At 51.7% G+C, this 65,756-nt stretch overlaps 2 protein-coding genes, 1 long non-coding RNA gene and 1 pseudogene across 18 annotated transcripts; 2 read left to right on the top strand and 2 right to left on the bottom strand.

Moving 5' to 3' along the window:
- Nucleotides 1-5,077: 5,077 nt before the first annotated feature.
- On the bottom strand, nucleotides 5,078-20,359 carry LOC114670480 (uncharacterized). The gene is made up of 2 exons (XR_013399958.1): nucleotides 19,593-20,359; nucleotides 5,078-5,747 (listed from the first exon to the last, which is right to left on the bottom strand). It is a non-coding gene; the product is annotated as an uncharacterized LOC114670480 (long non-coding RNA).
- LOC114670718 (small nucleolar RNA U3) lies at nucleotides 17,480-17,581 on the top strand (annotated as a pseudogene).
- Nucleotides 20,360-20,409: 50 nt separating the features above from the next.
- EMILIN3 (elastin microfibril interfacer 3) lies at nucleotides 20,410-27,023 on the top strand. Its single transcript, NM_001193776.3, is given in 4 exon segments — nucleotides 20,410-20,794; nucleotides 22,102-22,224; nucleotides 23,417-23,640; nucleotides 23,916-27,023. Coding segments are annotated over 4 exon segments (2,301 nt in total). The 5' UTR covers nucleotides 20,410-20,627; the 3' UTR covers nucleotides 25,703-27,023.
- LPIN3 (lipin 3) lies at nucleotides 26,393-46,435 on the bottom strand. 16 transcript variants are annotated; one of them, XR_003720128.2, is made up of 20 exons: nucleotides 46,215-46,432; nucleotides 41,248-41,447; nucleotides 39,272-39,367; nucleotides 38,013-38,281; nucleotides 37,728-37,811; nucleotides 36,938-37,058; nucleotides 36,428-36,770; nucleotides 35,074-35,173; nucleotides 34,773-34,933; nucleotides 34,292-34,385; nucleotides 34,131-34,200; nucleotides 32,253-32,345; nucleotides 32,128-32,171; nucleotides 30,954-31,092; nucleotides 29,801-29,949; nucleotides 29,537-29,623; nucleotides 29,018-29,093; nucleotides 28,624-28,738; nucleotides 28,434-28,537; nucleotides 26,393-28,255 (listed from the first exon to the last, which is right to left on the bottom strand). XR_003720128.2 is itself a non-coding variant. In XM_015149003.3 (20 exons), exons 2-20 carry the CDS (start codon nucleotides 41,437-41,439, stop codon nucleotides 28,111-28,113), a joined length of 2,559 nt encoding a protein of 852 aa, XP_015004489.3. In that variant the 5' UTR covers nucleotides 41,440-41,447; nucleotides 46,215-46,435; the 3' UTR covers nucleotides 26,393-28,110. The 16 variants fall into 16 exon arrangements, 14 of the variants coding, with proteins under 14 accessions (XP_015004489.3, XP_002808004.4, XP_028684249.2 ...); XR_013399957.1 differs by having other exon boundaries at nucleotides 37,728-37,808; nucleotides 46,215-46,425; XM_015149003.3 differs by having other exon boundaries at nucleotides 28,941-29,093; nucleotides 46,215-46,435.
- Nucleotides 46,436-65,756: the final 19,321 nt, after the last annotated feature.

Here is a 65,756-nt window from a genome sequence, read left to right as displayed (position 1 = left end):
CAAACACTTGTGTGCCTACTGTGTGCCGCCAACTGCATATCATTCATATGGCCATGTCCAACTTCTCCACTGCACCTAAGCACTCCAACATAGCTTAAGAAAAAACATCATGGACTTCCCTGGATTCTAAACAGCAACGCTAAACAGCCTGAGCCTCCATTTCCTCAAACACAGAGCCCAAACGCCTTAGCTAGTCCCTGGAACTCCCTAGCACCCTCAGGCCTCTTTCTGAATTGTCTCCCTACTCTTTCTTCCTGGGCACATTGGTGGGGGACACAAGGACAAATGACTTGGGCATAGGATTGTGGCAACCTTGATCTAACAATGAAGAAAAGATTTTATGAGAAATGTCTAGCTAATATTTTCAAATGCAAATTTTATCCCCCCCCCCAACATTTTATGACGAAAAATTTCAAACCTACAGAAAAGTTGAAAGAATTATACAATGAGGCCAGGCACAGTGGCTCATGCCTGTAATCCCAGCACTTTGGGAGGCTGAGGCAGGCTGATCGCTTGAGTCCAGGAGTTTGAGACCAGCCTCTGTAACATGGTGAGACCCAGTTCCTATAAAACAATACAAAAATTAGCTGGGTGTGGTGTCACACGCCTATAGTCCCAGCTACTCTTGAGGCTGAAGTGGGAGGATCGCTTGAGCCCACAAGACGGACGTTGCAGTAAGCTGAGATCACAACACTACCCTCCAGTCTGGGCAACACAGCAAGACCCTGTCTCAAAAAAAAAAAAAAGAGAAAGAAAAGAAAAGCGCTGGGCTCAGTGGCTCACGCCTGTAATCCCAACACTTCGGGAGGCCGAGGCAGGTGGGTCACTTGAGGCCAGGAGTTTGAGACCAGCCTGGCCAGCATGGCAAAACCACGTCTCTACTAAAAAAATACAAAAATTAGCCGGGTGTGGTGGTGGGCACCTGTAATCCCAGCTACTCAGGAGCCTGAGGCAGGAGAATCACTTGAACCTGGGAGGCAGAAGCTGCAGTGAACCTAGATCACACCACTGCACTCTAGCCTGGGCGACAAAGCAAGACTCCATCTCAATAATAATAATAATAATAATAATAATAATAATAATAATTGTACAGTGAATCCACCATCTAAAGTCTGCAATTGTTGGTATGTTGCTATATTTGAGTTTTCAAATATCTCTTCATCTATAGACCCAGCCATCAGTTCAAAAGCTATTTGCAGACAGCAGTACACTTTATCCCTTAACAATATGCATGCATATTATTAACTAGAGTTCAATATTTATTTCTGGTTTTCTTTGAGGCAAAATTAACAGACAATTAAATGCACAAATTGTACTATTCCATGTACAATATGGACTACATGTTCTATTCCAGTGAGTTTGACAAATGTAGATATGTAGATACTTCTTTTTTTTTTTTTTTTTTTTTGAGACAGAGTCTTGCTCTGTCATTAGGCTGGAGTGCAGTGGCGCAATCTCAGCTCACTGCAACCTCTGCCTCCTGGGTTCGAGTAATTCTCCTGCCTCAGCCTCCCGAGTAGCTGCAACTACTGGCGTGTGCCACCATGCCCAGCTAATTTTTGTATTCTTAGTAGAGACGGGGTTTCACCATGTTGGCCAGGATGGTCTCGATCTCTGGACCTCATGATCCACCCACCTCGGCCTCCCAAAGTGCTGGGATTACAGGCGTGAGCCATCATGCCTGGCCAACAAATGTAGGTATTTGTATAACCCAAACCCTATCACCAAATCCAGTTTTCCATCAACCCCAGAAAGTCCCCCAAACCCCTTCCTAGTATATCCCTAACCCACACTCCTCCCAGAGGCAACCACTATTCTGGTTATTTTCACCATAGTCTAGGTGTTGTGGGCTAATTGTGTTCTCCCAAAATCCACATGTTAAAAGTCCTAATCCCTAGTACTGCAAAATGTGACTGTATTTGGAGGTTGGGTCTTTAAAGAGATGATTACATTAAGATGAGGTCCTCAGGGTGGAACGTAATCCAGTATGCCTGGTGTCCTTATAAGAAGAGGAAATTAGGACACAGATACACACAGAGGGACAACCACATGAAAACACTGGGAGAAAACCGCCATTTACAAGCCAAGGAGAGGGGCCTAAGAAGAAACCACCCCTGCCAATACCTTGATCGAGGCTTCTGGCCTCCAGAACTGTGAGGAAACAAATTTCTGCTGTTTAAGCCACCCCGTTCCTGGTACTTTGTCATTGGTAGCCCTAGCACAATAATACACTAAGTTTGTCTTTTCTAGAATTTCATATAAAGTCATTTGCTCTGTGCTCTTTTGTGTCAGGCTTTTTATTTGGCCCAGTGTAAGACTGTTGGGATTCCTCCATGTTGCTACATGAATCAGTACCTTGTTCCTTTTCATTGCTTAGTAGTATTCCATTATATTAATACTCCACAGTTTGTTTAGCCAGACAAATTTTTCATTTTTTAAGAACACAGGAATGCTTTGGCAGCATTTCACTTCAGTGTATGCCCTTTATGCCACCCCAGCAGCAAACCAGACATTCCATGGCCCACTCTATTCAGCAGGAGCTTCAGAACCATATGTGGATGTCCTGATAAAAGACATCGTAACTCCAGGAATGAAAAGTTCTTACAGATGAGATTAAATTAATATTACATCATTTTTATCTCAGCAAATATAGATGATCCATTATGTCACAGGAGCCTCAGATCTTCACCCGTTTGGCTGCAAACCGAACGCAGTGATTACACTGGCTTGGGAATCAGGCTAGGTTTGACTTTCACTTGCTGTGTAACCTTGGGCGGGTCACTTAACATCTCTGACCCCCACTTTCCTCCTACAGCAAATGGGACTAGTGATTTCTTCCTGCAGGGTTGCTTGAAGACTGAATGAACGAATGAGTTCAGGGTGTGTATTAGTCCCTTTTCACGCTGCTGATAAAGGCATACCTGAGACTAGGTAATTAACAAGAAAAAGAGGTTTAATGGACTCACAGTTCCATGTGGCTGGGGAGGCCTCATAATCATGACAGAAGGCAAAAGGCATGTCTTATATGGTGGCAAGCAAGAGAGAGAATGAGAACCAAGAGAAAGGGGTTTTCCTCTTATAAAACCATCAGATCTCGGCTGGATGTGGTGGCTCATGCCTGTAATCTCAGCACTTTGGGAGGCTGAGGCAGGCAGATCATGAGGTCAGGAGTTCAAGACCAGCCTGGCCAATATGGTGACACCCCGTCTCTCCTAAAAACACAAAAATTAGCCAGGTGTGGTGGTGCATACCTGTGGTCCCAGCTACTCAGGAAGCTGAGGCAGGAGAATCACTTGAACCTGGGAGGCAGAGGTTGTAGAGAGCCGAGATGGCACCAATGCACTCCAGCCTGGGCCATAGAGTGGACTCCATCTCAAAAAAAACAAAAAACAAAAACAAACAAACAAAAAACCATCAGATCTCATGAGACTTATTCACTACCACAAGAACAGTATGAGGGAACCCGCTCCCACGTTTCAATTGTCTCCTACCCAGTCCCTCCCAACCCTGTCCCTCCCGGAGCTACGATTCAGGATGAGATTTGGGTGGAGACACAGCCAAACCATATCAGGGTGGCAAAGGAAAGACTCAGGAAACATTCGATATGGTTTGTCTCACTCTGCAGCTGTTGGGGCCAGAACCTCTAACTGGACAGAGCAGCAAAAGTGGGTTTCTAAGCCACTAAGAGTAGAAAATGAGCTTTCTGCACTGCTATTGTAATCGCTGAGACTAAAGAGCAGTGTGGTGAAGACAGTGTCAAATCACCAGGCTGCCAAGATCAATTAAGTTGATACAATCGTAGCAGGAGTGATCTTTTTGGAGTTTCATAAAACACACTCTGAATTGTGGGATTTAGAGTGCTTCCAGGCTGCACAAATTTTGCACGTGTTTGGCTATTTCTAGGTATTATTTAATTTCAACTGAATGGGACTGCTCAGAAATTTGCTTCACTTCAATGTGATCATTTCTACGAAACCGTAAATTTAAATGTAATCTAGGAACCCATCCTTCATAAGAGACATTAATTTAATACTTTTCCTATGAGAAAGTAGGAAAAATGCATAATTGGAATTGCTATCATTTGTTTTATCTCAGAAGTTCTTTTCTTCTGAAGGAAATATTTTTCAACTTTGAAGTCCTTAGGAATTGGAGGAATTGGTTTTTGGCATAATTTATCCACTCTGTCCCAAGTGGCCTTGAAAGGCTCATAATTTCTCTCAGATGATGATCTTTTTTGGCTTTTAAAGGCAAAGAAAATGTCTACAGTTTCACTTTGAAGCTCTTTAGAAAAAATTCCTGCGACACTTATCATGTGGTTAAAAAAAAAAGTAAAACAAAAGATAAAATCAAAGTTGGAATCAATGATAGCAATTGTATACTTCGATCACCTGCAAGAGCTGAAGAGTCATTTGTTACAACTTCCTGTGGTCTAATGGTATATGAAAGTTATTCAGCCACAGGTGAAGATGGACCATGAGGCCCAGTCCAAAGTGTTTTCAAGAAATCGGCCAGGCATGGTGGCTCACGCCTGTAATCCCAGCACTTTGGGAGGCCGAGGTGGGTGGATCACGAGGTCAGGAGATCGAGACCAACCTGGCTAAGACGGTGAAACTCCGTCTCTACTAAAAATACAAAATGTTAGCCGGTCATGGTGGTGCGCGCCTGTAGTTTCAGCTACTTGGGAGGCTGAGGCAGGAGAATGGCAAGAACCCGGGAGGCGGAGCTTGCAGTGAGCCAAGATCGCGCCACTGCACTCCAGCCTGGGCGACAGAGTGAGACTCCGTCTCAAAAAAAAAAGAAAAGAAGAAAGAAATCACCCTGCTCCCTGCACACTTCATCTTCACCCACGTTCAAAGGTTTGGAAAACTCTTTTGGTGGGTACATGGTATTGTGCCAAGGAGAGAACTGAGAGCATTTAAGGTTTATTCTTTTCCTCACAAAATGCTATAATTACCAGAACCAAAAGATGTGCAGAATTCCTCAGAACTCCTTCAATGTCACTCAATTTTCTATGCATGCTAGATGCATCTTCATAGACCTAGTAAAAAAAAAAAAAAAAAAAAAAACAAAAAACTGATTTTATTCAAATCCATTCCATTTTGCTTTTTATTTTTATTTTTTTCTGATATACTTTTGCAAGTATAAGTATACTTTTGCAAGGTAATTGATCCCAGTCATCTCTTCAATATCATGAAACCCAAGAACTTCTCTTTAATTAAACCTCCAGGGTGTAGGCAGGCTGACCACCCTGCTGCCCTCCTTTCCAATCTCCAATGGGCTCCCGCAGCAGAGCTCCTGGGTCAGCCAGCAGCCAGGCCTGGTGGGTTGGACGGGGCCTTTGTCCTGATAGGGCTGGCTTAGGACTTAGTCTCCCTCTGGGGCAGACAGTAGGGACCCGCAGCAGAGAGAGCCCTGGGTAAGAACGAGACCTCCAAGGCTCCAAGAGCGAACTTGGCACAGGGATACACAAGAGAGGCAGAGCCAGCAGCTTTGGGTGGTCCTGGGAGGCCCTGCAGAATCCCTCCCTGCCCCGAGGCTGGGAGACGGGGATGCAGAACAGCAGAATGAGCAGAGAGCTCTCTCCTGGGACACACAGACGTGCAGCCAATTTGTCAGCTGGATCTGAGCCTTGGAGATGATTAGGGCTGCAAGAAGGCAGAAAGACAGTCGGCACCTGAGGGAATCCAGCAGCCAGGAAGGAAGAGCCTGCAATTCACTCAGCATGGCAAGAGGAGGCCAACCACAACCTGCACAACAGGAAAAGCAAACAAAACCATAAGCTCACATTTTAAAAAACCAAAAGCACTGGGAGGCTGAGGCGGGCGGATCACAAGGAGTTCGAGACCAACCTGGCCGAAGTAGTGAAACCCCATTAATACTAAAAATACAAAAATTAGCCAGGCATGGTGGCAGGTGCCTGTAGTCCCAGCTACTCAGGAGGCTGAGGCAGGAGAATTGCTTGAAACTGGAAGGCGGAGGTTGCAGTGAGCCGAGATCACGCCACTGCACTCCGACCTGGGTGAAAGAACAAAACTCCATCTCAAAAATAAAATAAAATAGGCAAAGGCGAAATCAAATACTTTCCTGAACGAGGAAACGTCGTTTTCAATTTAAAATGACTTGGAGGGGAGGATGGAGACCTGGGAAACCACATGGAAGAGATAACACAAAACCCAAAGTAAAAGTCTAAAAACGCCTCAGAGGAGAGAGATCCAGGAGTGGTAATAGGTGAATAATGAAAATAAGAATAAAAATCTCAGAAAGAAAAAAGAAGAAATAGAGGAGAAGCAATCATTTTTAAATGAGAAAAAATTTTCCGTGGTTTGAAGAACGCCTTGGGTTTGCAGATTAAAAGGCTCATTGAGTTCCAGGCAGGAATGATGGAAAAAAGACACACATCAAGGCATAGCCTGGTAAGTTTCCCGAATTCCACGATTAAAGAGAAAACTCAGACAAGCTTCCCTAATGAGAAAATAAGTTGCATAGAAAGAAAAGAATCAGACTGAAATAATACATCTTATTTGCAAGCTAGAAACCAATATGAATCACCTTCATAGACCACTGAGAGAAAAGCATCCTAAACCAACCAGGTTGCCATTCACCTTCCCAGGATGGAAAAAATGCAAAGGTCCACGTAATTTTCCCATAGAAAGGAATCTAATCAGGAAACAGATGAATCAGATTGAAGACAAGGAGATGAAGAAAAGAGGAACCCGTGGTGAGCCATGAGTCGACCAAATCATGTACAATTACCTTCAAATAAATAATGATAGGACAGAATTTGTAATGTAAGGGCTAAGTATATTCTTTTAAATAGAAGAGAGATGCAATAACATGTATTGCTGACTTAAAGGGAAAGCACTGAATGATGGCAAAATGTAGGTATTGAGGAGGGGAAAGGGAGCCTGAAAAGGCATTTTACATATCTCCTATTGTCTGGGGGAGGAGAAACAGGGACAAGAGCTCTCCAGTGAGAGGAATTAATTGATACCTAGTTGCCATGAGTTTCTTTTTAATGAAAATCAGAAAAGGTAAGGTCAGTACTTGCGGAGAGCAGCATCTAGCAGAGCTTCCAAAATAAGAAGGGAAAAAGAGGAATGACAGGTGTCTATTGCCAATTGTTCCATCTTTTTAAAAAAAGTTAAGACTTTATTATGGAACCATTATATATATATAAAATATATATTTAATATATTATACATATAATATATTATACATATATGTGTGTGTATAGAGAGAGGTTTCACCATGTTGGCCAGGCTGGTCTTGAACTCCTGACCTCAAGTGATCGGCCTGCCTCAGTCTCCAAAGTGCTGGGATTACAGGCTGGCCAATTATGGAAACTTCTGAACACACACCACACAAAAGGGGAGCCATAACATATTGAATCTCTGTGGATCCAACACTAGGGTCCAATGACTCCTTTTTTTTTTTTAAGCTGGGAATACATTGATAGATATAAAACCCTGTAATGTTTCAGTGTTTATTTTTCCCAGCAATTCCATTTAGAATTTGTACACTTTTGCAAAGAGCACCACTCATCTTCATTGATCTAAAGGTCTCTTTTCCTACAATTTTTTTTTTTTTTTTTTTTGAGATGGAGTCTTGCTCTGTCTCTCAGGTTGGAGTGCAGTGGTGCAATCTCGGCTCACTGCAACCTCCATCTCCCGGGTTAAGCAATTCTCCTGCCTCAGCCTCCTGAGTAGCTAGGACTACAGGTGTGCACCACCATGCCCAACTAATTTTTGTATTTTTAGTAGAGACAGGGTTTCACCATGTTGGCAAGGCAGGTCTCAAACTCCTGACCTCAGGTGATCCACCTGTCTCGGCCTCCCAAAGTGCTAGGATTACAGGCGTGAGCCACTGCACCCGGCCTAACGGGTGATATCAACCAGCATTTATCTTCACACGATAAGAGACACCTGTCTTGGCACAGTATCATTCACTCTCTGCCTCTATTTTAGTGCCAGGTGCTAATGATTCTGGAAAACTCTGGGCCATCACTTAACTCCTTGGGTGAGTTCTTGCTGGAAAATGACAACAGACTGTGTCTTCACTCGTCACAGTTACCTTGGTCAAGATGTCAGGAAGTAAAGAGTAGGAAATATCTGTAAGCACAGCGATAAACAAGCCAGGCAGGTGGGCAGGTGGACACCAGCAAGGCAGAGAATGTCAGCGTCAGGTTGTCCCCAGACATTCGGTTTGTTCATTTGTTCTTCTTTCTCAGTGAAAATGTGATTTTTTTTTTTTTTACATTGCCACAAAGCAAATAGTCACATTTTACAATTCTGAAGGCCCTGCCAGGTTTCTGTTGATTTTTTTTGTTTGTTTGTTTTTTCGAGACAGTCTCTCACTCTGTCACCTAGGCTGGAGTGCCGTGGTGCCACCGCAACCTCTGCCTCCCAGGTTCAAGCAATTCTCATGCCTCCGCCTCCTGAGTAGCTGGGATTACAGACACGTGCTACCATGCCTGGCTAATTTTTTGTATTTTATTGGTAGAGACGGGGTTTCGCCATGTTGGCCAGGCTGGTCTTGAACTCCTGGCCTCAAGTGATCCACCTGCCTCAGCCTCCCAAAGTGCTGGATTACAGGCGTGAGCCACCATGCCCAGCCACATTTCTGTTGATTCTAAATTTGGTTTTCCCTAGGAAACTGGTTGAGGAGCAGCAATCCTTACTCCCCCCAGGTTTCCTCTCCCTCCCTAGATCCACCCTTACAGCCCTGGACCCGCCCCTGTAGGCAACATTCTGGCCCCGCCCTCAAACTGCGGGGGGCTGTGGCCAGGGGGCAGTCACCAGAGCCTTGCAGCCACCACAGAGACTATGGTCTAGCCTGTCCTCAAACCTTCACTTCTCCTCAGCCTTATCTAAATATCCCTCCATCCTCTCTCCAGATCTCAGGAGAAAACCTCACTGCCCATTCAGACCAATAAGCAGAGGCCATTTCTGCTTCCTGCCACCCCGTCAGTCCCCGCCACACCCGCAGGTGGTCTGCCTCCCAACCTGCCTGCCGCCTCCTCCTTCTCCTGCCCCTCTTCCCTCCAGCCTGGGTCCTGCCCGCTAGGGGCCTTGCTTTCCTCTCTCTGGCTCCCTCCCCTTTGCCTAGAAACATCTCAGCTCTTCCAGCTCAGCACCGTACCCTTCCCTGGGCTCACTCATTTTCCTTCAGCTGCCTTAGACTTCTTCCTGCCCCCTCCCCACAGCCACTGCCTGCACTCCATGACTCCCTCACCTCCCACCCTGCTTCCACCCAACTTGGTCCAGGCAGAGGGCACCACCACCTTCCCTCTGGGTTGTGAACTCCAGCTCTTCACCTGCAGCTTCTCTCAGTCTCTTGGAAACTCCTCCACCTCTTGATCTCTTATCTTGGCTGGTGTCTCTCTCTCTCTCTCTCTGTCTCTGTCTCTGTCTCCCCCCATCTTTCTCCCTCTCTCTCTCCCCTCCTCTCCCACCCCTCTTCCAGCTCCTCTGACCACTTCTTTTTTTTTTTTTTTTTTTTTTTTGAGACGGAGTCTCGCTCTGTCGCCCAGGCTGGAGTGCAGTGGCCGGATCTCAGCTCACTGCAAGCTCCGCCTCCCGGGTTCACGCCATTCTCCTGCCTCAGCCTCCCGAGTAGCTGGGACTACAGGCGCCGCCACCTCGCCTGGCTAGTTTTTTGTATTTTTTTAGTAGAGACGGGGTTTCACCGTGTTCGCCAGGATGGTCTCGATCTCCTGACCTCGTGATCCGCCAGTCTCGGCCTCCCAAAGTGCTGGGATTACAGGCTTGAGCCACCGCGCCCGGCCCCGACCACTTCTTTCTGATCTCCTTCACTGACTCATTTTCCTTAGTTTTCACCCTAAATGTCCCCAGTTTTCTTCTTACACCACACAAACTCCTTTGTTTGTTTTTTGAGACAGAGTCTTACTCTGTTGCCCAGGCTGGGGTGCAGTGGAACAATCTTGGCTCACCACAACCTCCGCCTCCCAGGTTCAAGCGATTCTCCTGCCTCAGCCTCCTGAGTAGCTGGGATTACAGGCACGCGCCACCACACCTGGCTAATTTTTGTATTTTTAGTAGAGAGAGGCTTTCACCATGTTAGCCAGGTTGGTGTCAAACTCCTGACCTCAAATGATTCACCTGCCTCAGCCTCCCAAAGTGCTGGGATTACAGGTGTGAGCCACTGTGCCCAGCCTACAAACTCCTTTGGAGATCTCTTCATTCCCATAGCCTTTATTTTTTCTGATGAGTTAAATTATCTTCAATTTCAAAGAAATGAGACGGGGCAGGTTTTGAACATTAGCTGGTTTTGTTGTAAGACTTTTTTGGGGGGTTGTCTCTATTTTCCCTTGTATTAGGAGTCATTTGGCCCATTCTTCTGGGGAGGGTGACCCTTGCCTGGTTGGAACCTAGACTCCTCCCCTCTCTTCCCAGGAATGTTGCCCTGACTGGCACACTTGAGTGTCTAAGGTCAGGCTCTCAAGGTGGGGGAAACCAGTTTCTCTCCTGGTGACAATTTGGGCTCCAGGTATAATAGGCAATCAAAACTTTTCCTGATTATGGGAAAAGGAGAAGAATGAGGTTTGCGGGAGGAGAAAGGGAGGGCTCCTGGGAAGGAGATGGTGAGAAGAGAGGCTAGGCATGGGGGGAAGGACGAAAAACACATGAGGGACCCAAAGCTGGAAAGATCATCCATGGTGCAGCAGCCACTTGGGAAGTGCCAGGCCCGTGGAACAGGGAAGGATGGCCTCGGGGCAGCAGAGGGGCTGTGGCCTCAGCCAGCCGTGCCCTCTGACTAAGTGCCTTCATCAGCTATCGGGGAGGAGGGGGCACCAGGACAGCCAGTCAGCCACTTCCCTGTGGCTCTAACAGGAGCCCTGGACAGCAGTGGGATAGGGTGGACCTCTGACCTTGCACTACAGCACGTCCCTGCCCTGCCCCCAGCTTCAAAGGGGCAGCCAACAAATGGGACACCTTAACAGTGTGTATATCCTGCTGGCCTCCAGACAGCCTTCTCCCCCGGGGTACCTGAAGGCACCTCCAATTCAGTATGGCTTCCCTCCAAACTGGTATGCCCCTCTGTCCTTGTCTCAGCAAAAGGCCCCCCAAGCCAGAAGCCTGTAGTCATCCAGGAGCCCCTCAAAAGTCAAAAGGCCTCATCGCCTGGATGCTTTCAGCTGCTCCCTTCCATCCTCACCAACATGGCTCCAGCCTTCCCCCTGGCTCAGGCACCAGCACTGCCACCTAACTGGCACTACCAACCACCCACTCCATGGTGGGCAGCTGGGGGGACGATGGGCCTTTTCATGAGGCCAGAGACACAGGAGGAGGATGGAGAGAGGGAGGGAGAGGGAGGGGAGGGGAGACTGTGACTGGAGGTGGGACTGTGGTGCTATGGCCAGAGAGGAAGATACCTTAATCCCAGTGCAGCTCCTGGGGCAAGGGAGGGAAGGAAAGGATACAGTCCCACCCGTGGGAGCCTCCTGTCCGCTCTTTCCCGAAGGAACTGGGGCTGCTGGCCAACACCAGCATAGCCAGGAATGTGGGATTCCCGGCTGCAAAGACTTAACCTGGGGAAGGCCTCAAAGGTCACATGGTGGGTGGCGAGGACAGGTGGGTGGGACGCCGGCAAAAGGAGAAGGCTGGGCTGCTCTGGAGGAGAAAGGGTTGTCAGAGGATCAGGCCCTGGCAGGGAGCCCATTTTTTTTCTTTTTTTTTTTTTGAGAAGGAGTCTCGCTCTGTCACCCAGCTGGAGTGCAGTGGTGCGAACTCGGCTCACTGCAAGCTCCACCTCCCAGGTTCACGCCATTCTCCTGCCTCAGCCTCCTGAGTAGCTGGGACTACAGGCGTCCGCCACCACGCCTGGCTAAGTTTTTGTATTTTAGTAGAGACGGGTTTTCACCGTGATAGCCAGGATGGTCTCGATACTCTGACCTCGTGATCCGCCCGCCTCGGCCTCCCAAAGTGCTGGGATCACAGGCGTGAGCCACCGTGCCCGGCCTGGGGAGCCCTTTTGAATAGATGCCAAATATATCATCTAGCCCTAAGCATAAGACAGAATCCTGGGGCCCCACCGACCCTGACCTTAGCCCTGACCCTTCTCCAGCCAGCTCATTGAAGCCTGGTGACTCTGTCTCCAAAATGCCCACCCTCTCTCATCTCCAGCATCTCTTGCCTGGATCCCAGTGCCAGCCTGCCTAGTGCCATCTCCTCATGGCTACAGAATGACCCATTTAACACCCACGGTGCATCCATTCAGCCAACTTGGGCAGGAGATGGCCCCTGCATCCAGGACTACCAGTCTGGATTGGAGCTTGACTCAGAAACAGAAAATGGCAGTGGCACTAGGAAGTGGTCTAGAGTGGATTCAAGGGGCTGAAGGCCAAGCGTCTCCATGTACCACCCCCCCCAGCCTCCTCAAGTCCTCAGCCTGCACGCAACCCTCTCCCCTCCAGCCATGTCCCCTCCTAAGTCCCCTCCCTCTGATTGGAGCACGTGCCTCCCACCATGGATGCTCCTTCCCCTCTCACCTCCCCAGGCCCCTTTCTGGCCCCTCCTGGGGCTTCTCTAACTCTCATCCACCTCTGCCCCTCTGGGTGCCTTGAGCACAGAGCCTGGAGCCGACCTGTCTGCGCTTCCAGCACCGGGTGCCCAGCAAATGTCCCAGCAAATTAAGGAATTAAGGCAGAGCAGGTCTGAGATAAGGACAGTGTCTGGGTGAAGGTCAGGTTCTGCCTGTCCAAGCATGAGTCTTCCATGGCAACAACCTCCCCTTCCTTCCCCCCATGGAGAATAGCCCCCTCCCCTGCTCATTTTGGCCTCTCTGCACCCGCCCTGCATTGCAAGTCTGCCTCCCCCACACCAGCGGGTAATCTTGTGTAGTTTTTACTCTGGTGCCCATGAATAGAAGAGTTAGAGAAGAGCTGACGGAGAGCCCTTCCCAGGGCCTTGCAACCACACCCCCGCATCGATGCCTGAGCAGCTCTGCACTCCACTTCACTCCCCCATGCCCAGCCTCTCCCCATCCCTGTCCTAATCAGGCCTGGAGGCCAGCCCCTCCAGTGAGGGGCAGCCCCAGGTCCTACTGGGGTCAGGCCAGCTGTGCCACATACTCTGGTCAGTGTCCAGACCTTCCAGCTGGAGGCTCAGGCTGGCTCTAGCTGTGGTGGGCACAGGGAATGCAGACCCCTGCCCTGTACAGCTCATTCAACCCTGCCTCAGCCCTGACATTTTGTCTCCCCTTTTTGTGGTGCCTTCCAGACTCCTTCCCACAGCCAGAGTCCCCAGATTAGCCACCAAGGCCTTTCAGTCCTTTGTCCTGAAAGCCTTTAGAATCTCACCCTGTTCCCCATCTCTCGGTGCCTGTTAGCCTGGTGGCTGACAGCTGCCAGGGCCACCCCACTGGCACCCCACCTCCAGTGTCTGCTCCACACAAGCTGCAGCCACAGGATGCTTTCCGTGACAGTTCTGTACGCCTCGTTTCCCAGCTGTAAAGTCCAGATTCTTCACTGGGGTATTCAAGGCCCCTCTCGTCTGGCCCCTGCCAACCTCTCTTGGAGCCTGGGCTACCCAGAGCTCTGCAGGTTCCCCAAACATACCAGGCTCTCTCCTGCCTCCAGGCCATGCACATGCCCTGCCCACCACCCAGGGTGCTTTCTCCCCATGTGGTGGACTCTAGTGTTGCCTGTTTTGTGAAACACCCTCTGATCCCTTTCCCCAAGCCCAGGAACCAGGCGCTTCTTCCTCTGTGAGCCCATGCTACCCTACGGTTCCTGACTATACAAGTTAATGTCCCCCTCTGCATGCAGGTCTGTCCCCCTCTCTTGGGTTGGGTTCCACAAAAGCAGATCCTGAGACAGTGATCTAGTTATAGGTCATTTATCGAGGGGGCTTCTGGGAGAGACACATATGGGAGGTAGGAAAACAGGAGAGGATGGAAATAGAGCAAGAATGGATCCCAAGTAGAGTCTAGAGGGCCCTGACCAAGGGGGCTGTGCAACATAAACTAACACTGGGCTGTCCACCAGGAGACAAGGAGGCTGCCTTTTATGTCCCCCTGGATATTTGTCCGTTTTCACGCTGCTGATAAAGACATATTCTAGACTGGGCAATTTACAAAAGAAAGAGGTTTATTGGACTTACAGTTACATGGCTGGGGAGGCCTCACAATCATGGTGGAAGGTGAAAGGCATGTCTCACATGGTGGCAGACAAGAAAAGAGAGCTTGTGCAGGGAAACTCCCCTTTTTAAAACCATCAGATCTTGTGAGACTGATTCACTATCATGAGAACAGCGCAGGAAAGACCTGCCCGCATAATTCAATCACCTCCCACCAGGGTCCTCCCGAGACACATGGGAATTGTAAGAGTTACGATTCAAGATGAGATTTGGGTAGGGACACAGCCAAACCATATCACCCTATCAGCCAGTCACTCCTCAGCGAAGGGCAATTCGCAGAAGGGGCAGCTGGGAGCATTCCCGTCATCACACCTGCAGCCAGGGGATTCGTGGGTACACTGACCAGGGAAAGGGAGTCTGGGTGGGGTACCCACAGCACCCCTGTTGAGTGTGACCTCTGCCAGATTTCTTGATGAGTGAGAGGAACATGGATTCCTGGCCCATCCAAGCACTGACATTTTCCAAACCCAGAGCTGCATGTGTTGCCTTGCAAGAAGGTCCTGCCCATGAGCTGAGGGGGCATAGTTGCTACTGCAGTGACTAGAAAGGAGCCCCAGATATCCAACCCCCAAGAAAGGACTCTGTGCAGAGCCCTGCCACACTCACTGGGCATCTTTTATGTGCACGACTGTGCACATGGGAGCCTTGGCCAAAGTTCTCATCTATTCCTCATAATAATAATCATTTTATTACAGGAAAGCAGAGGCTCAGAGGGGTGAAGTGACTCCAAGGAGGTCATGCAACTTGTGAGTGGAAGAGCTGGGATTCAAACCCGAGTCTAACTGACTCCTTGCCTGATTTCTTCCCCCCAGTGTGTGAACCACCTTGGAGCAAAGCCCTTCCTGCCCACCATAAGAAAATTGGCAAGTCCTAGCTGGGTGCAGTGGCTCACACCTGTAATCCCAGCACTTTGGGAGGCCGAGGCAGGTAGATCACTTGAGGTCAAGAGTTCAAGACCAGCCTGGCCAACATGGTAAAACCTCATCTCTACTGAAAACACAAAAATTAGCTGGGTGTGGTGGCTCATTCGTGTAGTCCTAGCTACTCCAGAGGCTGAGGCACAAGAATGGCTTGAAACTGGGAGGCGGTGGTTGCAGTGAGCCAAGATCACGCCACTGCACTCCAGCCTGGGCAACAGAGTGTGAGTCAGTCTCAACACACACAAAAAAAAAGAAAGAAGGAAGGAAGGAAAGAAGGAAGGGAGGGAGGGAGGGTGGGAGGGAGGGAGGGTAGGGAGGAAGGAGCAAGTCCAGGGTGATCTCTTTGCCCCACAACAGGTCTCAGCTAAACTCAGGGTCCTCAAGGACCATATCTGGCATTTGCAATAGTTGGGAGACCTGTGCATGTATTTTGTATATAATTTGCATAATGTTGCATCTGGTTTGCATATGTCCATGCTGAGAGTCCATCAGCATTTTACAATTTCTAAGTTGTTCCTAAGCTACTCTCACTCAATGGAAGTCTGTCCAGGCTTTACAGAGCCCAGTTTCCACAATTTCTGGACTCTTCCAGGACCTCACCTTCAGGCTGCACATCTATCCCCCGCCAGGATCCTGGAAAAGCCCTGCTTCTGCCCAGCTGGATGGGGTCAGTGCAAACTCCTGCCCCAGAAACTCATTTGCATTTGGTATAACCTGTTTTGATGGTGCAGGTATAATCAAAATGCTGATGGTGATGATGTGCAGAAAAAAGTGAGCCTGGGCAAAGAGCCTTGCTGCACAGAACTTCCAGAGGTGGCTCTGTGTGCAGGGAGGCCTAGCTGTGCACTCTCAAAAAAGAAAAAAAAAGAGGGTAGGGGAGATGGGCACTGACAAAGGGCTGTACCTTAGGGCTGGTACCTTCAAGGGCTGTGGTCCCTGTGCAGGAGGGGTCCATCTGCAGCAGGAAGGGCTTGTGCCAGAAAGCCAGCAGCTTCAGTGCTTTCTATTTCTGTGTTTTTTAGGGGAACTTCATCCCACACAACTTTGTGTGGTTTTTAATAATCTTCTGTGCTGGGCCTTCAATAAGAAAAGGAAAGGCCGGATGTAGTGGCTCATGCCTGTAATCCCAGCACTTTAGGAGGCCGAGGTGGGCGGATCATTTGAGACCAGCCTGGCCAACATGGCGAAACGCTGTCTCTACTGGAAAAAAAAAAAAAATACAAAAAATTAGCTGGGTGTGGTGGCGTGTGCCTATAATCCCAGTTGCTTGGGAGGCTGAGGCAGAATAATCCCTTGAACCCGAGAGGCGGAGGTTGCAGTGAGCAGAGATCATGCCACTGCACTCCAGCCTGGGTAACAGAGTGAGACTCCATCTCAAAAAAAAAAAAAAAAAAGAAAAGAAAAGAAAAGAAAAGAAAAGAAAACAGAAAAGGCAGGATGCATGGGGTTCTCCCCTGTAATCCCAACACTTTGGGCAGGAGAATCACTTGAGGACAGGAGTTTGAGACTAGCCTAGGCAGCACAGTGAGACCCCATCTGTACAAAAGGAAAAACTGTGTGTGTTCATGCACATGCGTGATAGTGGTATGGGGGATGGGTTGGGTGTGTCTGGATGTGGTTGTGCATGTCCCTGTGAATAGAAACTGCACTCCCACTCCTGTGTGTGGCCCGTTTCCATTCAGGTGTAGAAACTCCAGTCTGAATCAGAGGAACGTGACTGCCTCCTTTCCTCCTCTGCTTCTGGCCTCCCTAGGTTTCCTGTCTGGCAGATGCAAAGTCGCCTCATCGTCTACTGGGGGGACCCCAGCTCTGGCCTGATCCAGCCAAGACCCTGAGCATCTCCCTGTTCTGAGGTCCTCCACCTCCACTAGAATGGGGCCCAATCCTGGCTCCCAAAACTGTTGCAGTGAAAGAGGGAGCATGGGGTTTGATGTCAGCCACTTGGAAAAGGGGGAAGTGGGGTCCAGCTGTCCTTTCAGCCCCTGTGACATGGAGATTCCCAAGCTCAAACAGAGTCCAGCCTCTTCCCTGTGAGTTTTGGGTTCTACAGCTGGGGCTGGGGAAGGGAATGAGAGGAAGGGGTGGGACCCCTTGGAAAAAGATCACAGCCTCTGGGGTGGGGGAGTTTCCTCCCAGAGCCAGTCTGGGTAATGCTGCCAGGCAGTCAGCACCCAGCCTAGGATGAGGAGCTGGCTCTGTTCATGTTCCCCTCAGATGTTTCTCACTTCCTAAAAAGCGCAAAGTCAGTGGTTACAAGATCAAGAGCGTGTTGTGGATATGGTGTGTCTTGCCCTCAGCAAAATGGTTCTTAACATCTCTCTTAGAGGTTGGAGAATATAATAAAACATTCGGTGGTTTTATAGGGAGAGCGAGAGGCTGTCTTAGGCACCATTTGGTTGCTGTAAGACTATACTTCCAGGGATCATTTCTACAGTTCCTTACTAGAGAAGTTTCTCTCTGTAGGGTGCATTTGGTTGCTGGGATCAGAAACCCATTCAAGCTAGCTCCAGTGGTGGACTACTGGGAAGCAGATAGGGAAGACACAGCTTGTCCACAGATGTTTACTCACCACACAGCCCCATGACTCTGCCCCACTCTCCCCTGACCACCCTCTTTCTCCATTTCCCATGATTCCCCCAGAGCTCTCGTGGTCTCTCCTATCATTACCAGCCAAGTGTCCCTGTAGTGGACTGAACTGGGCCCCTCCCAAAATTCATGAACATTTGGAACCTCAGAACGTGACCTTATTTGGAAATAGGTCTCTGCAGATGTACTTATTTAAGATGAGGTTATGTTGGGCCCTATATCCAATGACTGGTGTCCTTATAAGAAGAGGAGGCTGGGCTGGGTGCAGTGGCTCCCAGCACTTTGGGAGACTGAGGTGAGGGCATCACTTGAGCTCAGGAGTTTGTGACCAGCCTGGGTAACAAAGTGAGATCCCATCTCTACAGAAAATTTAAAAAGGAGCTGTGTATGGTGGTGCACAACTGTGGTCCCAGCTACAGAGGAGGCAGGGGCAGGAGGATCACTTGAGCTCAGGAGGTCAAGGTTGCATTCCAACCTGGGTAATGGAGCTAGACCTTGCATTTATTTATTTATTTATTTATTTATTTATTTATTTATTTATGGAGATGGAGTTTCACTCTTGTCACCCAGGCTGGAGTGCAATGGCATGATCTTGGCTCATTGCAACCTCCGCCTCCAGGGTTCAAGCGATTCTCTTGCCTTAGTCTCCCAGGTAGCTGGGATTACAGGCACCTGCCACCACGGCCGGCTAATTTTTATATTTTTAGTAGAGATGGCGTTTCACCATATTGGTCAGGCTGGTCTCAAACTCCTGACCTCAGGTGATCCACCCACCTCGGCCTCCCAAAGTGCTGGGATTACAGGCGTGAGCCATCGCGCCCAGCCCTGTCTCAAATTTAAAAACAAAACCAAAAAGGCCAGGCACGGTGGCTCATGCCTGTAACCCCAGCACTTTGGGAGGCTGAGGCGGGCGGATCACAAGGTCAGGAGATCGAGACCATCCTGGCTAACACGGTGAAACCCTGTCTCTACTAAAAACAAAAAAATTAGCCAGGCGTGGTGGTGGGCATCTGTAGTTCCAGCTACTCGGGAAGCTGAGGCAGGAGAATGGCGTGAACCCGGGAGGCGGAGATTGCAGTGAACTGAGATCACACCACTGCACTCTAGCCTGGGCAACCAAGCGAGACTCCGTCTCAAAACAACAACAACAACAACAACAACAACAAACAAAAACAAGAGGAAAGGACACAGACCAAACAAGAGGAAAGGACACAGAGAAAAAAGGTCACGTGAACAGGGATATGTGGAGGCGAAAGCAGAGGTAGGAGTGATGCTGCTACAAAGAATCCTTGACCAAAGAATGCCAGAGATTGCCAGGAACCACCAGTGGCTGGAAGAGGCAAAGAAGGCTTCTCCCCAGGGCCACTGGAGCAGGCATGACCCTGCTGGCCCCTGGATTTTAGAGTTAGCCTCCAGAATTGTGGGAGAATACATTTCTGTGTGTTAAGCCACTGAGCCTGTGGCTGTTACCACAGCCCTGAGAAACTCACACAACCTACACCTGGAAACTGGATTCCTTCAGCTTCTGTGTTCTGATTCCAAAGCCTGGGAGAAAGCAGAATGGGCCTAGCTGGGGTCAGGTGTCTGCCCCACAGAACCCACAAGCCACTAAAGCTGAGGGCAGGGAATAGATGTGGGTTTCAGAGCTGCCCCTTCCAGTATCCTTCATAACCATCGCCCTGTCCAAAGGGTACTAATTCATATCTCAAGGTCAATTTGGAGGGAGGTCTCTCCAGGCAAGCCCCAGAGTTCCGTGCATTCTGTACACCTATCAGCTCTTGGGGCAAAAACACAGAAGGCTGTAGCCACCGGTGTGGATGAGACAAGTCCAGGAAAGTACCACTCGGATGACAGAATCAGGATTCAAGGGTTCTGTGCAGGTTAGAGAGTTAGCAAGGTGATATTGAATGAGGACGACGATAAAACCCACCTCTTGGGTTCCAAGAGTCAACTTCACAAGCAAAATGTGGACGACGCCTGGCTTCACGGCGGCAGTGACTCGTGAGAAAGACCTGAAGATTTTCTTTGACCAGCCGGCTTCGAGCTTCAGTTGCACAAAAAGCACAGCACTTTTGGCTCGGCTGGGGCGGTGATGGGCCTTTCGGGCTCGGTGCAGCCCATACCTAAGACAGACAGGAAACACAAGCCTCTCCAGAGAACTAGAGGTGCAACAGGGCCACCAGGCTAGGTGGCAGAGGTTGCGGGGTAAGGGGGAGGTAGGACGCCTGGGGAGAGGTCAGCGGAGTTATCAAACTAAGGGTCCCGGGCACACCCAGATAATGATGGTACCAGGAGGCAGAGCGAGCAAACGGGGATGATCTGGGGTCTATTCCAAAGAGGTGCCGGGGGAGGTGGTGCTGGTGTGCCCCCAAACACGGCCATCTCGGCTCCAGAGCCCTGGAGAGCAGTTCCCGGGTTCACATGGACTCTGAAGACACCCGTATCCTGCGGGTGGGCGGCTCCTGGAGAGCCCACGCCTAGGCTGGCCTCAGGGGTCCGCTTCTTTGCTTCGGTCCTGGGCCTGCAGGCGACAGAGTGGCTGGTGTGCTCTGGGGCCTCCCAGGGCGCGGCGGCCTGCGCCCCTTCCACCCGGGGCTGCTCCCTTCGGAACCTCCTGTTCGCAGGCAGCCCCTCGGCTGTCCGCTCGGAGCTGGGGCGGGGGGCTGGCGGCGGCGAAGGGGGCTGGCGGCGGCGAGCGGCGCGGCCCCAAGTTTATGCTAATCCGCAAAGAGCCCGCCTCCCGCCTCCCCTCCGCGGCCCCAGCCGCGAGCAGCGCCGGCCACTCCGCGGGACGCAGCCACTGCGAAGCGCCAGGCGGCCGGGCCAGCGAGCTCGGGGTTCGAAGGGGACCACGGGACCCTCGGGGCGGGACCCGGGCCGACCAGCGGCGAGGGCGGCGCGGCGCTGCGGGCGGACACCCGGCGGGGGGCACCGCGCGGGGCCGGGCAGAGGCGCTGGGACCGCGATGGGCCGCCGCCGCCTGCCCGTCTGGCTGTGCGCCGTCGCGGCGCTGCTCTCGGGGGCGCAGGCCAAGGGCACCCCGCTCCTGGCGCGGCCCGCGCCACCCGGTGCCTCCCGCTACAGTCTCTACACGACGGGATGGCGCCCGCGGCTGCGCCCGGGGCCGCACAAGTAAGCGCGGGCGGGCGGCGGGCGGGAAGAGGGAGGAATGGGCCCGCGCGCGCCGCCGCTCCCACCTGCCCGCACCCGCGGGGGGCGTCGAGGCCACCGGCCCCCCGAGGCCGCTGCATGGAGGCGGCGGCGCCTGGGGCAGAGCCCCTGCTCAGGCGGGCGCCCCACGCTCCGGGAGGTTGCGGGGCTGGCGCGGAAAAAGGAACCGAGGGGGCCTGGCGCGGCGGCTTGGGATCCTGGCAGTGCCCGCGGAAACCTTTCCAGCGAAGTAACATTTTCCAGCTGCGCTGTGTGCAGACTCCGGGCGAGCGGACCAGGTGGAGCGAGAGGAGGAAGGGCGGTCCGCGCTCTAAGCACGCGGGGCTCCCCCGCCCCGGGCCTCCCCTTTCTCCCCTGCCCCGCCAGGTAGGAGATGGAGCTGCGCATCGGGGCGGCCGCTCCCCCCTCGCAGTCAGCCTGGCCCCAGCAACCGCATGGGAGCCCCAGCGTGGCCTGGCTGCAGAGCCAGTGCGGGCTCCTGGCTCCGGGCCCGTGCTGTGGCATAGCCGTCCACAGTGGTCGGCTTATGCCAGGCAGCCACCTCCTCAGCCCTTGTGGCTCATCAAAGAGCCTGCTGCCCCCGCCTCAGCTTCTGGTGTTTCGTGGGCAGTGGCTTGCAAACTGGCCTCAGTTAAGTGGGCTGGAGGCTCTGCCTGGGGTGCTGGCTGAACTTGAATTCTAGCTGAATTTGAGCGCTGTTGTAGGAGGAAGAGTACAGACACTCAGTGGGCCTGGGTACATCAGAGCGAACCTCCTAGAGGAGGAGGTACAATAACTGCTCTGAGAGTGAGGGAACAGGACCAAAGGCAAGGGCTGCAAAACTACAAGGAGAGGTGGATTTCTCTGGAAGCCAGGCAGGGGAGGAAGGACAAGACATGGTGCTCTCAAAGGAGTCACCGAGTGGGGACTCAGGAGCCTTGAATGCCAAGATAAGGAGTTTGGAATCAGCGAAGGATGGGGGTGTGGCAGGGCACTTGAGGGAGAATCCGGGCTGGCTTCCTCCCCATGCAGGGAGGGGCAGCCACATCAGACTCCTGGTTCCAAATAGTGCTTAGCCCAGGGGCCACCCATCAGGGAGGCTGGAATCAGAGAACAGCAGTGGGGCTGGACCCCAGACCAAGGGCGTTGGCTTCCAGGGACACAGAGAACTGACAGAAGAGACATGGGGTCTGGAGCCCTGCTGAGGCCCACAGACGGAGGTGGGAGGGTAGGAGCCTCCGTGGGCCTCGCTCAGCCAGATATTCCAGGGGTACCATTTTCTCCTGTAGGGCCCTCTGTGCCTATGTGGTGCACAGGAATGTGACCTGCATCCTACAGGAGGGAGCGGAGAGCTACGTAAAGGCTGAATACCGGCAGTGTGGATGGGGGCCCAAGTGCCCGGGGACAGTCACGTAAGTGCACTCCTCACCTACACCCTTGGAATCCCCTGGCACAAGCGCCAGTCCTGCCTTCAGCCGAGAGCAGCTGCTAATTCCAGAAGGGCTTCTTGGACTCCAGAGAGCCCACCTGAGCCCCCATACAGGCCAGAGTAGAAGGCGGCCCCAGAAAAGAGGGTGCCAGGGAGGATCCCAGGGATTTGGGCTTGCAGCAGAGTATCACCTGCACAGACAGTGGCAGGCTTGGGCTGGAGCCCAGGAACCACAGAGGGACAAGGGGAGGGTTCTGGGGGCAGAGGCAGCACAAGGCTAGGAGGAAGTAACAGAAGCAGAAGGTGAGGGGAGAGGAGGGAGCACCCACCCTTAGGCAATGGGTGATGCCACAGGGGGGCCTAGCAGGCCCAGGGAGGACCGTGGTGACCACAAGGAGGCAGGCCATGGGGCAGGGAGAGGAAGCCGGAGCAGCAGGGCTGCACGTGAGGACCTGTGGGACTGCATGCACGTGGGATGCACAGGTCTGTACTTGGAGAGGTTCACATGTGTGTGTGGAAACAAACCTGTTATCCGGTGTGTCAGTGGGTAAACAGGTATGTGGCTGAACAGGTGAGGGCATGGACCCTCGTGAGCCTGCCTGCACCCAGACCTTCCCTTCCCTGCTCACAATCAGAGGTGCCCATCCACCAGCCTCTCTGACCAGAGCCAAGGTCCCGGAGCAAGTTACAGAGGAGTGGAAAGAACTAAGGGGAGCAGGTGGGAGCCAAGAGTGGCCCCAGGGCAGTGAGGGGACTGCCAGCACCAGTTCCAGGGCAGTGCCCCTCCCTGCCCACAGGGAGGGCTGGGGCTGTGTCTGAGTTCTCCCAGGTGCCACTGCAGCCTGAGTGGACTTTCTCATGGCAGCATGAGCTAGAAGGGGTCCAAGTGGTCTTGGGAAGTGATGGGGCGAAATTCCTGCTTCTCTCCAAGCTACCAGGATGGGTGGGACTTCTACCTGCATCCTTCCCTAACATGACTGTGAGCTCCAGGAAGTCCTGCCCTTACCCCACCCCTGTCACCTTAAGCACAGAAAAAGTAAAACCCTGGGGGTGGCATGGGGGTGGGGAGACACACAGCCTTATGCAAGTGTCTGAGGGTGGCCCTGAGTGCCAGCTAGGGGGAGGAGCACAGCCCTCAGGTGCAGGATCCTGCTGTCTTGCTCTCCCTGGCCCAGGTACCGCACAGTACTCAGACCCAAATACAAAGTTGGCTACAAGACAGTGACAGAACTCGCCTGGCGTTGCTGTCCTGGCTTCACTGGGGAACGCTGCCCTGAGCACCTCACGGACCATGGGGCTGCCCCACCCCAGCTGGAGCCTGAGCCTCAGATTCCTTCGGGGCAGCTGGGCCCAGGTCCCAGGCCCCCTTCCTACAGCAGAGCAGTCCCCAGTCCTCACGGTGAGTCTGCCCAAGGAGACCCTCCAAGGTGACTGGGTTTCTTGGGCTCAGTGGCAGGGGCAGGGAGGGGACTGATCCCAGGCTAGCTGAGCTCCGGCATGGATGGGGAGGAGGAACCTCCAAGCCCCACCTCACCCCACCATAAAGCTGAGGGAGTTATGCTGAGTGAGAAGGTAGGCTTAGAACAGAAAGTCTCTTGGGTGGCCTGGCAGTGTGACAAGCTGAGAGCGTGAGGCCAGTGATGCCCCCTGGGGCTCTCTTCTCCTCTTTCCCAGGAAGGAAAGGCCCAGGGCTGTTTGGTGAGCGGCTGGAACGCCTGGAGGGTGATGTCCAGCGCCTGGCCCAAACATATGGTACCCTCAGTGGCCTGGTGGCCAGCCACGAGGACCCCAATAGGATGACTGGTGGCCCCCGGGCTCCTGCTGCCCCTGTGGGCTTTGGGGTCATCCCTGAGGGGCTTGTGGACCCAGGAGACAGAGCCAGAGGGCCGCTAACACCTCCCTTGGACGAGATCCTAAGCAAGGTGACAGAGGTGAGCAACACTCTTCGGACCAAGGTGCAGCTTCTAGACAAAGTGCATGGGCTGGCACTCGGCCATGAGGCCCACCTGCAGCGGCTGCGGGAAGCCCCACCATCCCCCCTCACCTCCCTGGCCCTGCTGGAGGAGTATGTGGACCGACGGCTGCACCGACTCTGGGGGAGCCTGCTGGATGGCTTCGAGCAGAAGCTGCAAGGCGTCCAGAGTGAGTGCGACCTGCGAGTGCAGGAGGTGCGGCGGCAATGTGAGGAGGGTCAGGCCGCCAGCCGGAGGCTGCACCAGAGCCTCGATGGCCGGGAGCTAGCCCTGCGCCAGGAGCTGTCACAGCTGGGCAGCCAGCTGCAGGGCCTGAATGTGGCTGGCAGGGGCAGCTGCTGTGGCCAACTAGCCTTGATCAATGCCCGTATGGATGGCCTTGAGAGGACCCTGCAGGCAGTCACCGAGACCCAAAGGGGCCCCGGTGCCCCAGCCAGGGATGAGCTTACGAGGCTGTCTGCTGCCATGCTCGAGGGAGGTGTGGACGGGCTGCTTGAGGGTCTGGAGATGCTCAATGGGACAGAGGGTGGAGCAAGGGGATGCTGTCTGAGGTTGGAGATCGGGGGGTGGGGAGCAGGTGGCTCTGGGACTATGCTGGAAGAGCGCGTGCAGAGCCTCGAGGAGCGCCTAGTGACATTGGCTGGGGAGCTAGGCCGTGACAGCGCCCCTCCAGGCAGGTCAGCTCGACCCCTCGTGCAGACAGAGCTGGCCGTGCTGGAGCAACGGTTGGTTTCACTGGAGACTTCGTGCACCCCGAGCACCACCTCAGCCATCCTGGACAACCTCGTGGCAGAGGTGAAGGCCTGGCAGAGCCGGAGCGAGGCCCTCCTACGCCAGGTGGCCAGCCACGCAGCATTGCTCCAGCAGCTCAATGGCACTGTGGCCGAGGTCCAGGGACAGCTGGCAGAAGGGACGGGCAGCTCACTCCAAGGCGAGATCACTCTGCTCAAGGTCAATCTGAACTCAGTGAGCAAGTCGCTCACAGGCCTCAGTGACTCTGTCAGCCAGTACTCTGATGCCTTCTTGGCTGCCAACACGTCCCTGGATGAGCGGGAACGCAAGGTGGAAGCCGAAGTCCACGCCATCCAGGAGCAGGTCAGCAGCCAAGGCTCCAGGCTTCAGGCTGGCCACAGGCAGGTCCTGAACCTGCGGGGGGAGCTGGAGCAACTCAAGGCTGGTGTGGCCAAGGTGGCCAGTGGGCTGAGCCGCTGCCAGGACACAGCCCAGAAACTTCAGCACACAGTGGGACACTTTGACCAGCGGGTGGCACAAGTGGAGGGTGCGTGCAGGAGGCTGGGCCTGCTGGCTGCGGGCCTGGACAGCTTGTCCACTGAGCCACTGAGGTCCAGAGAGGGCCTGTGGAGCCATGTGGACCAACTGAATCATACGCTGGCCCAGCACACACAGGACATTGCCCGCCTCCGCGACGACCTACTGGACTGCCAGGCCCAGCTGGCTGAGCAGGCACGGCCAGGGAAAGCCAACTAGACAGGCTGGCCAGGATCCAACCCCTAGATCCCACCAACTCGGGGAACATCACCCCAGAGCCCAGCCTTATCCAGCAGCGCCTTCCAGCCTTCCCTGGCTAGCCCAGATGGCACTAAAGAGGCCACCGAGGGAATGGTCTTGGTCTAGCTCCATATGGCTATCCCAGCCACCAAAACCCACGCACAGTGCCGCACAAACTGGACAGTTCCGGACAGCGGTCAAGGCAAGGATGTCGTGCTTGAAGGCCAGGGTGGACTTGAGAGATTCCACTGTCTGCAAATCCATATCTGGGCAGCCAGCTGCAGGGCCTGAGCGTGGCTGGCAGGGGCAGCTGCTGTGGCCAACTGGCCTTGATCAATGCTCATATGTAAGGCGTTGAGAGGACCCTGCAGGCAGTCAGCACCAGTGTCAGCAACTGTGCAAAGACCTACAGGCCCACAGCCAGTGGCCTGTCCACATTGCCCTGTGCCCACAAGCAATAGTCCACAGCCTTTGGTGGCTTCTGTTCCTTGTCCCCTCAGCTTCTCCCTGCAGCCATCAGGACTAGGTTTGTGCAGGAAGGTGATGCCCACTGGAACTGTCCTCACACCTGGCAGCTTCATGGATGCTGTATCTGAACTAAGGACCAGAGGCTGCCAGATGTTTCTGGCTCCTCACATGTCCTTCAGGACAGAAGAGAAGCACAAAGACTCAGACAAGAGTTCTCTTTATTCCCTTTGATCCTCCCCCAAGGTGAGGGCTTAGGCAGCTGTAGAACCCCAGGAAAGAACGAAATGCAGGCAATCTGTTTAGAGACCCCCCACCCCAAATTTATCCTTTTCCTTTCCTTCCCCTAAAATGTTTCCAGGGCTCTCTGGTGCCCGCACTGTCCTCTTCTTTCCACTCGGGGGTGGGGAAATCCTTCCTGCGAGGTCAGGGCATTTCTCTAGAAAGTGGCCTGAATGAGGCCAGGCCCTGAGAAGGAGCCCCCAGCTGGAGGAAAGGAGCTCCAGGCCTTGCTTTTAACACCCCTGCAAAACCACCACCCTCCCAGGATGTTCACAAAAAGTGAGAAATTCAGGTACGAAACCATCAATGGACAACTTGAAAATGCATGTTCCTCAGGCCTATGCAGTTTCCAGAGACTCTGACACCCATCTCTGCTGAGGCTCCCAGCCTCAGTTTCCCCCACAGCAGCACGGGCCCCGCTGTGCTGCTCTTCAGGTCCCCACAGCCCTGCCTTTTGTTCCTGGACATTTGGTATTCTGCCCTCCACTCTGGTACTATCGGAGTAGGGCAGCTCTGGATTAAAGCTTTTAGCCAGTCTAAAGCTACTTTCTTCACCAAAGACAGTGGGAGGAGAGGTTGCTGGGGCATCATCCCTGCTTCCTACAGCTCCTTAGGCAAGAGCTTACCGAGCAGCTGTGAGCACCAAGCTGGCCAGCAGAGACTGGGGGAGGACTGTCAAGCCAACGCCCACCTGCCCCGGCTGAGTTTGGGACTGTCTTTAAGGGAGGTCTGGAGAGAGGCAGTGGCAGCAGCCGGACGGGGAGCAGGCCAAGCCGGAGCCACACTCTTTCAGCCTGCAGGTGTAGGTGTGTATCGTGTGCTGAGATGCCAGGGCACCAGCAAGGGGGATGTGTTGGCAGTGATGTCTGGCTTCAGAGGGTACAGTCCTGGCTCCCAGATAAGGGTACTCGTCCTTCCAGAGGCTGCACCACACTCCCACTGCTGCCACCAACCCTTCACTGATGCCTCGAGCCTCAGAGGGGCCTCCCTCTTCTCCCTGTCCTATCAAGAGTTACAGCAAGGTCCCAGATTGACAGGGAGAGAGATATCAAGGGCATAGAGAACCCTGCAAGGAGGCCAGGCGTGGTAGCTCATGCCTGTAATCCCAGCACTTTGGGAGGCCGAGGTGGGCAGATCACTTGAGGTCAGGAGTTCGAGACCAGCCTGGCCAACATGGTAAAAACCCATCTCTGCTAAAATCACAAAAATTAGCCAGGCGTGGTGGTACATGCCTGTATTCCCAGCTACTTGGGAGGCTGAGGCAGGTGAATGGCTTGAACCTGGGAGGCGGAAGTTGCAGTGAGCCAAGATCATGCCACTGCACTCCAGCCTGGGCAACAGAGCAAGACCCTGTCTCAGAAAAAAAAAAAACAAAAACAAAAAAAACAGAACCCTGCAAGGGCCCAGATGACAAACTAATTGCCCCAGGCCAGTGCCACACTGACGCCTGGAGCATCTGCAGCTTAGCTGGCAAAAACAGGACGGGGAAGATGGGGGAGTCTCTCTAGCGCCAATGAACCTGCAGCCCCCTTCTTCCCCTTCAGTGGGTTTGCCCCGTGGCACTCCAGCTCCCACCCTCCTATAGCCCGGTACACCTAGTCAGTTCTGGGCTGGGCCAGGGAGGAGAAGCCAGGGCAGGTTCAGTCCAGGGTAGCAAGGTCCACAGTGGGCAGTGGCTCCCGCCAGTAGCAGAAGTTACTGTATTCGGGGTTGGCCAGGTCTGTGCTGGGGCCACGGGCCACAGGTGGGAAGAGGAGCTCGACCACCTCACCAAGCCGCTCATACCTACAGGCAGAAGGGGGCCAGCACTGAGCCTGAGCTGCCACCAAACCACGGCCTCGGCCATGGGAGCCCAGAGTAAGGGACAGAATCCCTGGTGAGAGGTGAAATTGGGGCCCGGGAAGAAGCCGGGGCAGGGGGACGTGGCAGGGCATGGGGAACACGTGGCAGGGTTTGGCCTCACGTGGACTTGTGGTTCTTCATGAGCTCCTGGATGAGCTCTCCCTGGGGGTTGACTGTGAAGATGCGTGACTCAGGTAGGCCCACCTGCCGGTAGGCAAAGACATCCTGTGGGAGACAGAGGGGCCCATGGAACGGAGGCCTGCAGGCAGCTGGGGAGAGATGGCTTGGCAGAGGGGAGGGGACACACTCACATTGGGCCTGTTCCCAAAGGCAGCATAGAAGGGCTGTCCATGGGGCAGAAACAGCTGCTGGATGTCACTCAGGCAGGCGACCTTGAACACCTCTGGTTTCTTCTCAATCACCTCTCTGGGGTGGCCAGAACCACGGCAGGGAAGGGAGCCAAAGTAGGGAAGAAGCCAGAGGGGATGGCAGGCTCAGGGGATGGGGGGTCTGACCCCACCCTCCTTGCCACCTGAGAGCTTAATGCCAGCCTGCTAAGGCTGGCCTGGCAGTGGGCCTGCCTCTCCCCACCCGGGGACCATGGGCTTGTACGTGTGGGGGTGGTTACCTGTGGAGGGCAGAGAAGAGGCTGCTGGGAGACAGAAGGATGGGGCCCGTGGGGAGGCTACAGCCCCCCTCGCTCACCCACTGCAGGTACCCCTTGGTGAGGTCCGCCATGCCAATGGCCCGCGCCGAGCAGTACAGGAACTTGTACCCATTTCTGAGAGTGGGGAACAGGGTGGCATAGAGCCATCAGAGACCAGCCAGCCCCCATCTGTTTCCTTGGCTTCAGCCTGCCCAGCCCAACTGTGGGGCTCTGATGTTCCAACCTATGCAGGGAGAGGACTTGGGGAGAACGGCCAGGCCTCAGCAGTGGACTCAGCTGGATGGTGCAGAGTCCTGAGGCCTGGGTGGACCAGGATGGAGAGGGCCTCCCCTCCGGCCTCAGGCCAGTAGGTGGCCCTGATCCTAGAACACAGCCCCAGGGGATGAGCCTTTCACAGAACTGCGGGCCAATAGAGAGGTCTCAGCACCCGAGGCACCTGCCCTGGTGGCCTCCCTTGTGGTCCCTGCTGGTCCCCAAGATGTCCTGTCCTGTCACTCCCTCTCTAGAGCTAGGGGCCTTGTCTCAGCCCCAGCCCCAGCCCCAGCCCAGGCACTCACAGGTGGATTTTGTGATAGAGACTGGTGATGCCCTGGTGTGTCCAGTCTTTCCCCAGCTGGGGCAGGATATGACCCAGAGCGTCCGACCTACAGCCAGAGAAGAAGGGTCACTCCAAGGCAGCTCCATGTGGCCCAGCTCCAGCCCCAGGATGCCCCACCAGGAAGGGAGGGCTCCTCTCACTGTCCCCACCACACCCAGCACAGAGGGAGGCGAGTCCATAACCCCTTCTCTCCCTCCCCTTCCCACAGCCAGCTGAGCCTCACTTGGTGATGGTGCCGTCGATGTCAGAGATGACCACCTTGTCGTCCCATTTCCACAGGTAGATGGTGGCCTTGCAGCGGCAGGTGCCCTGGTACTGAGTGGTCACACTGAACACCACATCATTGGCACCTTCTTGCAGGTTCAGGCGCCGCTGAGGCCAAAGGGGGGTGTGTTGTGATCAACGACAGCCAGGCACTGCCTACCTCTCCCCTTCTGCCATAGTCTCCAATCCCCTTGGGCCTCTCATTCTCCTCTTCCTCCCAGCTCAGAGACCCTTCTTGAATTCTTCAGAGATAGCCACACACAGACACACATCCATGTGGGCAGAGGGTGGCCATGCTGATCAGGGCTCTGTCCAGTGCGGGCCACAGGAGCCCTAGCGTCCATTCACTCCCCTTTGAAATGTAACTCACAGACAAAGCCACATCCATGACTCCCTGCCCAGGATTCCCAGGCCCAAGGCTGGGGCTGCTGTTGGCAGGGAGACACCCCCCTCCATAGATGGGGGTCCTGTGGGGATCTCCATAGGAAGCCCCTCCCTGGGGCCAGGATACCTGAGTCAACATTGCCCTAAGAAGAGGTGTAACCCTGTACTTGGTCCATAGAGAAGGATCAGGGCCGTTCCCCACCAAAGCCCTGAGTTGAGTGTGAGCTCCAGGGTACCAGACAGATGGCAGCTGCTTTGTACTGGCTGGTAAGCTCCTCCTGGACACCTCTCTGACCATGGAGCCACACCCATGAAGAAAATATATTCTTATTCCAGGAGCCACCAGTTACTGAGCTTAGAGAAGATATGACTTGGGGCCAAGAGTTGCCAGAATCTGAGGGACTGTCATCAGCATTTGATTCTTTTCAGTGTTGCTTCCAAGGGCTGACCCAGAGCCTGCTGGCTCACCACAGGTTGATATCTCAGGAGGACCTAAGAGAGAGCTTTCCCAGTGTCTGACAGACAAATGGGCTGGCATGTGAAGAAGTGAGCGCCTGCCCTTGGAGGTATTCGAGTGGAGGCTATCAGGGAGGCTCCCAAGGGGATAGATTCTGGCCTTTGGTGAACGTGTGGCTCCCTGGAGCCATTTCTCAGCCGGGTCCTGAGGGACTCTCAGACAGAATTAGCTCAGCCCCTCCCCAACCTCCACACAGACAACCCACACTTACAATCTGATCGGAGGAAAGGCGGAGGGACTTCTTGTAGGTGGGAGTGGAGGGTGGAGTGGAGGGTGGCAAGGAGGGGATCTCGAGGATCACAGGGCTGTCTGGGGCGTCGTCATCACTGCTCAGGACATCTGTCTTCTCCCTGTGGACCGCACTGGCTCTCAGGCCATCTCCTCCAGCCAAAGGGCCTTCACTCCCAGGAGATGCCAAGAGGAGCCTGGGCCTGTCCCCGCCATGCCAGGGCCTGTCCAGGCTATCAGTGATCCCTCTCTCTAGGTACAACCCATTTGCAGTGGTGGCAGACACAGGGGTGTAGGCTGGCAGTCTCCACCCAGCCAAGCAACAGCAGAGGGGGCCGAGACCCAGGGCTGCCAGCTCTCAGTGCCTGCCTTGGAGATATTTACCTGAATACCTAACGTGTATCTCCGGGCTTATCCCCAACCTCACCTGCTTTGGTTTCAGTCAGGCCATCCTTAGCTACTCTCCACCCAGCCTTAGGCAGCTGGGTCACTTCAGATGTGGAAAAAGGAAACAAAGTCAGCTGGCTTCTTTGGGCTGGGAGAGGCCCTGCCCCTCCTTAATAGGGATCCCCTTGTCTGGGGCAGAAGCCTGAGGACCTGTGCCAGCTCCGCCATTTCCTGGTTGTGGCCAGGAAATGTATCTCCAGGCCTCATTTTTCCCATCTGTAAAATGGGGCCATTTCTCAGGAAAAAGAAAAGGTATAGAAGTGCTTGCGGTGGCTCACGCCTGTTATCCCAGCACTTTGGGAGACCAAGGTGGGCGGATCACCTGAGGTCAGGAGTTCGAGACCAGCCTGACCAACAGGGTGAAACCCCGTCTCACTAAAAATACAAAAAATTAGCCAGGCGTGGTGGCTCACACCTGTAGTCTAGCTACTCAGGAGGCTGAAGCCGAGAATCGCTTGAACCTGGGAGGTGGAGGTTGCAGTGAGCCAGGATTGCACCACTGCACTCCAGCCTGGGTGACAGAGCCAGACTCTGTCTCAAAAACCAACCAACCAACCAACCAAAAAAAAAAAGTGCTTGGTGCTTGGGGAATGACAAATAAAGAACCCACGGCTGGAGACAGGGTACTGGCTCCTTCCTGCCACCCCCCGACCCAGGGCCATCTTTCCCAGGCTCCCACTGCAGAGCCCCGGATAGGGGGTCTCACTCACCCCTGCTGCTCCTTGGCTGCAGTCTTCTCCCTCTGGGCACTGCGCTGTGGAAAGAACATCCATTAGTGAATCCCACCTCCTGCCTGTGCCAGCCCTGGCCCTGCCCCTCGACCATGACCACCCACCTCCTCGGCCAGGAAGTCCCTGCGTCGCCAGGAAAACCACCATCGCCCACCCTTCCGGGGCATCTTCTCCTTCTCCAGCTTGTCCATGGTGCTCTGTGGGCAGATGAAAACCATGGCAGTGTTTCCTACCTCCTACCTCCACACAAACCTCCTACCTTATGTTGTTCTTGGGACCCTTCTCCCATGAGCCCAGAGTCTGGGTCGACCCTAGAGCAAGGTGCTATCAACATCTGGAGGCCAAGGAAGCATGCTCACCTCCATCCTGGGATTCCAAGCAATGACTCAGGTGAGTTATGTTCAAAAGACGGAGGGCTATTGCTGCCCCCAGCCCCGATCCCTAGCTCTGGGCTCAGCCTCAGCCTGGCCTCCAAATCTTGTGGATCCATTCCTCTACTAGAGTAGTTAAAGGCAATGCTTTCAGAGTTTCTCAAGATCTGGTACTCCCTATGTTGAGACCAAGTGGTAGCAGGGAGAACAATCTTTAGCCAGTACTCCCCTCAACCTCCAAGACTGCCCCAGGCAATCTCCTAAGGTCGGTGATCCTATCCCACGAACAGCCCCGTTTTCTGTATGTTACCATCGCTGTCTGGTTGGGGCAAGTTGACCTTGTGAAAAAATGCTGATGAGATCTATGCTATTATACATAACCCCAGGGAGAGCCCAGGCAAGGCCCATCTGGGGAACACACCAGCATTCTACAGACCCAAGTCAGGAGGATGTGGGTTTGGGCTGGGAACAGCCAGGGGGCCCCCTTGAACTGGAAACAGGCTGGCAGGGCAGGGGTCTCTCAGGGGCCTCAAACAGTGGGTCTGTCTGGGTAAGGTGAGGAGATCCAAGCAGGGAAGGGACCCTCTTCCTTCCCACAGACTCTGGGTCCTAGCTCAGACCCCGTACCAGCCAGAGGACGAAGCTGTCACCCAATGGCAGTGACAGCTGTCAACATCCGTTAGTGATGCTCTTTGGGTAAGCCAAGAACAATAGGCCGCGCCAGGTCAGGGTGGTGCCTTGGATCGCTCCCAGAGGGGCAGGTCCAGGTTGGCAAAGGCTGGCACTGCCCAGGAGGGCACCATCCTCCATGAGTAGGGGAAGGTGGCTGGGAAGACCAGGGAAGAGGTTCTGGGAAGAGTAAAGAGGCTGGGCATACCATCATTCCTTCCCCACTCTGGGCATCATACATGCTGTTCCCCACCCCTGTCCAGCTCAAGGCCCATCCATCCTTCAATCTCTTACCCAGCAGGCACTTGCTTATCAAACCACCTTGCCGTAGGCTCTCCTAGCACTGCACGCCTGTCCTTCCCAGCACTCAGGACTGAATTATATTCATCTGGGTGAGTCTTTGGTTAACCTAGTCCTCCTTCAAGAGCAGGGATAATTTTGTTTCATTTATTCATGACTGTCCCCAGCCTAGGCCTGGGACATAGTAGGTACTCAAGAAATGTGTGCAGGTAAAGAAAGTAAGCACCCTTCAGCCCAGCCTGGAGGAATAGTCTTCAGGCAAGGTGAAGGGAGCAACTTCCATTTCCCAAACCCCATATTTCAGATCCAAGGGCTTCCCCATATTTCAGATGCAAAGGCCTCCTGCTAAAGACATGTCCTTGTTTAAGCATCTGTTGGGTTTTTCTTCCCCTCTGGTTTGTCCTGAGCTCCTCTGAAGTCCACTTTAAATACAACAGGATTCAGCCATGGCCAGAAAATCAAGGAAGGGTGGGGCAAGGCTTCAGGGACCTGTGTTGCCTCTCCCAGAGTGCGTCTTGCAGCCAGCCAGCCCCTGGCCCCCAGGCCCATCTCTGCTTACCCTTCACTTCCTTGCCAAGGGTCTCCCTGCCCCGAGGCTATGGCTACCTTCCCCAGCAGGGGCAATGGTGCTCTAACCATTACCTTGGGCAAGTTCTTCTGGAAGGCTTGCAGGGAGAGGATCATGGGGGCAGCCACAGCCCAGTTATAATGCCTGGAGAGACAGAATAGGGCATCAGCAGCTGCAGGGTTGTAGAGAGGGAAATGACTCTCCGGCCACCAGCAGCCCCAGCTCTGGGACTTACTTCCCATTGATTTTCACCACTAGGTTTGGGTCATCCAAAAGTCCGGGGTTTTTGGTGAGGTCCTGGTAGGAGACGCTGTGCTGGCTGAATTTCTCTGGGCACGGAGGCAGAGAGTGACGGGTGAGGCTGGCACATCCCACGTGACCCGCTGCCCCAGCCCCCTGGTGCTCCCCACTCTGCTGTTCACATCCTGTCGGTTGGCTCTGTAACCTGGCAGTGCTCCTCCCTGCCTGTGGGTTTTACACCTGTTCCCACCCCAGGATTCACAGGATAACTCACAACTTAGTGTCAAGCATTTACTTCATGGGGACTTGGGAAGGTCCAGCCCCTGCTGGTGGAGTGTGGGCTGCACAGGGCAGAGAGCTGCAGGGAAGCCCAGCCTCCCACCTCTACTGCCCCACCCTCGCGGTCTTCCCTGCCCTTGCCATCCTCTGGGCTCAGCACCAGTCCTCGAAAGTGCTTGGGCCATAGTCGAACATACCTAGGGAGATGTCCCGGCTGTCAGCCAGTCCACCACAGAGGGACAGTGCTATTGTATCTACTGTGTCCAGAGTGGGTTCAGGTTCATGTTCAGGGTTGGGGTCCCTCAGGGACTTCTGACTGCTGGGTTCACTCCATCTTCTGGCCCCCAGCCCAGAGTCACTGCGGGCAAAGGGGCCAACAATGACAAGAATACGAGATGGGTCCTCTCTCCTCCCATGCCTTTGATAGCCCTTGAAAGCCTGGACCCTTGGCCCCAGGTGCCCAGACCCATGACACCCTGGCATCCAGAACCCAGGCACCTCTGGGGGAAGTAAAGCGCTGCATTCTCAGAGTCCAGGGAGGGCAAGTCGTCCAGGTAGATGTCACTGGGGCCCAGGTGCTGGCTTCTCTTTGGGGAGCCTGAGGGTTGAAGAGAGGATGTCTGTGGAGCTGACATGTGCTCAGCAGTGTGGGCAGTAAGTGCCCTCTGACTTTGAATTCTCTAAGGCAGTGCCACCCAGCAGAACCTTCTGCAGTGATACAAATGTCCCATGTCTGATATATTAGCTGCTAGTCACATGTGGTTATTGAGCACACTTAAAATGTGATCACAGTGTGACAGAGAAATGGAATTCTAGGCCGGGCGTGATGGCTCACGCCTGTAATCCCAGCACTTTGGGAAGCTGAGGCAGGTGGATCACGAGGTCAGGGGATCGAGGCCATCCTGGCCAACATGGTGAAACCCGTCTCTACTAAAAATAATAAAAATTAGCTGTGCGTGGTGATATATGCCTGTAGTCCCAGCTACTCAGGGGGCTGAGGAAGGAGAATTGCTTGAACCCGGGAGGTAGAGTTTGCAGTGAGCCGAGACTGGAGTGCAGTGGTGTGATCATAGCTCACTGCAGCCTCAAACTCCTGGGCTCAGGTGACCCTCTTGCCTCAGCCTCCTCAGTAGCTGGGACTACAGGCACATGACACCATGCCTGGCTAGTTTAAAAAAAAAAAAATTTTTTTTCTCACTACATTGCCCAGGCTTTATCTTGAACTCCTCAAGCAGTCTTCACACCTCGGCCTCCCAAAGTGCTGGGATTACAGGCATGAGCCACCACGCTAGCCCTAATTTGATTTTAAATGGCCACATATAGCCAATGGCTACTGATTTGGACAGCACAGGTCTCGTGCTTTCCTAGCACTCTGAGATAAACCTGAGCTTGTGAGCTGGAGCCATCTGAGTCTGCTCATCTCCCCGACTTCCTATCCCCACGGTCTTCTACTTCTTGCTCAAGGCATGCCAGCTGCCTTCAGTTTCTGGACATGAAACTTCTCTCCAGCCCTACAGCCCGGGCACATACTGTTTCCTCTGCTTAGAATTTCCTTCCCCTGCTCCTCGCTTGGCTGAATCTTCATTATCCATGTCTCAGCTCCGACATCACCTTCTCGGAGGGGCCTTCTCTGACCACCTGGTTTAAACAGCTCCCATTCCAACCAATGACTATGCCCATGGCACGCCCTTCCACACACAGAGCATCTGTCTCCCACACTGCACTGTGAGCCTCATGAGGCTGGTGCCAAGAACAGCACCTGGCACAAAGCAGTTGCTCAAAATGTACCAGCACCCACCCAGGGGACAGGGCGAGGCCAGGGAGGCAGTGGGAGAGTCCCAGCATTACTCACCTTTCCCCCTGGAGACCCTCTCTGGCTGCCCAGTGGGAACTGGACCCTCCAGAGTGGCCCAGCTCCATGACTTGGAGGCAGGAGGGAGGCCCATGTCCCCAGAGCTCTGAGTGTTGGTTTCCTCTGTCTCTGGGGTGTGGAGAGGGGGACCCACTAGAGTGGGATCCTCTGTGTCAGGATGAAGGTCGGCACCAGCCTCTGTTTGCTGGATTAGGGGTCCCGAAGGGTCCACGCTGCCAGCCACAGAGGTAGAGGGAGTGCTGGGTCCTCCCCGAGGAGGAGAGGTTGCCTCAGCTCTGCCTTCAAGGACCATTGAGGACTCGGGCCGCTCAGCTCTGGCCACCTTCAGTGGAACAAATGGAGGAAGATGTGGGCCAGGGCAAGGCCTGCCTCCCATGCCTCACAAAGCTTTGGGGGCAGTGGCCCGAGTTTCAGTCCCTCCAACCCTGATCCAAGGGGGCCACGGAGCCCCTGAAAGGCAGGGCCTGGGGTTGATACAGAGGGACTCACCTTAGGCAGCCTCCCCCAGGCCCACTGCATGTGGGACTCGGCTCTCAGGGGACTGGGCTCCGGGGTCCGCACCTCCAGCTCCGAGTCGCTCTTAGGGGATGTTAGCTCACCTGCTGAGAGGCTGCAGGAGACATATCCAGAGGCCCTGAGCCTGCCTACCCATCCCCGCTGCTGCCCACCCTAGCCAGGGAAAAAAATATGTGCAAACTATATTTATGCCTGTGTTGAATCCAGAATGTATAAGGAATATGTAAAGATCCAAAGAGTATATAAATATATGAATAACTTATGCTAATCAACAATAAGAAGACAATCCAGTAAGAAGAAGGATGGGAGGGAGGGAGGGAGGGAGGGAGGGAGGAAGGAAGGAAGGAAGGAAGGAAGGAAGGAAGGAGGGAGGGAGGGAGGGAGGGAGGGAGGGAGGGAGGGAAAGAAGGAAAAAAAAGATGGCAAAGTTGTAACTGGATTGCCTAATGGGCATAGGGTTTCTATTTGGGGGATGGAATGTTCTGGAACTAGGTAGTCGTGATGATCATTCAACACTATGAATGTACTTAATGCCACTGAATTGTATATACTTTGAAATAGTTAAAATGGTAAATTTATGTTATGTATATTTTACTGCAATTTAAAAAATCAATAAAAGACTTGAACTCTTTACAAAGGAAAAATATGAATGGCCGGTAAACATATTAAATGGGTTCTGTGTCATTAGTCATCAGGAAAAATGCAAATGGAAACCTCAGACCGTGATCTGGAGTCCCGGTGTGCAGCCCACTTGGACTCTCACCTGGCCTGGGGGGACCACTCGCCATCCGAGTAGGGGTAGATGTCTTTGGGCTGCGGTGAAGACTTCTCTTCCGACTGGACACTGCTGAGGGGCCACAAGGAAATGGTCACTGATCGGGCAGGATGCCCCAGGCAGGCATGAGAGCCTGGACATCAGGGGCTTGGTAAGGTGAAGCAGCTACTGCTCAGAGAGGTCAAGGCCCTTGCCCAAAGTCACACAGCATGAGCAGAGGAAACAGCACTTGAACCCCCAAACTGGGGTTCAAGTCCCTTGGTCCTTACACACCCTGGGGGCTCTGGCCTCGGCTTTTCCGGCAGGGACAGCTCACTCTCAGCGCCTGCCTCCAGTTCCTCCGAACTAGAATCAGTTGCCACTGCATCCTCCCTCTGCTTGGGCTTCCTCCTGCGACGCCTCTTCCTCCGCCCAATGGAGGCCGTGCCTGCCATGACGAGGCCCTCAGGCTCACTGGCATTGCCCACCTGGGAGTCTGAGGGGAAGCCAGACAGACCCCCCCAAGGGATGGGTGAGGTGCACAGGCCGGGAGGCACGTGTTCCTGTGGAACAGATCAAGAACTGAGCTGGGGGCTGACCCTAGTGGGACTGCCCTCACCACACAGTCATCTTGAGCCTTGCCTGGGTCCCAGTCCTGGAGTGAGCTCATTTAGGGTCAGGAAAACAGGTGTGGAGGCACCAGCCTGGCCCCATAGCCACTACTGGCCTCAGAGCTCCCCAACAGAGCCACCTGCCACCATGGCAGGCCAGGCAGAGATCTTGGCATCAGCCTCTGATCTTCTCTTTTACCCAAGTCTACGACAGCAGGCATCTACTTCTGCTTTAAGATTCAGCCAGATGTCCCCTCCTCCAGGAAGGAGCCTTGGCTATCCCTCTCCCAGTTCCAACATCCCTCACTGCAATGACCAAACAGTTCATCATCCATTGTTTACGTGTCTAGCTCCCCAGACCAGTCTGTAACTTTCTTTGAAGGCAGGGGTCACCCGTCATCTGAGTCTATTGCACAGTGTCTGGCACACAGTAGGGACTCAAAGTTTTTCAAGTTCAGTTTCAACTCCTCTGTTGGCTTCTGCTGGGCCCTGCCTCCCCTGTGTGAACACCCACCACTTACACAATTCTAGGTTCCAGCTGCACAGAGCTGGCACCAGACCTGAGACAAGCCAGATGTTATACTTTCCAGCCCCCTTCTTCAGCTCCCGCCTCTTCTCCAAGCTGCCCGGGGAAGGCCTCCTTTTCATCCCCAGGGGCCCAGCTCAGGGGTCCAGTCTTCTGAGAAACCTTCCCCAACTTCCCAGTAAGTAGAGTTAGCTGGTACCCTGGCCCCTTCCTCCGGGCCCCCACAGCGTATCATGTGTGCCAGAGGCCAGCCCCAACTGACACCCCTGCCTCAGACCTCCGCTGGTGGGGTGCTCCCAGGGATGGGCGAGGATGGTGACAAATCCCAAGGCTCCACCCAGAGGAGGCACAGGAAAGGGGTGGGAGGGGCAGGTGCTGTTGGGAGGGACAGGTGCTGTCAGGAGGGCAGCACTCACCTCATCGCTCTCCAGCTCCTGAACGAAGAAGGCCTCCCCACTGTCGCCGAGCTTCATGTGCAAGTCCACGGGCTCCCCATTGATCTCAATGTCTACCTGCAAATGGAGAGCGGTGGCAGGCACATGGGCCCTCACACCCATGCTTCCAACCACAGGTCTCCCGGCTGGTCCTCCGGTGGCTCTTTGCCACCCCAAACACCGTACTTGCTGGGGCTCCCTCCCGCTGGACCTCAAGTGCCTGGCTGCTCCTGATGATGGGGAGCTCTGCTGCATCTCCCCTTCCTCAGAGAGGCCTTCGCTGAGCTCCCTACCCATCTCTCCCTCACTCATACTGCCCCACTGTCTGAGCTTCATTGCACTTGTCACTGTCTCGGTCTCCTTGTGTATTGCCTGGTTTCCAAGTTCTTCCCTCTCTCACATCCACAGGAATAGGGACGTGATCTCTCTTGTGATCGCTGTGTCCCCAGCCCCCAGGTTATCGGCTGCGTGAACAATGGTGGGAATTTCATCGTACTGGCCCTTTGTGGAGTGTCTTCTATAGATTATCTCATTTAATCTTTGCAACCCCTTGCAGTAGCTCCTATCATTACCTCCACTTTATAGATAAGGAAACTGAGGCTTTGAGGGTTTAAGTAATTCGCCAGGAGGCAGACTCACAGCAAGCAAGCCTATAAACCCACAAAGGCTGAGTGTACAACCCAAGCTGCTAGCTTCTTAGATATTCTGTTTCCTGTAGGCTACACTTTTCTATTAGGATCCTGGAAACGTCACAGTTGCCTCAGTGTGAATCTTGATTCACACCCTAGACTTTGCTACTAACAAAAATCTCTGCTGTGGTTGCCTGAGCCCAGTGAAGGTGGAATGGATTTATTTATTTATTTTTATTTTATTTATTTATTGTATTTTTTGAGACAGAGTTTCGCTCTTATTGCCCAGGCTAGAGTGCAATGGTATAATCTTGGTTCACCGCAATCTCTGCCTCCCGGATTCAAGCAATTCTCCTGCCTCGGCCTCCCGAGTGGCTGGGATTACAGGAGCCCACCACCACACCCGGCTAATTTTTGTATTTTTAGTAGAGACTGGGTTTCACCATGTGGACCAGGCTGGTCTCAAACTCCTGACCTCAGGTGATCCACCTGCTTTGGCCTTCCAAAGTGCTGGGATTACAGGTGTGAACCACCATGCCCAGCCTGAAGTGGATTTATGAAGAGAGAGAAACTAACCTTTGAGCCGCATAGCTGGTCCTGGGACAGTATTATCAGTTGCTATTGACTTGTCCCACCAGCATCATTAGGCGGATAAAATCATATGCATTTGTGCAGGTGAAGTAACTGGGCTCAGAGACATGAAGTGACTTACCAAGAACACACAGGTAAGGTCTTAGTAAGCTGAGCCAGGTCTGATGGCCCCAGCACCGGGATGAGACCTACTCGTCTGTTTCCATGAGAAACTAACTGTGAACCCTCCCAGATCAAAACCCCCAAATCAACCCAAAAACCTTCAAAGAAAGTACAAACCAAGGGAAGCCTGTCCAGAGGACAGATCCCCACCTAAGGGAGGCCCTAGGTCCTGTCCTGGGACTGTAGTGACTGCCCCGGCTTAAAAAGCCCACCCTGGCCGGGCGCGGTGGCTCAAGCCTGTAATCCCAGCACTTTGGGAGGCCGAGACGGGCGGATCACAAGGTCAGGAGATCGAGACCATCCTGGCTAACACGGTGAAACCCCGTCTCTACTAAAAAATACAAAAAACTAGCCGGGCGAGGTGGCGGGTGCCTGTAGTCCCAGCTACTCGGGAGGCTGAGGCAGGAGAATGGCGTAAACCCGGGAGGCGGAGCTTGCAGTGAGCTGAGATCCGGCCACTGCACTCCAGCCTGGACCACAAAGCGAGACTCCGTCTCAAAAAAAAAAAAAAAAAAAAAAAAAAAAAAAAAAAAAGCCCACCCTGCAGTGGCCACCTCAGCCAGCCTGAGCACTCACCACCTTCTCCCGTGACCGCAGGACGCCCAGCTTGCCAAAACGCACGTGGAAGGGTGAGCACCGGAACGAGCCGTCCACCTGCTTCACCACCAGCACGTCAATGCTGCCGCTCAGCGTGGCTGGGTTCAGGCCCCGGTACAGCTCCTTCACCGTCCCAAACACCGTCTCTGCCAGCTGCCCGACGTAGTTCATGGCTGGTGCTGGCAAAGAAGGGCAGTGGCTTGCACAAAGGTCTGCTCCAGATCCTCCACAAGAAGCTCCTGCAGCCTGACCACCCAGACCCCGAAGTTTACATTTGTGTCACGCCTTGGAGTGACACAGATGGCAGCACAGATGGCAGCAGCCGTGCGATGGGAGGTGCACCCGTAGACGTGGGTCTAACCCCAGCTTGCCTACTGCCCTGCTAAAGGACCCTTGGGCAGCCAACTCCCTTCTCTAAGTGCCGATCTCCACATCTGTAAAATAGGGCACAAGGTAAGACAATACCCGGTTGCCTCGTGCTTCTAAATGCCATGACTAACGATAATGACCACAGTGTTCCGTGGGTATGGCTCATTTCATCTTCACAACAACCCTGTGGGGCTGGCTGAACGGGTGTCATTATTCCTGTTTACAGATGAGCCAGCAGAGGCTCAGAGAGGTGGAGTGAGCTTCCCAGAGCCTCGTAACTATGAAGGAGGGAACCTGAGATCTGAACCCAGGTTTGTGTGGTTCCACTGGGATGGTCCAAATGTGAAAACAGGAAGGGGTGGGAAGAGGGGGGCAGCCTCATTAGATAGCAGGCCCAGGGCCCTGCTGGATAATGGGTGACTGTGCTAATGAGTGCTCTTCTTTTCCCAGGAAGCGGGAAGGAAGGAGCCTCCACTTTTCCATCTGAGAAATGGGCTCAGTTGTCTTGCTGTCTCCTGGTCCTGTGAGTTGGAAGGTGTCTTGCTGGGCAATTGTAGCTGACTTATGGGGGACCAGGGGTGGGAGCACCCCAGGTACTCAAGGCTCTGTTCAGCCCCATCCCTGGGGTCAGATGCTCAAGGTAGAGTATCCCCTATAGCTGGGGACTTAAGGCCCCAAACTACAAATTCCTTTCCAGTTTCCCTGGTGGGAAGCCTGTCGATGCACAGCCTGACTCCAATGGTGTCCAGGCTATCGTTCTCAGACCCCAACTTCAGCCCAAACCCCAGCTCCTCAGACCAGGGCTCAGCTGGCTAGGCGCTCAGATCCACAATCAGGCTTTGGGCTGGCCCCAGCCCACTGAAGCTGCTCCTTCCCCCAGCCAGACCGGTCTCTCCAGCTTTCCCACACCAGGCAGGGCTGGGTAAGCCCAAAGCAGGAGGCTGAGGCGGCCTCAGAGAAAAACCAGGGCTATGATGACAGCCTCCTCCAAGCTGGCACAGTGCCTGCCCCAGCAGCTTCAGGTGATCACCCCTGCCCTCCTGGCCAGGCCAGTGGCCTGCTGCCCCTCTGTCTGCCAAGACCCAGACTGTCCCACCTCCACAGGGCACTTTCTTCTCTCAGACCCTGGGTCAGAACCCCTGGAGGACAGCCTGCCATGCAAGACCACTTAGCAAAGAAGCTAAGTGACTTACCCAAGGTTAAGTGACTTTATAGATGAGGAAACTATTCAAGCTCTATGAAGCCGAAAGGCCATAGAAGGGGTATAGGGAGGGGAGAGAGGGCGTAATGACTCATATCCGGCTCTCCTGACTCTAGAGCATGGTCTCCTTCCACTCCATGCTTCCAAACCACCCGACAGTTGGCTGCATGGCCCATGGCCACTTCTGCACAGCCCTGCAACGCTCTGCACTCAAAATGTGATCCATGCACCAGCAACGAAAATCAGCATCAGCATCACCTGGGAGTTTGTTAGAAACAGAAACTTATGCCCAACTCAGCCCTACTGATTCAGCATCTGCATATTTTTTTCTTTCTTTCTTTTTTTTTTTTTAAACAGGGTCTCACTCTGTCACCCAGGCTGGTGTGCAGTGGCACCAAAATGACTCACTGCGGCCTCAACCTCCCAGGCTCAAGTGATCCTCCTGCCTCAGCCTCCTGAGTAGCTAGGACTACAGGCATGTACCACCACACTTGGCTAATTTTAAAATTTCTTTTGTACAGACAGGGTCTCGCTATGTTGCCCATGTTGGTCTCAAACTCCTGGACTCAAGTGATCCTCCCACCTTGGCTTCCCAAAGTGCTGGGACTACAGGCGTGAGCCATTGCACCTGGCCTAGCATCTGCATTTTAACAGGATCCCCAGGTGATTCCTGTGGCCTTTCGTGTGTTTGAAAGGAACTGCTTTTGTGTTCCCAGTCCACAGCTTACTCTTGGAAGAGCCTGAACAACAAGACATCCACCCCCACAGCATTTCTCAGATAATGCCACATCCTGCCCAACCTGGGACATCGGATGAAGCAGTGGATTCTTTCAGTCTATGTCAGAGCGTCACAAACGTAAGACACAATTAGAATTGCCAAAGAGAAAATGGGATGAAATGAAACTCCTTGGACCCCTAACATGTCATTCAAATCAAGTTTATCTGCAAGGCACCTGCCATGTGCTAGATAGGACATTTCCACTTTGGTTTCTCCCTACCTAATGCCAAACTCCGAATATAGGTCTGGGGAGACAGTGGTGACAAACACTTGGTGGGTAGACCTCTAAACTACTGTGCCCAGGAAAAGCAGAGAGGGCTCCAGAGGCTTCCAGGAATTAAGGAGCAAGCATGGGGAGGGGCAGAGCTGGGGTTGGGGCAAAGGTCCATCCAGCTGGAGGCCCCAGCCTGAGCTCTCTGCCCTATTAAGCCCTAGTGCAATTTGTCAGCTTCGGCGCTTTGCCCTTTGGCGCCAGATAATTCTTTGCTCGGGGGTGGGTGGGTGCATTGTAGGATATTTAGCAGCATCCCTGGCCTCTGCCCATTAGATGCCAGTAGCGCTTCATCCCCCACAATTCCAGGTTGTGACAGCCAAATTGTCTCCAGACATTTTTAAAGCCTGGGGGACAAAATTGCCCCCAGCTGAGAACCACTGATCTAGTAGAAAGGGCTGAATAGCAGAGATGGCAACCAGGGTCCTACTCGGATCCAGCCCTGGAGTATTCTCAGGCAAGTAACTGGCTGGCCTCAGTTTCCCCTTCTGTGAACCAAGGCCTCCGTTTTTTAGACACATCTCAGCCCTAATGTCATCGGAGTCCAGAATTCACTCCTCTGTTCCCCCCACTTCACCAATTTGGATGTCCCCCACATCTGCCTGCTCAGCATTTGGGGGGCCTCCTGTAAGTCCCCCCACACCCCCCACATCTGCCTACTTAGCATTCTGGGGGCCTCCTGTGAGCCCAGCCTCTATCTTCACCCATCCCTTAGGCACCCCCTTTTCCCAGGACCCAGCTCTGCTTCCTTGGTCTTTTCCCAGACAGAGGAGAGCTCTGCTTGGTTCCCCTCTATCACCCTCCACCCACAAACTAACAAGTCTAAAATTAGCCACTTCACTCCCCACACCTTCCCAGGAAGCCAAATACCCCTTAGGACTAGTCACTACCCCTCCCTCCCTCCCTAGCCCTCTAAATCTTCTCCCCCAGTTTCCTGCTCACCCAGCCCCTCCTTTCTCCAGCTGTCCTAGGTCAAGGCTTTACTACCAGATGCCCAGATCATGGGTTGCCACAGGACATTAGGAGAAAATGCAGCAGATTCTCTGGGTGCTGATCCCCACTCTGCCATTTGCTGGCTGTGACCGTGGGCAAGTGACTTCATCTCTCTGACCCTCAGTCTCAGTCTCCAAAATGGGAATAACATCAGATGCGTGTGAATAACTAATGAGAGACTTTGTGTAAAGCCCTGGAATGCAAGAAAAGCCTGTATGTGACACCTATCAGCAGCAGCAGCACGACAGCCCCACTCATGCAAGCTGGTCCTGTGGGCACTGCAGGTCATACTCTGATGAACTGTCCCCGCCAGCAGTTGAGAGTTTGGACTTCTTTTATTTATTTATTTTTTCGAGATGGAGTCTCATCCTGTCGCCCAGGCTGGAGTGCGGTGGCGCAATTTCAGCTCACTGCAAGCTCCACCTCCTGGGTTCATGCCATTCTCCTGCCTCAGCCTCCCGAGTAGCTGGGACTACAGGCCCGTGCCACGACGCCCGGCTAATTTTTTGTATTTTTAGCGGAGACGGGGTTTCACCGTGTTAGCCAGGATGGTCTCGATCTCCTGACCTCGTGATCCACCCGCCTCAGCCTCCAAAGTGCTGGGATTACAGGTGTGAGCCACCGCACCCAGCGGAGTTTGGACTTCTTAACTTGGCATTCAAGGCTGTGCACAATGGTGGCGCCACTATTTGCCAAATGAGCATGTGCACTCCAGGCAGGCCTCACACCCCACCTTGGGGATGTTCACAGGCCTTCCAGGCTAGACTACAACTCCAGCACAGGGAAGCCAGAGCAAGCTGCCCTAGGACTGAGCTCTCAGCCCTCGGGGCTCCCAGATTTGGGTGGATGACGGGTGTGGCTCTCCACCGAGGACCAGACCAAGCTGGAGAGTAAGCACTCCTAGTACCCCAGGAGAGAGAAAGCACCACCCCAGCTCCCAGTAGCTACAGCATCTGACCTGCCCAGTCTCAGGGAAAGCAAGGCAAGGGCCGGACACTGTTTTGCAACTGAGGACACTGGGTACCAGAGAAAGTGGCTGTCCTCCTCAAGGTCACACAGTCAGGCTGGGGTAAAGCTGGGCCAGCCTCCCCTGGGAGGTTTCGGCGTCTCCTCTCCAGACTCTCTACGTTTTGGGTGTCCAGGGAGCCTGCAGCCGCTGGGCCAGGGAGAGAGGGACGAAATGAGACCGGCCCCTCCACTCCTGCGTCCCCATCTTATAGCTAGAGGTGGACCCAGGCCCGCGGACAGGAAGGAAGGAATGTCGGATGGCAGGACAGATGGGCAGCGTGGGAGGGGAGAGGGTCATCCCTTCCCCGGCCCGAGGTGGGCCCTACCTGAGGAGCTGCCCACTGGAGCTCCTGGACTCAAGAGCCGCCCCTCTACCTGCGTGCACAGGCTCCACAGGTGAGTGTCTTCGGCCCTCAGTCACTTGGAGCTTCCGGGTCCTCTAAGACAGGGTGAGATCACGGCTCCACTCCTTCCACGATCCTAGTGCGGCCTCCACAGGCTCCAATCTGCCCAGGCTCCACTCCCTGAAAAGACCCCGCCCCCCCGCTCCGATCCACGCCCAGGGCGCCCTTTGGCCTCTGAGGCGGGGGCGGGGCCAGACATCAGGCCCCGCCCACCAGTCCCCGCCCCAAGTCCTTGTGCCGCCCCCTGCCCCACCTCCAGAAAAGTGTGGATTTCGGGACGGGGCGGACCTAGCTCCTCCCAGATTTGCTTCCAGCTTGCTGTGTGATCTTGGGTGAATTCCTCCCCCAATTTGATCCCATTTCCTGTTTTGTCAAGGGGGGAAAGCCGCCTTGCAGGATTTTCGAGATGACATGAAATGACTTTGCGCGGCTCCTGGCGCTCAAACGTCCCCTCCTGGGGGCAGCTTTTCCTGAACCCTCCCGTATCTCCCAGACTGGACAGGCCCCTCGCGTTATCTGTTCGCATAGCTCATAGTTATAATTTCATATTTGCTTGAATGACTACTTGATTAATGTCTGTCTCTTCATTTAAATTTGAACTCTCAGAGCAGGTCATGTACATCCTTACACCCCAGCGCTTATCAGTACATTGCCTGACAAACACCAGGCGCTCCATAAATGCCCGCTTCTTCATTCCATCTCTGGGACGTTCCGGTCGAGCGGCAGCGGGATCAATACCGCCACTGGCCAGCAGAGGGCAGGCGATGATCAGCCTTCTCGCCCAGTCGCGCTCCCTCCCTGTCTGCAGGCACCGCGGGAGGGGACAAGGTGAGCCCAGGGCCGCCGAGGCACGCGGAAGGTCCATTCATTCTCGTGCCTTGGGCGACGCCCGGGCTGGGAACGGCTTTTTCCTCTTGAATCTGTGGTTCGCGGCTTTCCTGGACCAAAGACCTTTCCAACACCCTATGGCCCCTGCAAAGAAGCTGCTCTGAGAAGGACCTGGAGATGAAGTAGTTTGTTCTAAAAGAGAGAGAGCACCGAGGAAAGGCTTGGCGGAGCAGCAATGGCGAGGAGTCAGGCTTAGAAACGACTGGGCGGTGAGGAGGAGAGAAGAGGTAGCTGCCATTATTCTGACTCAGGGTGACAGAACCTGTTTGGAAGTGACTGGCCTCAGTCATCCTCGTTTTGGCAGAAGTCATTTAGTATCAGTCCTGATTCCAGGTAGTGCCTGGCTGCTATCTCAGAAGAACCCTGTTGGGAGCAGAGCTATGTCAAGGTGGCTAGGAGGGCAGCGTCATACATACCATTTTCTGTAACATCAGGAAATCCCTGAAGGGAGTCTGAGAAGGAAGGAAGGGGAGGTCACAGGTTGGGGCTACAGATGCCTAAGTCAACTTACCTCTTTGAGCCTCAATTTCATCTGCAAAGGTGGTGATAAAAGCTACCTTGCAGGATTCTACTGTGAGGATTTACAGGATGAATTAAATAAGTAGTTCTCAACCTTGACTGTGGGTTAGAATCACTGTGCCCTAGACGAATACTGATGCCCCGGATACTGGGCGTTTAAAAACCTCTCCAGTTGGTTGTAACGTACAACCAAGGCTGAGAAATACTGAGGCAAATTAAATGCTGAGCACAGCGCCAGGGCACACACTAGGCATTCAGGAGTGTTTATCACATATTTATTTCTATTTTAAAAATTTTTGTATCACACACTTTTTAAAGATGGAGCACAAATTGTTTTCATTGTTCATTGTTAGAGCAAAAAAAGTTGATATAAAGGTTGTTGCAGAAATTGCATTTCTGGCCGTGGTGCGGTGTCTCACGCCTGTAATCCAAGCACTTTGGGAGGCAAAGGTGGGTGGATAGTCTGAGGTCAGGAGTTCAAGACCAGCCTGGCCAACATGGTGAAACCCCTTCTCTATTTTTTTTTTTTTTTTTTTTTTTTTTGAGACGGAGTCTCGCTCTGTCGCCTAGGCTGGAATGCAGTGGTGCGGTCTCTGCCCACTGCAAGCTCCGCCTCCCGGGTTCACACCATTCTCCTGCCTCAGCCTCATGAGTAGCTGGGATACTACAGGCGCCCGCGACCGCGCCCGGCTAATTTTTTTGTATTTTTAGTAGAGACGGAGTTTCACTGTGTTAGCCAGGATGATCTCGATCTCCTGACGTCATGATCCGCCCGCCTTGGCCTTCCAAAGTGTTGGGATTACAGGTGTGAGCCACCGCGCCTGGCCGCTCCCCCCCGCCCCCCAGTCTCTATTAAAACTACAAAAACAAAAAAACAGCCAGGCGTGGTGGTGCACACCTGTAGTCTCAGCTACTCAGGAGGCTGAGGCAGGAGAACCGCTTGAACCGAGGAGGTGGAGGTTGCAGCGAACTGAGATGGCGCCACTGTACTCCACCCTGGGTGACAGAGCGAGACTCTGTCTCAAAAAAATAAAAATAAAAATAAAAATAAATAAAAGAAAAAAGAAATTTCATTTCTGACAGGCTCGTTTCGGGAACTCCGAATCATCTGGGATTTGGTGATGAGGGTAGGAGGAGAAAGGGGGATACAGCAGCCTCTGCTAGTATGACTTGTCGTAACACCGAATGGAACTGAATAAGGCAGAGACTGTCCCACTCTAGCTTGTGGTCGACATCACCATCTTCAAGGCTTTCTCTGAGGGTGCAAGCAGCATGGACACTTGTGTTTGCCCATTTCTGGGGTTGAAGGTGGAGGCCATTTTTTCCTCTGCTTGAGTATACTCATCGGATGAGCCTATATCACTGGCAGCTATTTGTCTCTTCATTAATCCAAGAATGCAGGTGGTACTTCCTTCTTTACAGAATTTGGTAGCTTGTGTGTTTTATTTTATTTTTGTTTTGTTTTGTTTTAGACAGGGTCTGGCTCTGTCACCCAGGATGGAGCGCAGTGGCACAATCACGGCTCACTGCACCCTTGACCTCCTGGGCTCAAGCAATTCTCCTACTTCAGCCTCTGGAGCAGCTGGGACCACAGCTGTGCACGACCACACCTGGCTAATTTATTTATTTATTTATTTATTTATTTATTTATTTTTATTATTATTTTTTTTAGAGACAGTCTCCCTCTGTCACCCAGGCTGGAGTGCAGTGGCATGATCTTGGCTTACTGTAACCTCCGCCTCGTGGGTTCAAGCGATTATTTGCCTCAGCCTCATGAGTAGCTGGGATTACAGGCACCTGCCACCACGCCTGGCTAATTTTTGTATTTTTAGTAGAGACGGAGTTTTGCCATCTTGGCCAGGCTGGTCTTGAACTCTTGACCTCGTGATCCACCTGCCTGGACCTCGCAAAGTGCTGGAATTACAGGCATAAGCCACGGTGCCCGGTCACAATTAGCTAATTTAAAAAAATTTTTTGTAGGGATGGGTGTCTCACTATGTCACCCAGGCTGGTCTCGAACTCCTGGACTCAAGCAATCCTCTTGTCCTTGCCTCTCAAAGTCCTGAGAATACAGGCATGAGTCATTGCATCCACCCTATGTGCTTTGTTAACCACAGACCCAGCGGTTAGCGACTGTGCCCCTCTACTTCCTTGCTGGGTGAACCTGGCATGAGGTGGGAAGGCCCCTCCCCCAGGCCTGTAGCTGTGATCACTCAGAGCAGCAAGACTGGCTTCTGGGAGCAGCTCATCATCACTCCTGGTGGCTTTGTTGAAGGTGGGAAGGGAGGCAGCGGACCCTGGGGCTGGGTCTCCCACCGCATGCAGGACTAAGCGCTGGGGGGCAGGCAACAGGTATCTGGTTGGGATTGCCAGATTTAGCAAATAAAAATAAAGGACACTCATGTAAATCGGAATTTCAGATACACAGCAACTGCTTTTTAGTATAAGTATACCCAAGCAATATTTGGGACATACTTATACTAAAAGAAAGTATTCATCTGAGATTCAAATTTGACTGGGCATACTTTGTCTTCTTTGCTAAATCTGGCAACCCTATGTCTAGCCAAACAGCCAAGTCTCTAGCACGTGGGACTTGCTGCCAGCAATGGCCTCCTGCCCCGTATTGCCACATTCAGCTTCCACCTGTCACTGTCCTGCTCCAGAACTGTGCGTGGCTCCCAGTTGCTTCGACAAGACACTCCCTGGCTGCTGTGCTGGGCCTTGACTCTTCTGCCAGCCCAGCTGACCTGCTTGGGCCCTTTCCCATCTCTGCTCCTGTTCATGCTTTCCCTGCCTGCCATGTCTCCTGCCTACTCCCAGGAGGAATCACTAACACTTACTGAGCACCTACTGGGTACATGAGTTCTTCATTTGCATTATCTCATTGAATTCTCACAAAACCCAGGATGGTGGGGACAGTAGTTATGCCATTTTATCAGTGAGGAAACTGACACCCTGAGATCATGATTTGTGTGATCTCGGTTCACCGCAACCTCTGCCTCTCAGGTTCAAGCAATTCTCCTGCCTCAGCCTCCCAAGTAGCTGGGATTAACAGGCACCCACCACCACTCCCGGCTAATTTTTGTATTTTTAGTAGATACGGGATTTCACCTTGTTGGGCAGCTGGTCTCAAACTCCTGACCTCAAGTGATCCACCCACGTGGGCCTCCCAAAGGTGCTAGGATTATAGGCATGAGCCACCATGCCAGGCTAACAGTGATTCTTTTTCTTTTTTTTCTTTTGAGATGGAGTCTCACTCTTTCGCCCAGGCTGGAGTGCAGTGGCGCAATCTTGGCTCACTGCAACCTCTGCCTCCCAGGTTCAAGTGATTCTCCTGCCTCAGTCTCCTGAGTAGCTGGGATTACAGGTTTACAGGTTCATGCCACCATGCCTGTCTAATTTTTGTATTTTGAGTAGAGGTAGTTTCACCATGTTGGCCTGGCTGGTCTCGAACTCCTGACCTCGAGTGATCCACCCACCTTGGCCTCCCAAAGTGCTGGGATTACATGCGTGAGCCACAACATGGCCCCAACAGTGATTCTTAAAGTGTGGTCCCTGGACCAGCAGAAGCACTTGGGAACTTGTTAGAAATACCAATTCTCAGGCCCTGCCCCAGACCTATTGAATCAGAAACTCTGGGGGTAGGACCCAGAATCTGTATTTTAATAAGTCCCTCCCTGCCTGCACCGCCAGGTGATTCTGATGCTCACTCTAGTCTGAGACCTGCTGCTATAAAAGATAAAGTGACTACAGACTCTCCCATCCCAGCAGAGGAATAGAGGACAACAGGGTGATTGCATTCTTCCTAAGCACCATGCCCGGGCGACGCACTGGAGATGCTGCAGCAGCCCCACAGTCTTAAAGGATGGGGAAGGGAGGGGAAGAACAGACCAGCAACCAGAGAATTGCAATATAAGATGATGAAACCTGAGGTGGGGCAAGCCCACGAGCCCATAGTGGGGTGGGAAGGGTCAGAGAATACATTCCAGAGAGTAGAAAAATAAGTTGGAATTAGGTGAAGACAGGTGAGCACAGCGTTCCAGGTGCAGGGACTCATTTGAGCCACCTGGGGGTAGTTCAGGTTGGGAGGTGGGAGGGGGTATAAAGTCCCTGCCCTCAGAGCGAAGGAAGACGCTGTAGTGGGTGCTGAGGGAAAGTCTCTAGCTTCCAAGTGGTGTAAACACAGGGGACGCTGGAAATTGGGGTGTGAAGAGAGACCTAGGAGGTGCCAGGCCTCCCCGCTTCCTTCAATCCAGGAGCTTTTGCTCTCAAGACATCTGCTCAATCCCCAGCCATGTCAGCGGGCAGTGGGCAGGTACGTGATTGCGAGGTCGGGGCTGCCGGGTCCAAGCGCAGCTCCTTCCTGGGCTAGGTAGAGATGGAGTTGGGGGAGCAGCCCCGTCCGCCCCCAGCCGGAGAGGTTCCTTCTCTGTGTCCCTGGTTGGGTTGCTTTTGCCTTCCTTGTTTCCTTCTCCTGAGGATGTGACCAGAACTGTGCACAGTCACTGGGGGCCTCTCCTCCCAGCCAATGGGGACAGGTCCTGGATGTTATCCGGGACCTTCAGGCTGGAGGGCAGGAGACTTCAGTTGCCATCCCCAACTCCTTCCACAGGTACCGTTTGTGCCTGATGAGGAGTGACCCGGCTTGGCTAGATTGCTGCTGCGCAGTTCCCGACTCCCGGAAAGACGTCAATTTAGCAGCCTTTTTGGAATTTGTAATTTCTAGCCTGGAGAGGAATCCCGAAAGATCATTAACCAATGTATGAAGTTGAGCTTTCTGTGGCCTAAAAATCCCTTCAGGATTTCCCGACTGCCCCACGGGCTTGACCCTCAACAAAAGGACCTCCTATTCTTTGTCGTCTTGGGGTGTCCCTTCTACCCGCCCCTCCCCCGCCACCCTTCATCTGGCATGTGGGCCATGTCTTATGCTTTGCAACTCCAAGAGGATCTGGCATGGTGCCCTCCACTTAGATATTCAGAAATACTGTTTACAGAATATCAGTTTATGCTGGGCCTTGAACTATATATAGATGGGGTATATATAAGAGGCAATAGGCGGTCTAAGTGGGTGGAAGTGGTGAAGGGACGGGTATTGAAGACAAAACTAATGCAAGGAGATAACTTTGAATATGGGCAAAACCATGGGCACTGGGGAGCCATCAATGATTATTGAGCAGGAGAGTGATACAATATTGCTAGTCACTAGACTAGACCCTTTGTGTAAGTTGTACACACCATCTGCCTTCACTGTCCTGCCCCTTCTCTGCCTGGACAGTTCTTCCCTCCCTCTGTCCACATTGTTGATGCCAACTCATTTTTCAGATTCCAGATCCATTGTTACTGTCTTCAGTGGCAGACAGACTCTAAGGTGGCCCCTGCATTTCTGCCTCCTGGAGTTCATGCCTTTGTGTAATCCCTTTCACGGAAGTGTGGGTAGGACCTGTGACTTGGTTTTAATCAATAGAGTATGGCAAAGGTAATGGAATATCTCTCCTGTGATTATGTTACATTTCATAAAATTTTGCTTTGGCTGGGTGTGGTGGCTCACGCCTGTAATCCTAGCACTTCGGGAGGCTGAGGCAGGAGGATTGCTTGAGCCCGGGAGATTGAGACCAGCCTGGGCAACATAGTGAGACCCTGTCTCTACAAAAAAATCTTTAAAAAATTAGCTGAATGTGGTGGCACGTACCTGTAGTCTCAGCTACTTGGGGGACTGAGGTGGGAGGATTGCTTGAGAGCAGGAGGTTGAGGCTGCAGTGAGCTGTGATGCTGTGACCATGCCGCTGTGCTCCAGCCTGGGCGACTGAGCAAGACCCTGTCTCCAAAAAGGAGGAAGCTGCATTTTATAATGACCATTTAGAAATGAATCCATAAAAGAAAAAAATCAGATGAGTACTTTAATTATCAAAGTAGAGTAAAATTTGACAGAAGAAAGCCCTGCGATATTTATGTTATCATGGTGCCTATCTACATTTTAATCCTTTTTTATCTTATTTCTTTTAAAGATAGAGTCTCACTCTCTTGCCCAGACTGGAGTGCAATGGTGTGATCTCAGCTCACTGTAACCTCCACCTCCTGGGTTGAAGTGATTCTCCTGTCTCAGCCTCCCGAGTAGCTGGGATTACAAGCGTGTGCCACATGCCTGGCTAATTCTTTGTGTTTTTAGTGGAGACAGGGTTTCACCATGTTGGCCAGGCTGGTCTCAAACTCCTGTCCTCATGTGATCCACCCGCCTCAGCCTCCCAAAGTGCTGGGATTACAGATGTGAGCCACTGCATCCAGCCTTAATCCTAAAACTAATAATTTCGGGATTAAAATATACATAGGCACCATGATAACATTTAAGGCTCGGCTTTCCTCTGTGCGAGTGAGAAACAGACCCCCAAGACCAGTGTCTAAGAATCTAAACTGGTGATTTTAACAAGCTAGGCAAAATACTGTATATATGTGAATATAAGATAATACCAAGCCATGAGCATAAAATTAAGGCAGTGACTTTATTTTGAACAAGGAAGTGGCATAAGCAATTCAGAATGTGTCCCCTAACATAAGAGCTCTTCCCTCTACCACTCCCTACCTCAATGTATAATTTTGGGAGAAAAAAGTGTCTTCTATCTGGTTAGCTATCTACTATTGCACCTCGTTATAAGGCAGGCACGACATCATGTCCAGATAGAACATTTAAGGAGATACATTTTGGGAGATGAAACTCTCATTTGGACTAAAGACGAGTGCATGTACTAACACAGGGCTACTGAACCACTAGTCTTGATTGTATTAGACAAAACGAAGGTGACTTGTCTTCATTTCCACAGTTGCTTCCATGTAAAAATCAGTTTTATATCTCCTTTCGTTAAAAAATATTCTGAGCCTGGCACGGTGGCTCGTGCCTGTAATCCCAACACTTTGGGAGGCTGAGTCAGGCGGATCACTTGAGGCCAGGTGTTTGAGACCAGCTTGGCCAACATGTTGAAATCCTGTCTCTATTAGTTGGGTGTGATGACGTGCACCTGTATACCAGCTACTCAGGAGATTGAGGCATGAGAATCACTTGAGCCTGGGAGGTGGAGATTGCAGTGAGCTGGAATTACACCACTGCACTCCAGCCTGGGCAGCAGAGTGAGACTGTCTCAAAAAATAAAAAGACGAGAAACATTCTGATCAAATAATCTTGCAAAGGAAAGACAAGTTTATCATATAAAAGCAAAGAGAAAAATGATTTTGTGCTGGGTTATGTTTAGGACCTTCGCAAAGCACACATTCTCAGGGAGCACTGCTATGCTGTCTGTGCCAGAAATTTCATGAACTGTCCCTGGACGTTGAAATGATCAGTTGGCCCATTGTATGCTGTCCACACTGGGTCTCCCTGAATGGCCATATGGCCTTCATGTACTTCTTTTCATCCAGCGTGAGGTGGTGATGAATTCCTGTGGGGAGGGTTATGTTACCTTTCTCCATGAAGATGTGGATTCACTTGTCCTCTTTATCTGTCATCCAAGTATCCACTGCCACCTGGGATGTAACAGATCTGATCATCCAAGTGTAAATGCTCCTTGTAAAACACCTTAATGTTTTCTTCATCATTTGGTAATTTATCTTTACATATGCTTATTATGTCTATCCAGGAGTAGCTTCTCTCTCTCTTTGAGTCTTTTCTAATTCTGGATCGTTCTCTTATTTGTCAGTGTCCAGCTTTAGTAGTGCGCCCTGAGCCGGCATGGCTGTTTCTGGCCCACTGGGTGGCGAGGGACTCGGGGTGGTGAGGCTGCCTCCAGCCATCTGGAAGCTCATCCATGTACTAGGCCTGCACCATGGCTGCAGATGCCAACAGGCAGAGGGGGGCTAGAGAGGGGAGGCTGCATGAAAGGGCTGCCACTGGGAGTGAGGAGCTGTTGTGGTTAGAACCCAAGGCTCTCAGGAGTTGGACAAAAGGTGGAAACTGTTGTTATAGATGAGGAAAAGGAAACCAATTATTGAGTACACTTAAAAGTATACTTGGGGCCAGGCATGGTGGCTCACGCCTGTAATCCCAGCACTTTGGGAGGCCAAGGCGGGTGGATCATGAGGTCAGGAGATCGAGACCATCTTGGCTAACATGGTGAAACCCTGACTGTACTAAAAATACAAAAAAATTAGCTGGGCGTGGTGATGGGTGCCTGTAGTCCCAGCTACTTGGGAGGCTGAGGCAGGAGAATGGTGTGAACCTTGGAGGTGAAGCTTGCAGTGAGCCAAGATCATGCCACTGCACTCAAGGCTGGGTGACAGAGCAAGACTCTGTCTCAAAAAAAAAAAAAAAAGTATAGTTGGTCAGATGCAGTGGCTCATGTGTGTAATCCCAACACTTTGGGAGGCTGAGATGGGAGGATCGCTTGAGCCCAGGATTTCAAGGTTGTAGAGCTGTGATTACACCACTGCACGCCAGCCTGAGTGACAGTGTAAGACTGTGTATCTTTAAAAAAAAAAAAAAAAAAAAAAAAAAAGGCACACTGGCTGCTTCCTTTGCCCAGAAGTTTCTTTCCCTAGATGCCTACCTGCCTGGCTCTCTCACTAACCTCAAGACCACACCAATGTCCATGAAGTCTACCCTGACCATGCCCAGACACCTCTCCATGCTCTAATCTTTTCCAGTAGCCCTAACAGCTTCCTCAAGTGCTAATTTACTTTTTGAGGATGTCTGGTATGTGTGTGTCTCCCTCCAAAAGAATGCAGACCCCGTGAGGACAAGATATCTGATCTGTCTTCACTGACAGTTCCTAAGAACAGTCTGGGGCCGGGCATGGTGGCTCATGCCTATAATCCCAATAGTTTGGGAGGCCAACACGGGTGGATCACTTGAGGCTAGGAGTTCAAGACCAGCCAGGCCAACATGGTGAAACCCTCTCTCTACCAAAAATACAAAAATTAGCCAGGTGTGGTGGTACACGCCTGTAATCCCAGCTACGGGGCAGGCTGAGGCTGGAGAATTGCTTGAACCAGAGGTGGAGATTGCAGTGAGCCGAGATGGTGCTACTGCACTCCAGTGAATGAGACTCCATCTCAAAAAAACAAAAAGCATCTGGCACATAGTAGGTCTCCAATAAAGATTAGTGAGTGAATGTCCACATCTTTGAATGTTTTGCCTGTATCATGAAGTTTCCGTCCCTTGGGGCTGCGTCTTTCCCCAGTACTCTTGACCCTGCCCCAGGTGATATGACCTGTTGCCCAGTGTCTGCCAGATCAGTAGGGTCTTCCTAGGGTGCCAGCGTTTTGACCTCCATGTGTCCCTGCCAAATTGCCAGCAGGTGTGAAATATTAAATTCCAGCTGTTTTTGTTTTTGTAGGGCAAGAGGGTTAAAGAGGAAGGAGTGGGAAGAGGGGGAGACGATGAGAGGAGCAATGGTCAGAGTGGAGGGGGTGGAGAGAGAATACAGTCACAGATTTCCCCACCCCATCAACTTTCCAAGCAGCTCAGAGTGGCAGCACAGCCGCGAGTGAGGGCTGCGCACCACATATCCGGAGCTGTGTGCCACGTGGCAGAAGCTGTCTCGTTGAGTCATGGGATGTACTGCTGCACTGCTCTAGAGTTTGGTGTGTAGAGTATTTTTGGTTTTTACAGTCCAGCTCTCTGTGTAATGACTTCCTTCCCGTGGCCTTGTTCATCGAGGTGTCCCTGAGCGACTAGCTGAGTCACAACATTCCTTGCAGCTTAAAACACTGACCCAAGGCAGTTTCTCCATGTAGTTGGGAACTCAGAAGGCTGCCAGGAAGTGCCCAGGGAAAACAGTCTGTAGTGCTCCTGTCTCTAACCGGCACCCCTCCCCGAAAACATTTAAAAAAGCAAGTGAAAATAGAGAAGAAATTCCGGCACCCCTCCCCGAAAACATTTAAAAAAGCAAGTGAAAATAGAGAAGAAATTCCGGCACCCCTCCCCGAAAACATTTAAAAAAGCAAGTGAAAATAAGAAATTCCGGCACCCCTCCCCGAAAACATTTTAAAAAGCAAGTGAAAATAGAGAAGAAATTCTATCTGTTAAGTCACTAGGAAATGGCCTCAGCCCTGCGACAACCTGAAAAGTAATTTGTCAGTGACTATGAAGTCAATTTCAAATTGCATCGGGGCACCAGGAATCAACATCCATCCTCTCAGTGTTACTGCAACACAAAGGGTCTGAAACCCATGTGAAGAGATTGGACTGGTGGGACTATAAACTTGTTCAGCCCTTCTATAAAATAAGCCAATAGTTCTTAGTAAAACTAAGTATGCATAGGGCTCAGTAGTGTAGCAGTCTCACGCCTGGAAATATATTTTGAAGAAAGTTTGCTCAGATCCACAAGAAGACAAGCAGGAGGTTATTTGTTACAGTATTAATGGCACACAGGAACTAGAGGCAAAGGAACTAGGGGATGAGTTAGTAAAATGTGGATACATACCTTGGAATTCTACATGAAATAGACGTAAAACAGCATGGATGGAATTTATAGTGTTAAGTGGAAGAAAACAGTAAAAGAGATTTAAAATGCAAGGCCAGGTGTGGTGGCTCATGCCTGTAATCTCAACACTTTGGGAGGTCAAGGAAGGGGGGCTGCTTGCAGCCAGGATTTTGAGATCAACCTGGGCAACAAAGCAAGAGGCAGTCTGTACAAAAACCATTTTTTTAATTGTCTGGGTATGGTGGTGCATGCCTGTAGTCCTAGCTACTCTGGAGGCTGAGGCAAGAGGATTGCTTGAGCCCGGCAGTTGGAAGCTGCAGTGAGCTATGATCACCACTACTGCACTCTAGTCTGGGCAGAGGAGTGAGACCCCGTCTCCATAAAAACAAATAAACAAAAAGGGTGGGGGGAGATTTAAAACAACCTTTTTTTCATTTATACTGAGGCATAATTGATGTATAATAAAACATATCTAAAGTGTACACTTTGAGTTTTGATGTGTGTACCTGTGAAATGACCACCACAATCAAGATAATATATTCACACCCAAAATTATGAAGTTTCCATCACCTCCTAAATTACGAAGTAGGTCTCTATGTATTAAAATGTTTAACAGATGTTTAGCAGCTACTGTTTAAAAAAGGTAAACAAGGCTAGGGGCGGTGGCTCACGCCTGTAATCCCAGGACTTTGGGAGGCTGAGGCGGGCAGATCATGAGGTCAGGAGATTGAGACCATCCTGACTAACACAGTGAAACCCCGTCTCTACTAAAAATACAAAAAAATTAGCTGGTGGTGGTGGTGGGTGCCTGTAGTCCTAGCTACTGGGGAGGCTGAGGCAGGAGAATGGCATGAACCCAGGAAGCAGAGCTTGCAGTGAGCCGAGATTGTGCCACTGCACTCCAGTCCGGGCGACAGAGCGAGACTGTCTCAAAAAAAAACATAAACAATATGTGTAATACAATACCATATTTATAATAAAAAATGTTGAGAAACCCTGAAAAAATCTGGAGGAACACACAACAAACTTAATTATGTTTATTGTTGAGAATCTTTCCAGAGCTGCATGGCCTTCTTTTGCTAATGTGCATTGCACCTCAGGAATTGCTTGTTGTCCCATATCGTGGCCTTCAGTGCCTGATGAAGGTTTAGCATGCTATAGATGGGTCATTACGACCCCCTAACTTTCAGTGACTTTATTAAAATAACCCTGTAGCTGGGTACGGTGGCTCATACCTGTAATCCTACCACTTTGGGAGGCAGAAGCAGGTGGATCACTTGAGCCAGGAATTTGAGACCAGTCTGGGCAACATAGTGAAACCCTGTGTCTACAAAAGAAAATACAAAAATTAGTTGGGCATGGTGGTGCATTCCTGTAGTCCCAGCTACTCGGGTGGATCACTTGAACCCGGGAGGTTGAGGCTGCAGTGAGCCGTGATAGCAACAGTGCACCCCAGCCTGGGTGACAGTGAGCCCCTGTCTCAAAAAAAAAAAAAAAAGTAACACTGAAGTCATCACAATGGATTCTAAGAGAAGGGTGGCCTGACCGTAATAATGTTCTCTATCCCCACAACAGAGCTGTCAGTCACTTCCTTGAGCTCCCTCACCTCGAAAGCCAATTTCTCTCCTCATCCCTCCACACAGGAGATATTCCAGTAGGGAATTGGTTTTCTGTGCCTGGGTACAAAACGGTGATTCCCTAACTAGTTACTATGAAATCTGTCTTTATTACCACTCTTCCTGTGTGTCATAAGTAGAGGAGTGGTGGAGAATTGTGGGGGAGGGACATGTTTGGTTTTGTGTGGCTATGGGTTTTATAGAAAGGCAGTCTTAAGATGTGTGTCTGACTTCTCTGGTTTCACACTCGTTACCAGATTCTTCCACGGTACTGTGCACAGCTATACTTCATTCATCTTCAGTGCCGTCTGTAGTGTTCTGCTAAGTGAATATACCACGATTTATTCCTTCTGCTACTGATGGGCATTTGGGTTGTTTCCAACTTGGGGTTATTATAAATAATGCTGCTGTGAACATTCTTGTACGTGTCTACTGCTGTATCTGGGCACGTGTTTCTCATGGGTGTGTATTTTGGAGCAGAATTTCTGGGTTATAAGCTATGCCTATGCTTAACTTAAAATAATGCTACTGGGCGCGGCGGCTCATGCCTGTAATCCCAGCACTTTGGGAGGCTGAGGCGGGTGGATCACGAGGTCAGGAGATCAAGACCATCCTGGCCAACATGGTGAAACCCCGTCTCTACTGAAAATGCAAAAAATTTGCCAGGTGTGGCAGCGTGCACCTGTAGTCCCAGCTACTTGGGAGGCTGAGGCAGGAGAATTGCTTGAACCCGGGAGGCTGCGGCTGAGGCTGCAGTGAGCCAAGATCACGCCACTGCACTCCAGCTTGGGTGACAGAGCGAGACTCTGTCTCAAAAATAATAATAATGCCAAACTGTTTTCCAAAATGTTTACACAAGTGCACTCCCTTCAGCAATGTATAAGAGCTTCCCTTATACATTCAACAACAGTTCTCACCGACAGTTGTTACTGTCAGACTTGGAATGTTTAGCCACCTGGATCTGTAGTAGTTGTTCACTGTACTTCATTTTCTTCATTAATGAGGCTAAGCACTTGCTACATGTTTATTGGCTATTTGGATTTGTGTGTGTGTGTGAAGAACCTGTTTTTGACCATTTTTCTATTGGTATATCTTTTCTTTAGTTTTCTGTATATATTGGATACAGAACTTTTGTTATGTGCATTGCAAATCTTCTGTGGCTTCTTCACTCTCTTAGTGATGTCTCTTGTTGAACAGATCTTAATTGTAAAAAAAAAAAATGCAATTTATCGATATTTCCTATAGCTAGTGCTTTTTCTGTTCTGTTTAAGAAAACTTTTTCTACCTTAAGGTTATGAAGATATTGTATGTTATCTTCTAAAGCTTTATCGTTTTACCTTTCATATTTAAGTCCATATTCAACAAAAATTGGTTTGGCTGTTCATTGAATAAGTGAAGTTAAGTTGGAGCAACATATCACATATATGCACCCATTCATTCAAGATATATTTATTGAGTATCTTCTGTATGTCAGGCCATGATTATAGTTTTACTTTGTGTATTTAGGTCATAAGCAGTCCACCTGCCTTAGCCTCCCAAAGTGCTGGGATTACAGCAGTGAGCTACCAGACCTGGACAGCATCAAACAGTTGAGTCTTGTTTGTTTGTTTTAATTTCAGTTTGTCAATTTTCCCCTTTTGCTAGAATATTTAGTCCATTCACATTTAATATAATTACAGATATGATTTCAAATCATTTAAGTCTATAATCTGGCTATTTAAAAAAAAACCTATTTGTTCTACCTGACTTTTGTCCCTGTTTAATTTTTTTTTTTTTTTTTTTTTTTGAGACGGAGTCTCGCTCTGTCACCCAGGCTGGAGTGCGGTGGCCGGATCTCAGCTCACTGCAAGCTCCGCCTCCCGGGTTCATGCCATTCTCCTGCCTCAGCCTCCCGAGTAGCTGGGACTATAGGCGCCCACCACCTCGCCCGGCTAGTTTTTTGTATTTTTTAGTAGAGACGGGGTTTCACCGTGTTAGCCAGGATGGTCTCGATCTCCTGACCTCGTGATCCGCCCGTCTCGGCCTCCCAAAGTGCTGGGATTACAGGCGTGAGCCACCGCGCCCGGCCCTGTTTAATTTTTTTATCCTTCTTCTGGACTAGCCAAGTATTTTTTATTCCATTTTATTATCTCCATTTGATTTTTTTCTTTCTTTCTTTTTGAGATGGAGTCTTGTTCTGTCGCCAGGCTGGAGTGCAGTGGTGCGATCTCAGCTCACTGCAACCTCCGCCTCCTGGGTTCAAGGGATTCCCCTGCCTCAGTCTCCCAAGTAGCTGGGACTACAGGTGTGTGCCACCACACCTGGCTAAGTTTTTGTATTTTAGTAGAGATGGGGTTTCACCATTTTGGCCAGGATGGTCTTGATCTCCTGACCCTGTGATCTGCCCGCCTCGGCCTCCCAAAGTGCTGGGATTACAGGCATGAGCCACCTGGCCCATTTGATTTTTTTTTTTTTTTAAACTGGTAAAATCTGCATAAATCTACATATTAACTTTTTTTTTTTTTTTTTTTTTTTTTTTTTTTTTGAGATGAGGTCTCTCTCTGTTGCCCAGGCTGGAGTGCAGTGGTGCAATCTCGGCTCACTGCAACCTCTGCCTCCCAGGTTCAAGCAATTCTCATGCTTCAGCCTCCTGAGTCGCTGGGATTACATGTGAGCACCATCACGCCTAACTAATTTTTGTATTTCTTGTAGAGATGGGGTTTCACTATGTTGGCCAGGCTGGTCTTGAACTCCTAACTTCAAGTGATCCACCCACCTCGGCCTCCCAAAATACTGGGATTACAGGTTTGAGCCACTGTGCCCGGCCCTTTATTAACCATTTTTAAGTGAACAGTTCACTGGTGTTAACTTCATTCGTGTTGTTGTGCAACCAATCTCCAGAACTCTTTTCGTCTTGCAAAACCGAAACTTTATCCCCATAAAACAGTAACTTCCAATTCTCCCTTCCCCCCAGCCCCTGGCAACCACCACTTTACTTTCTGTCTCTATGAATTTGACTATAGCAGGTACTTCATATAAGTGGAGTTATACAATATTTGCCTTTTTCTAACCGGTTTACTTAACAGGTTAGAAAAATGTCCTCAAGTTTCATCTATGTTGTACCATGTCAGAATTGAATTCCTTTTAAGGATTAAATAATATTCTTTCATATGTATATACCCTATTTTTCCCATTTATCTGTCAGTAGATGCTTGGGTTGTTTCTACCTTTTAGTTATTGTGAATGATGCTGCTATAAACATGGGGTACAAATATCTCAGGACTTAGCTTTGGATCTGGGAGTGATGTACGGTGAATTATACACCACACAATGATGTTTTGCATATACAATGGTGCAACATTGTATGTGCAGTCAACGATGAACTGCATGTACAGTGGTGGTCCCATAAGATTGTAATGTAGACTAAAAACTCCTGTCACTTAGTGGCCTGATAGCCATCATAACAACAGAGTGCAATATGTTAGTCACAGGTTTGTGGTGCTGCTCATGTAAAGAAACCTTGTGTTGCCAGTTGTCTAAAAGTACAGCACATACAATTATGTACTGTACATGATACAGGTAATACAAATAACTTGATACTGGTAATAAATGACTATTTATTATTGGTTCATGTATTTACTATTTATCATTATTTTAGAGTGTACTCCTTCTACTTATTAAAAAAAACTGTAAAATAGTCTCAGGCAGGTCTTTCAGGAGGGATTCCAGAAGAAGGCATTTTCATCATAGGAGCTGACAGCTCCGTGTGTATTATTACTTCTGAAGACCTTCCAGTGGAAAAAGATACGAAGGTAGAAGACGGTGTGTTATTGATGATCCTGAGCCTGTGTAGGCCAAGGCTAATATGTCTTTTTACAAAAAAGTTTAAAAGGTTTAAAAAAAGTTAATAGTAAAAAGCTTACTGTTGGGAGCCCAAGGTGGGTAGATCACTTGAGGTCAGGGGTTCAAGACCAGCCTGGCCAACATGGTGAAATCCTGTCTCTACTAAAAATACAAAAATTAGCCAGGCATGGTGGCATACACCTGTAACTCCAGCTACTTGGGAGGCTGAGGCAGGAGAATTGTTTGAACCCGGGAGGTGGACATTACAGTGAGCTGAGATTGCTCCACTGCACTCCAGCCTGGGTGTTGGAATGAGAGCCTGTTTCAAAAAAAGGAAAAAGAAAAAAAGGCTCACAGAACAAAAATATGAAGAAAGAAAATGTACAACTGTATAGTGGGTTTGTATTTTAAGTTCAGTGTTATTTCCCAGGTACTTGGGGAGCTGAGATGGGAGGATTGCTTGAGCCTGGGAGGTAGAGATTGCAGTGAGCTGAGATTGTACCACTGCACTCCAGCCCAGGTGACATAGCGAGATCATCTCAAAAAAAAAAAAAAACTAAGTGTTACTACGAAACAGTCAAAAAGTTAAAAATATTTAAAAGTGTATGTTAAAAAAGTTATAGTAAGCTAAAGATAACTAAAGAAAACCTTTTTTTAAAAAAACCTATTTTTTATTTTCCTTTTCCTTTTTCTTTTTCTTTTTTTTTTTGAGATGGGCTCTCCATCTGTCACCCAGGCTAGTGTGCAGTGCCATGATCGCATGATCATAGGTCACTGCAGCCTCAAATTCCTGGGCTCAAGTGATTCTCCTTCCTTAGCCTCCTGAGTAGCTGAGACTATAGGCATGTGCCACTACACCCAGCTAATTTTTACATTTTTTTGTAGAGATGTGGGTCTCACTATATTGCCCAGTTTGTCTCAAACTCCTGTCCTCAAGCAGTCCTCCCACCGTGGCCTTCCAAAGTGTTGGGATTACAGGTATGAGCCACTGTGCCTAGCCAAATAAAAACATTTAAAAAATAAATTTAGTGTAAGTATGGCGGGCATAGTGGTTCACACCTGTAATTCCAGCACTATGGAAGGCTGAGGCAGGCAGATCACTTGAGGCCAGGAGTCTGAGACCAGCCTGGCCAACACAGCGAGACCCTGTCTCTACTAAAAATATAAAAAATTAGCTGGGCATGTTGGTGCACACCTGTAATCCCAGCTCCTAGGGAGACTGAAGTAAGAGAATCGGTTAAACCGAGGAGGCAGAGGTTGCAGTGAGCCGAGATGGCGCCACTGCACTCCAGTCTCAGCAATAGAGCGAGACTCTGTCTCAAGAAAAAAAAATTTAGCATTAAGTGTATAGTGTGTATACAGTCTACAGTGGCATACAGTAATGTACTAGGCCTGCACATTCACTCACAACTCCATCACTGACTCACCCAGAGCAACTTCCAGTCCTGCAAGCTCCATTCATGGTAAGTGCCCTATACAGGTGTACCATTTTTAAATATTTTATACCCTACTCTTACTGTACCTTTTCTATGTTTAGATACACAGATGTATACCACTGTGTTATAACTGCCTACAGTATTCAGTACTGTAACATGTTGTACAGGTTTGTAACCGAGGAGCCATGGGTTATACCATATAGCCTCAGCGTATGGTAGGCTTTACCGTCTAAGTTGTGTTAAGTACACTGCATGATGTTTGCACAATGATGCAATCACCTAATGATGCATTTCTCAGAACATATCCCTGTCGTTAAGCAAGGTGTGACTGTACTTCTCACATTTTATTGACCAAAGAAAGTAATATGGTTATTCACAAATCCAAGCTATTGTAAGGAAGTACAATCCTATCATGTGCCTACAGAGGTCTTATGGAGAGCATCCCAGTTTTTGTCCTCTTTTTTGTTGGGAAAAGAACAGCTTTCAGGCCAGGCATGGTGGCTCATGCCTGTAATCCCAGCACTTTGGGAGGCTGAGGCTGGTGGATTGCCTGAGGTCAGGAGTTTGAGACCAGCCTGGCCAACGTGGCAAAACCCGGTCTCTACTAAAAATACAAAAATTAGCCGGGTGTGGTGGCGCATGCCTGTAATTCCAGCTACTTGAGATGTTGAGGCAGGAGAATCGCTTGAACCTGGGAGGAGGAGGTTGCAGTGAGCCAAGACTATGTCATTGCACTCCAGCCTGGATGACACAGACACCGTCTCAAAACAAACA

This window comes from Macaca mulatta, chromosome 10, assembly GCF_049350105.2.
Source record: "Macaca mulatta isolate MMU2019108-1 chromosome 10, T2T-MMU8v2.0, whole genome shotgun sequence".
Lineage (NCBI taxonomy): Eukaryota > Metazoa > Chordata > Mammalia > Primates > Cercopithecidae > Macaca > Macaca mulatta.
This window is presented reverse-complemented; position numbering and strand designations above follow the sequence as displayed.

Excerpts from the sequence above, each read along its gene's own strand:
- LPIN3 (XM_015149003.3), bottom strand. The coding sequence starts at position 41,439 with ATGAACTACGTCGGGCAGCTGGCAGAGACGGTGTTTGGGACGGTGAAG. Across the intron at positions 37,059-37,727 it reads GAGTGGTCCCCCCAGGCCAG|CCTCTCAGCAGGTGAGCTAA; the intron begins GTGAGAGTCCAA and ends TGTCTCCTGCAG. Across the intron at positions 32,172-32,252 it reads GGGACTTCCTGGCCGAGGAG|CGCAGTGCCCAGAGGGAGAA; the intron begins GTGGGTGGTCAT and ends TTCTTTCCACAG.